The sequence below is a fragment of the Nannobrachium achirus genome (genome assembly GCF_963921795.1).
Source record: "Nannobrachium achirus genome assembly, chromosome: 8".
In the NCBI taxonomy this organism is placed as follows: domain Eukaryota; kingdom Metazoa; phylum Chordata; class Actinopteri; order Myctophiformes; family Myctophidae; genus Nannobrachium; species Nannobrachium achirus.
In genome coordinates this window covers 32,754,215-32,826,303 of record NC_137817.1, presented here as the reverse complement: position 1 = coordinate 32,826,303, position 72,089 = coordinate 32,754,215, and the positions used below count along the sequence as shown (strand labels likewise).

The following is a 72,089-nucleotide window of genomic DNA, read 5'->3' as shown; positions in this document are numbered from 1 at the left end:
ACCGTAAAAAAGCATACACGGATAGACGTCCGTCTGGACGGAGACATGATGTGCCGTTTCTCATACTAAACTGCGACCTTCGGTCGCAATAAGCCTTGTTTTTCAGTTTGGTGTCTTTAGTGCATGAGCAATTTTAGTTTAGTTTTCGTTTTTTCAGGTATTACTGTACCAGTAAGACTCCCTAATCGGGAGATAAGCGACCGTAGGTGGACGAATAGGTACCGGCCCCGGCTCTCCCGGACGCTCCTAGGCCGAGTTAGGGCATTTTATGTGAGCTGCAGTGGAGGGGGTCCTCCACTGGGGGCGCCACCACTTTTGCATCCGTTCTGGAGCACCAGGAGTGGGTGGTCCCCAGGAATTCCCCGTGAGCAGCTCCGTGGGGGTGGTCATTTGGTCATTTTTGCACATTTGGTCATTTTTTACACCTGGGGGTCCCCCAGGGACCTGGGGGTCCCTGGAGCTCCGGGGGTCCTTGGAGGTAGTAGTTTGGCAGGTAAGGAGTGTGTGTGCAAAAGTTGGCATGGATGGGGGCAACGGTTGTGGAGATATGAGCAGGGCAAAAGTGTGACGTGTGACGTATGACTCACGGACGGACATTTTTTTACACCTGGGGGTCCCCCAGGGACCTGGGGGTCCCTGGAGCTCCGGGGGTCCTTGGAGGTTGTAGTTTGGCAGGTAAGGAGTGTGTGTGCAAAATTTGGCATGGATGGGGGCAACGGTTGTGGAGATATGAGCAGGGCAAAAGTGTGACGGACTCACTGACTCACTCACTCACAGACAGCCCGTGGAGGTTTTGGTAGTAAATGCGACCTACGGTCGCAATCATGAAACCTTGATTTAGAGATGAGCTATAGGATGAAAATATTTATGACATCAGATGCACTGTACTGAATGATGATGGAAATACCGAAACCCTTTTCTTTTCTAAGTGAAACATTTCAAATGTTTAGTTATCTATAATAACCCTGCCCGGCCTCTCCTCCTCCATGCGTCTAGCGGACAGTATCCAGAACCACGCGGATGTGTTCTTGGACAGTGGGAGCAGCACCCCTGTGGGTCCGGTGCTCCAGACGCCCTCTGAGACAGAGCTTGGCGGAGGGCAAGAGGGAGCAGAAGAGGTGGTGGGGGGACGCAGGGCCAGCATGACCAGCGTGGACAGTGAAACGTTGCTGGCCTCTGTGACTCAGCTGGGCAGCACCATTGCCAACAGTGAGTAATGCAAATGTAACCAGGTCATATGCAAATAACCTAACTTAACATGTGATTCATCTGTGCAATAGATTCATGAGGTTAAATTCTACAACATAGTCATTTAGTTAACAAGTGTTAACTAATGCGTGCGTCTCAGTATTAATTTTGACAGCATTTGCTTTGATTTATTTTGCGTCATAGTCTTTTGAATACATTTTAATTTCGTTTTTTGTAATTTTTTTATTTGTCTAGTTTTAGTCTAGACTAGATCTAGATCTGCTATTTTCAGAGGGCAACACCCGAACACAACCAAACGTAAATTTAGTTTAGTTCAGTTACTACACAAGGTTGAGGAACAAATGCCACCCTTTTCACATTGGCCTGTTATAGCGCCACCAGCAGGTCGACTTTTGCTAAACGAATGGTTACAAAATGCCTTAAATCATGAATGCAGCGTCCGATTACCATGAAAGGCCGAAGAAGACACCATGGCACCATTTCCACATTGGCCTATTATAGCGCCACCAGGAGGCCACGATAACCTACCTGACCTTGCGGAGACCTGTGCTCGGAAGAGCACTGCTTCTAGTTTTACTCTAGTTTTTATTTGTTGACGACATTTTCTGTATATTCAGGCTTAGTTTTAGTCCTAATAGCTTAGTTTTTATTTCGTTTCATTTAGTTTTCGTTAGTGAAAAAAGGTAGTCGACGAACATTTTTCGTCATAGTTTTAGTCGAGGAAATGAACAGTGTGTGTGTGTGTGCGTGCAGGGGTGTTGCACCAAAATCTGGGCCCTGGGTACAAGGATTCAATCACATTTTGTGCTTTAACTATTGAAAAATAGCAGATACACAAGCTCACAGCGCGGCGCTGTGAGCTTGTATATCTGCTATTTTTCAATAGCTAAAGTGTAAAATAACTAGAGGGTCGCGGCCCTTCGGGCCGCTCACAAAGTAAAAAAAAAAGAAAAAAAAAAAGGAAAAAAAAAAGTAAAAAAAAAAAAAAAAAAACGTAAAAAAAAAAAAAAAACGTTAAAAAAAAAAAAAGAAATTGGGGGGGGAACTATTGTGGCGGAACTATTGTGGCGGAACTATTGTGCCGCAGCGCACGTTTCCGGTCGGACATATTTGACCGGCGGACTATTTTATACAGAGGCAAAATATGAGGGTAATAACGAATACAACTGTATACAGAGGTTTGGAAACGACATCTTGCAAAGGTGACATGGGTGTTTGAATTTTTAAGCTATATTTAGTACATATGTAGTACATCTTGGCCAAGTGGTTTGGTATTTAAGTTAGCAATACATGACCCGGAAGTAGATCACTTACTCTTTTGTAATATAAAGATGAAGGCCCCTCCAGTCTCCACATTGGGCTCCTCCACCTTGGGCCCTGGTAACTCAGTCTCACTTCCCCCCCCCCCCCCCCCCCTTGTGACGCCCTTGTGACGCCCCTGTGTGTGTGTGTGTGTGTGCGTGCGTGCGTGCGTGCGTGCGTGCGTGCGTGCGTGCGTGCTGTTCAGTCTCCAGCAGGTGGTGGGGCTCCAAGCGGCTGGACTATGCATTGTACTGCCCTGACGTGCTCACCTCCTTCCCCACGGTGGCTCTGCCTCACCTCTTCCACGCCTCCTACTGGGAGTCTACTGACGTAGCATCCTTTGTACTCCGGCAGGTAGGTTTAGCCTTATAGTTTATTGTCATTTTTAGGGTTCACATAAATTGTGTTTCACACATCCACCGTGAGTAATCAGTACCCAATGAAAAGAAAACAAATAATAAAAATGTGTAAATAAGTTCACCGCCACCAACGTAGATGCACTGCGGCGCGATCATCTAAAAGCTCACAACACATCACACTGTGAGCTTGTATAATGTGCTATTTTTGGTGAATGTTCCCCCAGAATAGGGATGCCAGTGTTCAAGTGGTGAGTGGAGTAATAGCATGCATGCATGATGTGGATTTAGAATGTATCTGCATTTCTGGCACTTGTCTACACGTGACATTCCTCTGTGCAAGCAAGCATGTACAGTATGAGGCTTTGGAGCAGCCACCCATTCACTGAATCCTCAGATGCCAAGACACTCAGCAGAATGAAAACCCAACACACCATGTCGAGTCCTATTAGAAGCCATTCCAGCCAGTCTGGCAGCTTTTTTAACATCATTAGAAAGCTTTGCTCACTGAGCTCTGAGGAGGAGGATGGTCTTTTCACACTGCCACAAGCCAACGTGCTGGGGAAATGTGAGGGAGAGTGCACAGGAAGTGTTATGGTCACGGCTGAGAAGCTAATAAACCTGCCGATCATTATCTCGGATCAGTGGGTTTCAGCTCCAATCGATATCCACATCCTGGAAAAAGATACCAATGGAGCTTTGGGCTACACAGCCCACACTATAAAGACATTTCTCTTGTCATATTTATATGTAATTGAGAAGATCCAATTAGTGATAGGATTAAAATAAATTAACTCACTGACTGCTATGATCAAAAATGTCCCAGTTGCCTGCCACGCTATTTTATTAATTTCTTAACTTTTAATGTGCTCACACGGTGTCCAACGTGCATGACGCGCGCGCACGTTACGGTTGCGCGTTCGTGCAAGCTGCAGTAATCTGCAAGCCGTGAAAAGAAAAACTGAGCTTCATACGGCCCATTAGGTCGGAGCTACAAGCTAGCGAATTAGCACAATATCATAGGGTGCGGACTGACAGGGAAATTAATCAGAGAAAACGTCTGTTTCTTCCATGGCTTAACATTGGAGTGAATGGAGAACCGGTTTCCTGCTTCCAGCCTAACCCGGAAGTATGACAAACTGGGCACTACTGGGCCGTGGATCGAAGATCTTTTTTGGATTCTTTTCAATTAAATGATATAAAACAATTCACTCGTCAAACGCGTCACTGGCAGTTGACATTTTTTGAGAATCTTTCATGGAGGCTGATGTCCTGAGAGCTTGCCTCTTCTGAACAGGTCACAAATCATAACGTAACTGATTCCGAGCTGCCTGCTGATTGGATCCTAAATTATTGGGCTTGTTGTTCTTTCCCCAGATTGTTAGCTGCAATCTTCATCTGCACCAGCACACTCACTCCCTGACCCGTAACTGGCAATTTTCCTCTTGATGAGCTCTCCCCAGCAGTTCTGATTGTGCCACAGATGCATGCCTAATTCCATTCAATTGGAAATGTTCTGAAGGACCTCGATGAAGTTGTATACACCAGCAGACTGTTTTGTTGAATCACATTGGACACTAATCCGTGTATTTGCAACAAGTTCTCAAGTATAGACTCAAGTGCTGTCAGGCTCACGGTGTTATGCTAGGTCATGGATTCATGGACTGACTGCTTTGTGTGTGTGTGTGTGTGTGTGTGTGTGTGTGTGTGTGTGTGTGCGTGCGTGCGTGCGTGCGTGCGTGCGTGCGTGCGTGCGTGCGTGCGTGCGTGCGTGCGTGCGTGCGTGGTGGTGGTGGTGGATTGCAGCTCATGCGACATGACTGTGTGAAGACCCAGGAGGCTGGCAACATGGACATGGCGCCTTTCTCCCCCTCCAGCCCTCGAGAAAAATGGCTCCGAAGGAGAACACACGTCAAACTGAGGGTGAGAAAGCCATCATGTACTTAGTCATGGTGAACGATGAAGGACATGTCAGATAGGAGACCACCTGCTGGTCCACTGAATGTAAAGCTTGATTTGTGCTTCAGTGAAATTTGACACGTGTTGTGTGACCTGTCAAAAATCTGCGTGACGTCTAGGCCTGTCACAATTAATACATAATAACAGCCCAGATTTTCGCAATTAGTTGACATAATCGCAATTATTTTGTCATAATTGTCATAATCGTTTTTCATATTTTCAAACATTTAAAAAAAAAATGAAAGTAGCCGATGCAACGCGTTTTGAGCTTGTAGATCGGCTATTGCCACTATACATTTTTTTTAATTTTTTATTATAAAGTTGTCAAATATGTCATGTTTCTATGTATATTTAGGTTATGTGTCACATACGCTGCCATGTGCAACTTCAAAGCCTACAAGCCAAACAGAAATGTAATTGTCAACGACAAAAACTATAAAATCGTTAATCGCAGTTATTTGAGTGACAATTAATCGCCATATAAAATGTCATAATCATGTCATTATTTTTGTCGAGGTTTATATAACAGACTTTGTCATTGAATAATAACTCAGGATTTAACATAACATATTGCTGTTCTGTAAAGTCACAGATGTATATGCTCTGATACAAAATACAAAATACCAATATTTTATTACAGTCTTGGTCATCCACAAACAACAAGCTGGGAGTTATTTTTAAACCAAGTCAGGGGAAACATGAAAAGAAGTCTAACATCCTGCCTGTCTAATCACCAGGAAAACACACACAGACACGCACAAGCATCCGCCCTCCGTTAGAGAACTCTTGAACTTAACGCTAATTGGCATACTAGGCCCCTTTTGCAGTACCCTGATTCAGATTAAATATACCATACTTCACCTTGGAACATGGATGGTAAGCAGAACAACACAATGTACTTCTGCTGCTAAGCGGTGCTGACTAGACCATCAAGGTCATGAGTCTGCTTTCTTTTACCTTCCAGATGCATTCCAGATACAGACATTGTGACACCTTTTTCATGAATGGCTCTTTGGCTGTGTTTGCTATTCTTGTGTATCCTGTCGACTCTCTCTGCGGTAAAAGCCTTGAGGTTTCAAGGTTTTGTCATTTGCACTTGCAATACAGCTGTCAACATTGCATGCAGTGACATTTCTTTGAGCTTTCTCAAGCGAGGAGCGAAATCTGTGCAGGTTTGCGACCAAAGTTGACGCCCCCTTACAGTTTCGTGACAGTACACTTCACTGGTAGTGTCACGGTCAACTAAAAGGATACCTAAAAAATGCTTTAGTCAAGCAATTTGGGTCCTTTTTTTAACTTATAACATAGAATGACAGAGAAATCACAGTACTAGGCCTATGGAGAAAAAGAATAAAAACAATGCAAACACACATTATTTTGCAACACAATGCAAAATAATGGTATTAAAAGGATATTACACTTTCAACAGGTACTGCAGTGGTAACAGTGGAAGGGCCTCTCCACATACACACCCATTGTAACTTCAAACTCCATTTTAACCATGATAGATTCATTAAAAACACCCATTATTTTTTCTGGTGACTCATTTTACCTTCCTAATACGTGAGCAGGCTGTGTTTTTTCAATAACTTTTTTCATTTATTTGTAATAATTATTTGGGAAAATGGAAAAAATGAAATACAAACAAATAATTATTAAAAATAAATGAACAAAGTTATTGAAAAAACACTGCCTGCTCACATATTAGGAGGGTAGTATGAGTCACCAGAAAAAATAATGGGTGTTTTTAATGAATCTATCATGGTTAAAATGAAGTTTGAAGTTACAATGGGTGTGTGTGGGGAGAGGCCCTGGGCCTGGAGGGCCTGGTAACATTTACATCAAATATCCAAATATTCAATCAAGCTAATTAAAAACTGTTCAGGGTGTTCATAAAAGCCTGATCAGATGATAAGATTACCAAAAGTTTTTTTGAAAGTGAAATACCCCTTTAAACTCGTAAAACACAATGCAAATGACAAAATAATGGTATTTTGGTAAGGATAGGCTTTGTTGTCTGTTTATTGATTGTAGCGAAAATGTAGTTTTTAGTGTAGCAACATTTTCATAAAATACCAAACAAGTGTTTATTTTTTTATTTATGCGTCGTCCGCTACTACTGCTGTCTGCAGAGATGCGCTTGACACAAGAGGTCTCCCTTCGCCTCCCTTCTGCATCGCGAGCCTAGCCTGGGTCTGACGTACTGTAGTGACTGGGGGCGTCGTCAACTTTGGTCGCAACCTGCACGGATTGCGCTCCTCGCCCTTATCAACAGTGTGGACAACGATAAAAATGCAATAAAATGACCAAACTTGTCATAATAAGCTAAATCGAAAGACAAAACAGCATAAATAGCATTATAATTAAATACATAATGCATAATACAAAATTGTATCTGCAAAAACCTTTATACGTGAGGCTGCAAACCTGTGCAGTCTATCTATGTGTTATATAGCTATAAATGGTAAGTGGTGCCTTTATCCTAAGTGCTTTACAATGTGCGTTAGAGTCACCCATTCACACACCGATTGGGAGCAGTTAGGGGCTAGATTGGGTGCCTGTCTGCTACGCTACCCTCCGTGGATTTGTTTTGTCACTTCAAAGCGAAGTGACAAAACAAATCCACGGAACGTAGCATAGCAGGCTGGCACCCAGGGTAGTTAGAGGCAAAGTGGCCGCTGTAGCTCCTGAGCCACTGCCGGTAAAGTAGCCGGTATAGCAGCTTGTTTAAGATTTTGTTCTAAACCCCTGCTGCTGTATTGACCTCCTGGTGTGTGAGCAATGGATAGAGATACTACTTCAAATATTGCTCCTGATACTGTCAAGAGGCCTCTGTCACTGATGAAAAGAGGCCACTGCTGGGTTTGTTGTCTCCTTGTGTGTGCTACTGTCAAGGTCCAAGAGAGACGGATAGAGAGGAAATGAAAGGAATTATAGATATACAGAGCTGTACCTACCAAAACAGAAGAATGGTGTCCACTTTAGTTAGACTACCAGGGATACCTGACATTCTTCCTCAGCATTTAGGCATCCTAACTCTCAAACATTTTCAAGATTAATTTGGCCACGGACCCCCATCTGAAAATATTTTGCGGCAGGCAACCCCATACAGTACAAGATTTGAGTTGTTAAAATGCTTATTGTGTGCTTGTAAATGTTTGTGTGCTTATAGTAGCCTCGTGAACCAGCCTCTCCCGGAAATCTACATTTGCATTTGTAGATTTCTGGAGGAGGCTGGTTTACGAGGCTATGCTTATAGGTCCACTATTTTCAAATATCCGATGTACAGTACATAGTGTTAAAGAGGTTAAACTAGTTTTGATGCTACTCTATATTAACTAATTTAGCTGAGGACCCCCTGGAGATAGTGTTCTAACTATTAGGAGTAGAGGTTGCCATTTATATGGCATATATAGTATGTATTGGGGTTTAGTGGGACACTTCAACACATACAGTACACCAGGTGAGATTTCAGATTCAATTTTCAATTCAAAGGGCTTTATTGGCATAAGAAAACATACGTTTACATTGCCAAAGCAGAAGTATACGATTCCCATACTGTAACACACACCCCACCCCACCTCCCGTGAACATAATGTCCTACTATTTCTTATGGCTGCTTGTCAACCAGAGAGTTAGGCCAGAAAACTGTACTGTATCACGCAGCTACTTATGACTCATATATGTGTGAGTCAGTCCTCATGCGGCTGTGTGTGTTGTATGTGTGTTTATTTATTTGCCCTCACACTGAGCTACCAGTATATCAGTGTGTCCCGGTTAATTATTAACAAACTTAATCAACATGCAAATATCATAGCAGCTGGAAATACTTAGCTGCATCATTAGATGACAAATCCTTTACACCATCTTCATTAGCCAGTGTGGTCCAACGATGTATGAGTGGCAATCACAGCGACTCTAAGCCCTGCTTAAAACAGAATGCAGAGGGATTGCAGGTTTTCTTTTTTGTATTTTCTTTTTTTCTTTTCTTCCATTTAGAATTTTGTTGTATAGGGAGAAAAAATAATAATAATGTACATGCATTTTATATTACATTTTGTAATCCTTTGGTCTTAATAAAACAAACAAAAACAAAAAACAGAATTTGTACACACAATATAGATTTGGTTGTCAGATAATGATACATGTACGCTAATAGATGATCTCTTCGCTGTGGTCAGCACCTCAGCAACATTGGCGCACAGTATACTCCTCCGTTTGTTTTGCAAACAAATAAAAGTCAGCATGGCCTTATGAGTTCATACAATGTACATGAACAGGTTAGTTGTTCTCAAACACTAAAACAGTGTTGCAATATCATACTGTACACACAGTACGACTACTTAATAAATACATTAACAAATTGACCCAAAAGTAACAACAAAATGAAGTATTTCCTTGCTTACGGCATTAACGGCAATGAAAGTATTCCATACATTTATGCCAGGTCCTTCCAGGGCAACGCAGTCGCCTGCCTCGGAAAACAAGGGCGTGTTGATCAAATAGAATCCATTACCAGTTACTGTACGGCACAGTATCAAGCAGCGCAGCAGGTGCTCTGAGTCTTTGATTAGACAGCGGTCTGTTATTGAGCTCAGCGGTCATTATCCAGGAATAACGCACTGCTGAATTCAGTGATTGACCAATCAGAATCAAGCATTCAACCAAGCCGCGTAATAAGAACGAATAAAGCTCTGCCATCCATCAACTGTTTGGGGGGATTTGAGGGTTATATGTGTGTAAACACATCTCAAACTGTGACCGTACACTACAGTAAGGGCTGTGGTTGCAGCTCCCAGATATGGGACATTTTAATTAAATGTATTTCCTTTTCAAGGCTAGAAGGAAATACCACAGAAGATTGTTGTTATCCTTCCAAATGATTGTTATGATTGCCCAAAAGAGCATTGTGTGTGGATCACCTGCTAAGAGCGCATTCCGCATAAATATTGTCCAACGCGAGGCTCCTTGCTGCATGTAATCCCCGCTTTCTCCCATGCTACCCATTTCTCTGTTCACGTTAGCCGCTACAGAGTCAATAGAAAGGGCTGTATCCCCAGAGAAGCGTGCTCATACTTTCTCATTAAAACCGACAATCTCTGCATGAAAGGATTATGGGATTTATCTTATTTCTCTCTGCTGGCTCTGTTGGAGGTGCTTACCCTGTTGAATGAGAAATGTGAGGTATAGCAAAGGGGTAAAGGAATCTTTTTAGAGATTTGACACAGTCTTTTGGCAAGGCCTTTTGGTAAGGTGCACTCTTCACCGACCTATTTGATATGCACCGAAATGTGATGTATTCCATCAAGAAAGAAATATTGCGTGTCTTTGATCTTGCGACATTCTGTTTTTTTCTCGACAGAGAAAAGTGATGCAACATTGTCGCAAATGGCTGTCAAAGGATTTTACTTTATTTGTGTGTGTGTGTGTGTGTGTGTGTGTGTGTGTGTGTGTGCGTGTGCGTGTGTGCGTGTGTGTGTGTTTCCCTGCATAAAGAATGTCACAGCCAACCACCGGGTAAATGACGTCATTGCCACAGAGGAGGGACCTCAGACCTTGGTTGGACGCTTCATGTACGGCCCGTTGGACATGGTCACACTGACCGGAGAAAAGGTTTCACTATGGCATGCACTGCTACTGATTACACATGTGTCCAACTGTCCATGTGTACAATGTTTATACGTATACCGGTATGTAGCTATGAGCAGCAACGAGACACTGTAATGTTCTTTCTACACAGTACCTTCAGAGCAGTTCTGGTTAGCAATATAGTTCATTTTAACACACTGACTGCCAGGTATTAACACATTAGATGCCAGGGGTTTTTAGCTAGACCATTTCTTTTTATTTAATCAGTGTATTAGCACGGAACTAGGAAATAGAGATAAGAAGGAGATCTCCTTCTTTGGCATTTAAAGCAACATGTCAACATGGTGTATGTCTATTGTGAAATAGGTTCATTCTGATATGTGTAGTAAATAAATTATTAGATTTGTTGTTCTCAAACGCCAAAACACGTTTTGATATTGACTATCATTCTACTGTAGCTAACTACCATAACTGTAAAGTTGAAGGTTAATGGTTAGATCGTTAGATAGTGGGACTTGTAATCATAAAATGTAACTTCCTGTTGTTTCATCTTTTATTGTTTGTGTTCGTAGTAATTATAAGAAACATGAAGCAACGTTGTGTCCCCACACTCAGGTGGACATTCTGCTAATGACCCAGCCTCAGTCTGGCCGCTGGGTCCACTTTGACACAGATCTGACCAACAGCAGTGGCAGGGTGAATTACACCATACCCAAGAGCAAGAAGCTAACCCTGGGAGTGTACCCCATGAAAATGGTGGTGAAGTAAGTATCCAGATCCCTATCCCTCTCAGGTCCTAACGTGGAATTTGAACAGAACTGAGAAACCCACTGTGATGATTTATTTTGTGTCATGATGAATTCATTTAAGGTAAGCATATTGTGGGTCCATATACAGTAGTGATTTCCTTGCTTTAAAGGTGATACACCATGCATGTAATACAGTATCAAACACCAACGTTTCAGCAGAAAACTATGTTCAAGTATACAGTGCAGGGCTAATGAGCTCCCGTGACATCCTGTCCATCACCATGGAGACTGGGGGTTTGGTCCTCCAGTGAAAACAATTGGCTGTGTTCATTGGTGGGGAGGCGGCAGGGGAGGATGTTCTCTGTCAATGCACTAACAAGTCCTAAGGTTTGTTGGGGTGCCTAGTCAGCCAGGAGGCCAACTGGGAGAGATAGCCACCTGGTGTGAAACTCCTCAGTAGCTGCGTTTACATGGACACCTTTCTTCCAATCTGATCAAAATAAACCCGATTGAAGGATTTGGATCATGTGTTTACATGATCTGGTGTTTGATCAGGTTTTGAAAAGGTGTACCCGATATGCTCCCGATTAGAATTTAAATTGGGTTGGGCTTAATCAGGTTTATTTTAAATCTGGTTTTAACCCGTTTGAAAGAGTCCATGTAAACGCAGCTACTGTCAAGTGAAAAGTCTACACTGGGGGGGAGAATTAAGGAGAAAATAAGGGGGGGAAAATCTATCTGAAGAAATTCTGGACTCATCAATTATTACATAATCAACTAATCGCAATTATTTGACATCGTAATTATTTTGTCATAATAGTCATAATCGTTTCCATGTTGAAAAAATATATTTTCAAACATTTTCAAAAATAGTGGAAATAGCAGCTCACAACGCGTTGTGAGCTTGTAGATCATCTATTTCCACTATCAATGTTCTTTTTTTGTGTATAAAGTTGTCAAATATATGTCAGTCATTTCTTTTTGTGTCATATCTGCCTTGTGCAACTGCAAAACCTACAAGCCAAACAGAAATGTAATTGTCAACAACAAAAACAATTAAATCGTTCATTGCAATTATTTGAGTGCCAATTAATCATCATGTAAAATGTCATAATGGTGACAGCCCTACAGGGGACTCATACACAGCAACAGCATCTTTCAGGTGGTGATGCTGCTTCATGAATCTCTCTCTCCGATGTGATAAGGGAGGAGTAGGGCTGTCACAATTATTACATAATCGTCTAATCACAATTATTTGACATATTCGCGATTATTTTTCATAATCGTCATAATCGTTTCCACGTTGTAAACTGTTCATATATTTTTTTTAAAGTAAAAAAATTGTGGAAATAGCAGATCTACAAGCTCACAACAGTTGTGAGCTTGTAGGTTATTTCCACTATCAAAGTTGTCAAATATGTCAGTAATTTCTTTGTATATTATGTTATGTGTCGTATCTACCATGTGCAACTTCAAAGCCTAAAAGCCAAACAGAAATGTAATTCTCAACGACAAAAACACAATTAAATCATTAATCGCAATTATTTGAGAGAAAATTAATTGTCATGTAAAATGTCATAACCGTGACAGCCCTAGGGAGGAGCAGACTATTGCAGAGGCATACCTAACTGTGTCTGTATTGTATTGTATTGTATTGTATATGATCAGGGGGGACCAGACTAGTGCAGAGGCCTACCTGACTGTACTGCCACGGGGGATGGAATGTGTGGTGTTCAGCATCGATGGCTCTTTCGCCGCCAGTGTTTCTATCATGGGTAGTGACCCCAAGGTCCGGCCTGGAGCTGTGGATGTAGTAAGGTATCTATTGATGACACTGTGTACGTGTGTGTGTGTGTGTGTGTGTGTGTGTGTGTGTGTGTGTGTGTGTGTGTGTGTGTGTGTGTGTGTGTGTGTGTGTGTGTGTTAGGGCTTTCACCAACTAGTCGACTATTCGACTAGTCGACTAGTAAAACCACTAGTCGATCTTGTAGGTACTGGTCGACTAGTCGTAAAAAAAAAAAAAAAAAAAAAAAAAAAACATTTTCGTTTTTTTTTTTTTCGTTTTTTTTTTTCTACATTATGTAGGCCTAGTAAGCTAATTTCAATTCGATTTAGTTATAGTTTTATTTTTAACAACCATTATAAACGGAATATAATTATCCAGTCACCCACAGTGCATCCAGCAGCATCTCCCTGACCGGCGGGGGTTAATCTCAGAGTTCACCCAAAGTTCATCCAGTGTCATTGCTGCACACCGCAGCTTGTCCACTACAGAGACTACGCTACGCTACAGTACAGAATAGTTGTCAGTTTAAAATGGTAGCATGAACAAAGCAGCAAGTGAAGAATGAAGACATAGCCTTAGTTCACAACAGACTGCCCGACGTTCGTTTGATTAGAAGTAATTAAAAGACGTGTTTTGTTTGTGTAGTGACTAGCGAGCTAGCCTAAAGCCTAGCCTAGCCAACGGGCAGAATGGATTATTGTGGACTTTGAGAGACACAGCAGATTTTGGTGAGTACATGGGTTTCCATGCCTTATTACTGTAGCAGCTATGCTGGTCTTGTTATGTTGCACACGTATGTTGCACACGTAACGATACACACGTGGGTTTGTGTGGGTATATGTTGTCATGGTAACTTGGCTGCTGTGGAAAGCCGTGCCACTGCGCTCTTTATTATGACATAATATGTTAACGACTAGTCGACTAGTCGACTACCAGTGTCTTTGACTAGTCGATCTGTAAAAAATACTAGAAGTGAAAGCCCTAGTGTGTGTGTGTGTGTGTGTGTGTGTGTGTGTGTGTGTGTATGTGTGTGTGTGTGTGTGTGTGTGTGTGTGTGTGTGTGTGTGTGCGTGCGTGCGTGCGTGCGTGCGTGCGTGCGTGCGTGCGTGCGTGCGTGCGTGCGTGCGTGCGTGCGTGCGTGCGTGTCTTACCATATTCAGCCAGGAAGAACCACATCATGAGTGTCCCTATTATGGGGTTACCATTATTTGACGAAAATGCCACATCTACAAGCTCACAACACATGCAAATGTTGTGTTGTGAGCTTGTAGATCTCTTTTTTTCCCCTCTTTTCTGCAAAGACATTTAGTGTGGTGGGAAAATCACTAGTATAGACCCCCAGGTGACTCCAGTCAAAGAAGTACTGTATAAGTGGTTGAGGATCCTGTTCAATGAGTAGTATTTTTCGACTCTCTCTTTCTGAACACAGACAATTCTCAGAGAGTTGACAGGCACTGGCGGCATTCCATTCACGATGCAGTTTGTTTACAGATGCTTCCAATATGCATTATGTGTGGATGCATTTTCATAAAAATGATTGCCCCAGAATAGGGGGATTTGTGTGGTTAAACAGAGTGCAGACAAAATTCTAATTAATCACAAGTAGATGTGCAATTGTGTTTCCTGTGATGTCTTCAGTCGTGTTCTGAATAATGAAGAAAAACCCTTTCTGCTAAACTGAAACTCCCAGGCAGTAAATGGCACTGAATTAACAACGTTAAATATTTCTGTGTCTGTCTGCATGCAGGCACTGGCAGGACCTGGGCTATCTGATTATTTACATCACAGGCCGCCCTGACATGCAGAAACAGCGTGTGGTGTCCTGGCTCTCTCAACACAACTTCCCACATGGAATGATATTCTTCTCTGAAGGCTTGGTCCATGACCCTCTCCGCCAGAAGACCATCTTCCTCAGAAACCTAGTGCAGGAGGTACATGACATTACTTTTTCACACACGCATACACACGCACACACACACACACACACACACACACACACACACACACACACACACACACACACACACACACACGCATACACACTCACACGCGCATCCTCATCCTTATTCCACTTGTACTCAAAGCTCAAGGTCACTATGAGCCATCCCATCAGTATGAACACAATATCTCAGGAACGCCTGGATGGAATTTCATTACATTTGGCATGCATTTCACCAGAGCTAGTGTAGCAGATGTGAGCCACCCAGCTTTTAAAGATAAAGTGGTTAAGGGCTCTTTTACTTACATAAGAGCCACACAGTGTAACAACCTTGAAACCAGTGTCAAACTGACAACCAATCTGAGGTCTTTTAACACAATTACTGCCTTTTAATCTGAAGGGATGCTTGGTGCCTTGGTGCCGCGCCGTTTCCTCCGTAGGCTGCCGCTATTATTTTGAAGGGCCGGAAGGGGGTTGTTTTTGTTTTTTTTGGATTATCACTTGACGGCAACAATTACGTCATCTAGTCACATGACAGTGTGAGCCCAGAAGAGAATCATGGCTGCGCCCAGCCGAGTGTATTTGTGTACATTATACAGGCCATGTATAATGTACAATGTCTCTTTTGGAGTAAATGAAGTCTCTTTATGGACCTCTCAATGGATTTACTATGGAGGACGTTCACTTCGCGTGCACGCCCGACGTGCGTTGTAAACAAATCGCGGACATTACCGATGCGGGCGCGACCGGAGCGACGTACAGTAAGTAATTATACCTTTACTGTATATACAGTAAGATTGACAGTCCTCACCGTCAACGGCAGCATGGTTTTAACCCTTTCAATGACGGTGAGGACTGTCAACGGCAGCAGAACAGTTAAGCAGCTGACAAAAGCATGCATTTTCGAAAAGGTTCCCCTATAGAGGGTCATTGGCAGGCACATGCACACATAGTCATCAAAGGGGGCTTGAGCCCCTGCCCTTTTATCCATCTGTAAAAGGTGAACTCTCAAGACCATGCGGTATAAATATGGTGAAAGAAATGCAAATGCCATACCGAGTTAGCATTTAGCAGCATCTTATGTTGAAAGAATTGCACTCTCTGTGTAGAAATCCATGCCATACGCCACATCCCCAGTATTGACTTATGCTTAATTCAGTGTGGTACGAAGTACCGAAAATAGCCTAGTTTCGGTATTTTCACGAAAAGTGCCCTTTTAAATATGTCAGCCCCTGCCTTTCTAACATTCTCTGCACGTCCCTGGTCATTAGTCTAGGGAAAGATAAGGGAGCACTTGTTGATATGTATGTACTGTATATGTCATGTGTTTTCTTGTAATTTATATTTGTATTTTAACTTATTAACTGTTAAGTGTTGGAGGACCTCAATGGAAATTGGTCTCAGGAGTTTCTTTTGACATCCTCGAATTGCTGTAACCGTGTGGTTTTATTTCTTTTTCAAAGGAATCAAATCAAATCAAAGGTTATACAGGTTATGCATGAGGTTATCTAAGTGTCTAGACAAAATAATTACCACCTGTTTGTTTCCCCTTTTGCCAGTGTCACATTAAGATCAACTCTGCCTATGGCTCCATGAAGGACATCTCTGTTTACAACATGCTGGGCCTCAGCCCTTCCCAGATTTATATCGTTGGTCGGCCTTCTAAGAAGTACCAGAATCAATGCCAGGTAGCACAGCTTTTGTCTGACCCTCTTAACTTTCTCTTTTTTTTTAATTCCATCAAGTTAACAGGGTGGTTCATGTCTATTGACAATATGTTTCCATTTTCTTGTTTCTGTTTTGGTCTGACGTTTTTGTTCTCTGCTGTCATTCTACATTTTGAACCCCCTTTTTAGTTTTCTCATTATGATTAAAGATGCAATACAGGAGTTATTTTAACCAATTCATATGGTTATGTAATATAACTAGATTACGTAATATAATTAGAACTATTTACCATGGTTAGAGGTGGTCTAGAACCTAGTCTTCCATTGAGAAATTGTGACGGTGGTGTCCCACCTATACTACTGGTAGTTTACAACGTCAGTAAACATTTGAAGCAGGTGGTGTGCTGGATTGGATTCTAGATGTGCCACCATCTTTGTTATAGTCTACACCTCGGAGCAATTAACTATCTCCATCGGGAGAGTCAGACAACGGACATAAATCGTATGGATTGGCTTTAGTATTCTATTTCTAACACAAAACCCTTTCTCTGTGTTTGTAGTTCCTGAGTGAGGGCTATGCAGCACACCTGTCCTCCCTTCAGTTTGGCCACAGGGCCAGACCTAAGAAGACCTCTTCAGTTCGCATGGTTCTGAGGAAGGGTTCCTTCGGTCTCTCAGCCAAGCCTGACTTCCTGTGTAAGCGCACGCATCTGCGCAGGACCATGTCGGTTCAGCAGCCTGACCCCCCCTGTTCCATCAACCCCAAGCCTGAGCGAGCCCAGAGCCAGCCAGAGTCGGACAAGGAGCACGGGGGAGGAGGAGGCGGGCCCGGAGTGTGGGGGCGTGCCTCCATGCTCCGTGGTGACACCACCCCCTGACGTCAACAAAAGAGATGGAAAGATGGAAGGAGGACAGAAGTTGAAGACAGGGAGGGGTTTTCGTGTCCAGTGCCATGGTAAGAGACATTTATACGGTGACCTGCCTGAAATTCCTGGTCCTCAAAGCAGTGGTGGAAAAAGTACTCACTTAATTTACTTAAGTAAAAGTATCAATACTGCAATATATAAATACTCTCTGTTAGGGTGCCCTCACACCAAAATACCTAGAGTGGAATCCGCCAATGCATTTAAATGAGAATGGAGCGTTTTTTTTTTTGCCAGTACAGGATTTCTGCAAAAAAACGCTCCATTCTCATTGAAATGCATTGGCGGATTCCACTATTTTGGTGTGTGGGCACCCTTACAAGTTAAAATCCGGAATTCAAAGTGTACTCAAAGTACCAAAAGTAAAAGTACAAAATGTTTGAAAATAGCAGATCTACAGCTTGTAGATAAAATAGGTATAAAATAGGGCTAAAGTGGTTTATGTATGTTTTATAATATTATAATTTATATCTGTAAAGTAACTAGTACCGGTAACTAAAGTTTTCAAATACATGTAGTGGAGTAAAAGTACAATATTTGGATCGGAGATGTAATGGAGTAGAAGTATTTAAGTACAGACAGGTTCTACGGCGCGCCTCAGCCTACACAGCTAGTCTGGTGCATCACAGGAGCAGGGACAGATGAATACAGAGGAGAGAGACAGTTTAGGCCTTTTATTCAGGTGCTAGTACAAAAAAGTCATGTCAATATTGTTTGTACTAGCACTTGAATAAAAGGCCTAAACTGTCTGAGCTGCACCATTGTCTCTCTCCTCTGTAGAAGTATTGGAAATTGGAAATACTCAAGTAAAGTACAAATACTAAAAATGTACTTAGTTACTTTACACCACTGACTCAAAGTTATACATGAATAGAAATCTAACGTGGTTGTGCTGATTCTGCTCAATGACGTTTCTGTTACTGCATCAGAATCATATTTAGTGGAGATCGTGGCAGCAATGTTCGTTTACATTCAACATGCATCACCACCCTAGCGTGTCTGGCCTAATTAATTATAGCCCTGTGTGGAAGATTGATTGACAGGTCATGATGTTATTGGTTATAACTGGTTAGCAACTGCGGATGTAATAAAGCATTAATTTCTTAGCTCACCTTTAACTGCCTCCAACGAGCCTTACATGGTTAGCTCCTTGTTGAATATAAAGCACTTACAGTAGAGTGGCCAGAAGACTGAAAAAGCTATATGAATTATGAATTCTAGACCAATAGGGAGAGGGGGGTGAGAAAGATAGGACATTACACAGTAACATCTGGAATTATATCTCTTATCTCTTCAGACCCTAGAATTAAAGTAACACTCCAGATTTGACTGTACTGTTAGAGATGGATGAAGACAAGGATCTGTGCGCTAGTATATAAATATTCATGGGGTAACCATGTCCTGCAGTAAGTTGCTATTTTTAGAAACAGTTGATTAGAGGGCCGAATCCAAATTTCCCCATGATCATGATGATACGAGTGTCTGATGAGCTGCAACTTCAGTGTCCTCCCATACCTGATATCCCCCCATGTTATAGATTTGGAAAATATTGTCTGTGCGATTAAGACGATTAGAGCATCTCTCTTGACAGCCTGCAGAGATTAATGTGCAGTTACTGAGCACTCCAACAGCAATCAGTGTGTCAACGTTTCACTTGGCTTTGGACATAATGTAGGACCCTTCACTCATTTGTCTCTTTCATTTTGACAGTGTTGTTTGTAAATTGGATCTTCTGCTGGGAACCCCTCCTGGCTCTGTTTTAACTGCTGCTGATGATTGGTCCTCTACTCCTTCGCCAGCTGTTGAGCCTGCTATCAGTGTTACTGTGTCTTCATGCCTGACTTTTTTACATTTAGTTTGAAATGGAAAATTTGAATTTATTTATTCTAAAGCCACGGTTAAATTTGGATGGTGTGGCAGTAAAAAAAAGGACCATCAGAGTGAGAAACACATATACAGACAGACAGACACGCACATGCACGCACGCACGCATGCACACACAAACACATGCACGCACGCACGCAAGCACGCACACACTACAGTATGTTCAGGTTCCCTAGTGTTAGGATTATCCCAGTCAAAGCAATGTATCATCCACAATACCACATTATGGCCCCATGGGGAGAGTTGTTCAAACAGGGGCACATGGAGACGTGTGCAGTAATCCTCTACATACAGTATGTATAGTAAATGGCTCTTTGACACAGAAGCACTGTGGCCTTTGGGGTCAAGCTGTTCACATTGACTTCGTGGCCGTGAGCTGAAAGAGCTGACCCAACCTAATCATGACTTTGGCCTCTGCTTCAGCCTCACTGCTATTATGTCTCCCCCACTCCCCCCACCCCCTCTCTGCTTTGGAGCAATCCTGTAAGCAGAACCTGCTTTTGCACTGGCTGCACTGAACCGGTGGACAGCTCAGCTCCTGCCGTTGCACTTGCACTATCCAAGCCCAAGTACACCGCAGTAGATCACAGTTCAGCTGCGGTTCTCCATTTAGAAACACAACATTGTGTTTGTATGTTTGCTGCAAAATATCCACTGTTGTTGCCTGATGACTGCTGTATAAGACTCGAACACGAGGACAATGTGATTTGGAATGCTGTAACGAGAAGATGTTGAATTGACCAAAAAAATGTTTACAGAATTGTGTTTGACTGTAGAAACTAGAAAGATCCATGCAGTTGCAAAGACTAATGAGAATTTCCTATATATAGCTGTAAAAAATGTTTATTGTTATGGTTATTATTAGTTTAGTTGTCGATCAATTAATGGTGAGTTGTGTTAGTATCACTAATGCCAAGATATTGTAGTTGCAACATAACCATTTATTAGAACTGCATTTGAATGGACAGATTCACTCTGAAATAGTAGACTTGGGTCAAACTGTTGCTCTATGTGAGTCAAACATATTTTTTTATGAGGATATATTGTAAATACAAATATTTTCGATGTGCTTTTAAACATTTGTTGTTGGACTCATTGAATAGTTACTTTTGCCTTAAATTGTAATTGATGTTGTATACTGTAGATATATGAAAATGACATATTTTTTTTCTCAGACAAAGTATGAGTTTTACCTTCAAGACAAACTGCTGCGCATTGTGTGTGTATGTGTGTGTGTGTGTGTGTGTGTGTGTGTGTGTGTGTGTGTGTGTGTGTGTGTGTGTGTGTGTGTGTGTGTGTGTGTGTGTGTGTGTGCGTGTGCTTGCGTGTTTAGATTTACTTATAAATATGTGGAGCATTACAGACTGGACAAGCTAGGAAATGATGAGCAAATGTCTCTGTATGGAAGAATGAGAAAGTGGATGTACTCCATTGTTTAGGTGAGTTCAAGTGAGCAACTCGGTACCGTCTGTTTTTCAGAACAGATAGTGTATTTTTTTTAGGCTAAGAACTGAAGCACTGTTTCAGATGATTACATTTGGGAGGTTTTTTATGAAGCAGATGAGAAAGTGCAAGGCCTTACAAACTCTGCGATAAACAGAAAACCTGTGTGTGGGCAGGAATCCTGTCTTCTTAGCCCCAAAATGCCTTTTTTTTTTCACTCACGCCATGAAGACTCTGGATATTTGTCGCATAAGACAGAAGTTTGATTATAGTACATTTACCTAGCCTGATTTCAGACTCAGCTGGCGCTTGAGTCTGCCATTGTGCCCCCTCTGAACGATTTCTGGGGGAGAGACTTTTGTGCGAGCGTGCACGCGCGTGGACACGCACGGTGATCGTGACGCACCGTGATCGCGACGCACGGTCGCGGCGTGTGTGTGTGTGTGTCTGTGCCAGTGACTGCTTCCACACAGAATTCGGACGAATTCATTTACTCAACTTCAGACCAGAGAAACAGTCCACTCTGAGAGTTGGCAGGTTCTATGGGCTGGAACCAGGCTAAAATGTACCCCCATTGATTTAAATGCATTTGCGTCCCCATCCGGAATCAATAACATTTTTGTCTTTGGAGTGCGACAAAAAACAACTCAAGTCTCCATGGCGTAAGTAATCAATAGAAAAAAAGGCATTTTGGGGCTTAACTACTCCTTTAATTACGATAGAAAATACAGTATGTGGTTCTTGATACACACAGTATACTGTACAAGCTAAGGAGTTTGGAAGGAGAATGGATATATACATATATAACATGTATATGAAAATGAATAATCAAAATTATACTTTACAGAGCTTCTGAAGTGTGGAATAAAAATAACGTCCCTGTCCAAAACATAATAATTGTTAAATAATCGTTTAATATTGTTTTGTTTACGACTGTAAGCCTGCAACCTGTTATGTTATTCATAGGTGTTTTGGTTATTTTGGTACGGTAATTGTTTCCCTAAATATATTCTAGAAAGGCATGCCCTCGCGTTCATATGTTGCAGACCACATGATTGCTGTCTCTTATAGACATGATGGGGAAATAACAAACCTTATTCAACAGATGTGTTTTAAAAGTGAGGCTGAGTGAGTGTTGTTTTTTTGCCCTTTAATTATTTCCCTGAACTTCCAGGTTAAAGGTCCAGTAGGTCTCCCATTAAAATGTAGTATCTACATAGAATAGTTATTACAGCAAGTAAACGTTTTAGTACTAACCATGCTATAACAGTGTAGTGCACAAAATGTCATTGCTTGGTAACTGTATAGGGATAACAAATGCAGATATTGTACTTGTAAACTTTGATTTTATATTTAGATATGCTTATTTGTTACAAAGAACTTGCCATTTATCACCCAAGCAATGAAATGATCATTGCCATCAGTAAAGTGAAATCAATTAAATCTGTGTTATATTGGTGATATGTTTCCTCTTTTCTGTCATTAAAAATACATATGAATGATTACATATTTAAACCAGCACTTTATTATAAGCAATGGTAATGCTTATAAGAGTAAATGTCGATTAATGTTTAATGACTTTTGCATTGCATTGATTATTTGATAATTGTTACATAACGATCAAATTGTTATATGCATGTTGCTGTAGTTAATCGTTTATTATTCATTAATATGATATGAGCCAAACTGATGTAATTGGACAGTTCTTCATCTTATAATAATAAAAATAAAGTAAAGCTCCAGTGGGGCTGTACAATTACAAACAGTAGAACACTCACTGTACTGTACTGTATGTAGTGTAGTATACCACACACACACACACACACACACACACACACACACACACACACACACACACACACACACACACACACACACACACACACACACACACACAGTATGTTCAGGTTCCCTAGTCTAAGCAGTGTGTCATCCACAATACCACATCATGGTCCCATGGGGAGAGTTGTTCAAACCTGGGGACATGGAGACTTGTGCACACAGACACACGTTTGGGGGAAGACATGGCTGGTTAGGGGAACTGCGAAAACAACTGCCACGGAAAATGATTAATATTAGGCTATATTATTGCAATTCATTAATTAATTAATTGATTAATTAACCCTTCTTGTGCCTATCCCGAACAAGTTCGGCTTTATTTCAATCCAATACAATGTTTTATTTGCTATTTTACTTACCCTGAGCTGCTTGGACCAACGTGGGTGGTCCTGGCTCGTCCAGCGCTTACCAACGAGAGACGCTAGATGGTCCGACGATTTATTCCATTGAAAATGGTTTAAAATAAAGTTTAGAGCCCCCCCAAAAAAACTCAATCTATACTGTCGGCGGCGCGACGTGTTCCGGGGTGCCTATCCCGAACTAGTCCGGGATATTTAATAAAATGAATTAATTAATCGGAGGCCTCAACGAAGCCCCGGTCTAAATTTCCATCCATGCCCCGGGCCGAGACTCGGCCATCCACGGCCGGTAATCGGGCAACGCCGCCGCATCGCGCCGCCGAATCCAATAATAAGTCACATCTTTAGAGAGCATTTTCTCTGAATTGTGTTCCCAGACCAAAGACAACGTTTTTTTGCGACTGAAATAGCTTTAGATCGGGCTTCTAAAAAATAAAACAGCGACTGGCTAAGTGTTAGCTAACTTCCTCCTCTCGTCCCCCATAGCAGTGGCTGCAGTGAAAACACAAGGCAGTACTGTCTTCTTCTACGGAAGCTAGAGCGAAGGCCTATACAGATATTTCTGGCACTCTAGCGGCACCTTGTGGCCCGGGGCACTGTATGAGTTAATGTATGTTTTTTTTTTTTTTACTTATTTCCATACGACCCTTCTTAAAAAGGGAGCTAAAACATTAACTACAAGACAGGAAAATTGTTATTTACGTACTATTGAAATAATATAACATTTGAAGATTTTTTTTTTTTTTTTTTTTTGCTTTTAACTTTTGTATTACATAATGTAATACTTACATTTTTTGAAATGTCAGCATTGTTTTGTACGAATTTGTTGTAGTAACGACCTAGTTGTGACCTATGGTCGCAAGTTTACTATGAGCACATCTTGTCCGCGTATCTGTCTGTAGGTCACTGACACATCACTGTGACATCACAGGTGATATCACAGGTGACATCACCTATGTAAAAGTCCATATATGGGTATATGGAGATCCCTGATGTCATCAATATTAAGCATGCCGCCCAAACATGATGACATGTTGATTTAGTCCATCTTTTACAGAATTGTCCAAAGTAAAAGTCGGTTCACTATACTCTTTCACCACTTGACCACTATTTCCTGATCATTTGTTTCTATGACTAGATACATGACTGAAGCACAGTGTCTCAAGTGTACACGTTATGTATGGACTAATTATCCCTGCCAGGCCGAAAGGCATGGCCGAGACTTTGTTTTGCTCCCTGTCCGTATACGTCTGTGTGCGAGTCAGTGCGACTGTGTGTGTGTGCGTGTGTGTGTGTGTGCGCGTGTGTGTGTGTGTGTGTGTGTGTGTGTGTGTGTGTGTGTGTGTGTGTGTGTGTGTGTGTGTGTGTGTGTGTGTGTGTGTGTATGTGTGTGTGTTTCCGTGTTTCCTTTCTTCCGTCCGTCCGTCCGTCCGTCTGTCTGTGCGTCTGTGAACAGCTAATCTCTGGCTCCACATTTTTTACATGGGCCTGTTACAGCGCCATCAGGAGACTGATTTGTGCAAAACACATCTTTAGAAAGTATTCCTACAGATTTTGTCTAAACATCACGGAAATCGGTAGACAGTATCTCTTGTCATTAAACGAAACGGGTCTTTCATATTTTTCATATTCCATCCTGATTTGCTAATTGGCTTCCAAAGTTTGCAGGAGTGCTCTGTTTTGAACAAAAAGTCTCAGATAAAACTGTTGCACAAGTCAAGCTGAAACCACTCCAGTATATAATCAAACTCAACTCAATGACAGAAATCAGAGTATACAGAGTAGGCCTATGGCAATTTATAAAGTGCAAAGTAAGGGCAGAATGTGTGGTGTGAGAGGCCGGAGTGGAGAGACCATGACAGAGAGATAGACAGTCTGCATTAGCAAGATTACAGATTAAAGACAATCATTTGGCAAGTATCATTAAGTTTAATCATTTAAGTCAGCTCTTTTTCAAGACCCTATAGCTCTTGCTTTCAGACAGGCAGAGGAGACCGATTTTAATCAGGACGATTGATTGTATTGATCCGGTCCGTCCATTGTTACATTAGCTTGCAAGATGTGGGACACTGGACTATAATATGAACAGACAGAAGAGGGAAAAGCAGGTTGTGGAGACAAACATTATGATTTCAGACGAGTGACTTTGCCAGAATCAAACCCTCTTCCTGCAATTGCATTTTCACGGTATGTTAATATTAAAAGTAGGGCTTGCAGCCTTACTGATGCTTCAACATACTGTAATGTATTGAGACAAGACTAGACAAGACAAGACATGCACAATTTAGATCATAATGGAATAGTTGACAGAACCATTTGTGGCTCAGAACCAGAGTGCAAGAATTACCCCAAATAGTATATAAATATGCAGCAAACATTCACTACACCAGTTTACAACAGCAAAGATTTCCTTTGGTTAATACCAAACCCCATAAGTCTCCATCCATTCAGTTGATTTAATGGTTGGGAACGGAGCAGCATCAAAGATTAACATGTCACACGGTCTAGTGCCCTGATGGAGAGAAGCAAAGATTAACCAGTCAGTGTTCTGGCAACATGCCTGGGATGCAGCCTGCATGTGCCAGCATCAGGGGGGAAACTTCGATGGCCCGTTCTCTAGGCCATCTGTATCACAGTGATGGAATGCAAATCGACTACATGTTTAATGGGTGGAATTTGCACATACTTTACAAAAATCTGTCCCCTGAATTTACCTTTCCTAACTATAGGAGCAGAGGATGCCATTAATATGTGAGCTGCCAGAGTAGAGCTTAAAGGTCTTGTCACATCAAATTACTTAAAAAAAACTTTAATTAATTACTTAATTACTTTTGAAGGTTTCCTGAACTCAATTACAAAACAACTGAGCTTTGAACATTCAATGGATTCGCTGTGGGCTTTTCTGAATAATTAGGCTCAGAAAAGTGAAATGATTGGCCCCCTGTCTTTGATGTCACAGCCCCTTGTTGTTCCATCTCCATGACTCCATCTATCAAAAAAAAAAAAAAAAAAAATTACTCCATCTATCCATCATCACTCTCTCCCCCTACCCCTTCTTCACCTCTAATCAAGAGAATACTTCTCTCTGCCTCTTCATTGATCCAGGGGAGACCAGGCCTGTGAGACAACGTGGGTCCCTCACCCCGTCAGCTTTCAGGCCCTTGGGATAAAGGCTCTCTATAGCCTCTTCACTGTCTGTCCATCGAGTGTCTACCAGCAGAATAAATATACAATAGCATTCCCTCATACAGTATGTAGATACTTCTCCGCCATGAAAATAAACCCTTTTAATGTGTAATTTATAACAATCCGGTGTTCATTATTTTAAAGCAATCATGTGAAACCACAAAATTACACAGTACGCTGAAAGGTTGTACATTGTGTGAAGGGCAATACAGTACTGAAAAACAGGTCTCAGAATGATTTGCATTTGAAGCAGAATGAACATCATGAATTATATTATTTTTTATAATAATAATTTATAATGTGTGATTAACTGCTTCTCATAGATACGATAGTCAGAGGGAATTAATAACAACTCGTTTCTGTATTGACCTACTCAGGAACAATGAAAGTCATGATGCAAGTTGGAAAAGCACCCACCCGCCTGTCTGTGTCCCTTTTATCCACCTGTTTCCGCAAGACTTTACTGTAGCATTATCTGCAGGACACTTCCGGTTAACAGCAGACATACAAGCTCACGTCGCGTCGCAGATGCAACCGTTGTGAGCTTGTAGATCACAGTCGGCTGCGACGCTGGAAATGCCGCTCGCCTTCTGCGCAATGCATGATGGGATGTTGGAAAGTTGTGGATAACCTACTGTGTGAAAATAAATATCATAGTGGAGATACTGAGTTACCGTAGCCTACGGGCAGCAGGCTATAGAGACGGCTAGCTTCCATACAATCACACAGGGGGAAAAAGGTCTCGCTCTCTTTATCCCCAGTCTGTGGCTGGACTGCTGATCCTTCTGAAGTTTAATGCATTCCTCATCCCCACAGTGTGACAACCAGAATTCACCTGCCAGATCACAGGGCAAATAAAGCCTAAAAGACAGGCTCCGCTGCTGTCTAATGTCATGCTGGGTGACTCCAAAGTCTTTTTTGGTTGACTTTAGTTTAGACCAGTGGTTCTCAACCTTTTCAGGCCGCGACCCCCAAAATAATCATATTTTAACTCTCTGGGGACCCCCCCTCCCTGGCGAGCACTAAGAGTTGAGGTATTACATTTTGTATTAACACGGTTCTATTGTGAAAATAGCAGATCTACATGGATGTATTAAAAAGTCCATAAATTGTCACTTTATAAATGTGCAGATAACCTCTATACAGTTCTTTATGTTGGTTTGTTTACTGTTGAGTGAGAAAACAACGTTGCACATTAAGTTAATCATCTGGGGACCCCCCCCAAAATAATTTGGGTCCCAAAACACAGGTTGTTAACCACTGGGTTAGACAACACACTTGGGCATAGCTGCATTTTTGCCAGCAAAGTGAACCTACTTTTTGTAAACGTTTTTGGTCATGCTTCACACACTGTTGCCATGCTTCACATGATATCACAATAGCCTATATAATATAAATGGTAAGACGGAATTTGAGTTCCCAGCAGATTCCTCGCGACTCGAGTGCGACCACACTTGCAGTTTCTCAGAATTGCCGTCTGTTTCTGGCCGACAGTGCAAAGGCCAATGAGGGAGCAATGTTCTTGGTGACGTCACCACCAACAAGTGTGACCTGATATAAATAACAAGGCGCAAGTTGGCACCTTGTCATGCCAACTTCGTATATATATATATATATATATATATATATATATATATATATATATATAGAGAGAGAGAGAGAGAGAGAGAGAGAGAGAGAGAGAGAGAGAGAGAGAGAGAGAGAGACACACAGACTGCACTCATCGCCCTAATTGGGCTCTGCTGGCACACAAGTAGGCCATGTTTGTTTTTGCTGCTTCCTCTTTGGCTTAAAGTTACTCTATAAAGTAACCCCATTGACTTGAATGGGAAAATGCTAGAACGGCAACCACAATTGCTATTTTCCAGAATTACATCTTTCTAATTTGTTTTTATTGCCACCCGTAGGGAGCATTACTTAGTATAGAAATCTGGTCACAAATCTGTGTGTGACCTTGTGGCTGTGGCTCTGACAACTGCTCACACACGCACGCATGCATGCACGCGCGCGCACACACACACACACACACACACACACACACACACACACACACACACACACACACACACACACACACACACACACACACACACACACACACACACACATAGACATCCAACAGATGGCGCCAGAGCAGCACATAAAGAGCTCCAGTCACTAGCTAGCTAGTGTGTGTGTGTTTGTGTGTGTGTGTGTGTGTGTGTGTGTGTGTGTGTGTGTGTGTGTGTGTGTGTGTGTGTGTGTGTGTGTGTGTGTGTGTGTGTGTGTGTGTGTGTGTGTGTGGTATAGCTGGTACTCCCTGCAGTCGCTACTCGACCTCAGGGAGTGTTACTTGTATACTTTTAGGTAAAATAGACACCAATGGGTAATGTCACTTTTGAAGGACTAGCCCGTAGAAAGACAATGGAGCATACAGTACATCTGCACGATCTGCTTATGAGTTAATTAATCTGCAAACATCAGTCATGTTTGCAGTCGTGTTTGCAGATTAAATACTCCAGGGCAGTAGTTTCCTACAGTAATGGTTTGCTGCTCGAGGCAGTGTGTGCTGCTGTGAGACAAGTTCAGCTGTACCTTGGCATTTTGTGGCAACCACACATTTAATTGCAAAATGCTGTAAAAACTATATACACTTGCTTATTTTTACTATACAATTCAGAATAAATACATATACATATGTGGCGGAGAGAGTCGTAGCCCCAGCCTGAAGCCTCAAAAGTCTAGTATCTGCTCTCGTTCCATAGGGATATCCCTTTGGAGTAATGGTTAAGATATTGGACTTTCGTGCGGGAGACCCGGGTTCAAAGCCGGGTGGGGAGGTTCGGATCACCTCCGTTACATTGGTGCCGTGACCCGGATTCGGGCTTCCCTGTAGGAGGAGGTCAAAGGGGGGTGAGTGTGGCGGAGAGAGTCGCAGCCCCAGCCTGAAGCCTCAAAAGTCTAGTATCTGCTCTCGTTCCATAGGGATGTCCCTTTGGAGTAATGGTTAAGATATTGGACTTTCGCGTGGGAGACCCGGGTTCGAAGCCGGGTGGGGAGGTTCGGATCACCTCCATTACACATACATAACATATTTTAACAGTTTTTGAGCAGTGCTAACCGATTCTACGTTTGACTGTGTGTATTTCCCTATGTCCCCATGGAGTTCCAACAGCTCACACGAGACTAACGTCAAACGAGACTAACATCATAGAAAGTATGCAGAGACCGATGTCACAGACACAACAGCCCATACTAGGAGATATGCATGTGTGTCGTGTTTGATGCGATTTTTTCATGACAATTTAGTTTTCATTCTCGATCTCAATCCCTTTTTTCTTTGTAGTTTTACCTTTTGGAATTACGTATTGACTGACACACACACACACACACACACACACACACACACACACACACACACACACACACACACACACACACACACACACTATTCTCCCCAGAATAAAGCTATTAGAGTATTCCCATCATATCCCTTCTGTGTCTGCATGTCCCTCAAAGGACCAAAGGTCAATAGGTTGTGTGGTCCTATTGAGTTCATGAGATCAGCCATGGCCCAGTCCTTGACAAGTGTTATTACCTGGTGTGGCAAATCCTTCTAAATAATCCAAAACAAAGGATATTGTCATAGATTTGAGAAAACATGTCAGACCCTTTTAATTATAAGTCTAAGGTGAAAAAAGACACAGTTGTTTTTTCCCACTGTAGATAAATACCTCTAATTATTTTGGAACAAGTAATAGACTAACTGACCATCAAGAAGAACTATGAAGCAGTGTGTATAATAGTACATCAGTGTCCTGTTTTCACAGTGCCAAAACCATTATGACCCTCTTTTATCAGGCTTTTATCAAATCAATCTTGTTTTTCCCCTTGTGACATGGCGTGTAAACTTGTCTCTGGAGAACAAACAAACAAATAACGTCAAAATGTAAAACTATTTTTTGTTTGTTTATTAGCACATTTAGCACAAAAATATCAATCAGAAACATTTAAAGCAAACATAAAATGTTCACAGTATGAATTAAAAAAAGAAAAACTATCTGATTAGCTCACTCTCATTTAGGTTTCTGCTCATCATTCAATCAATGTTGTTCCTTTCACACTACAGGACTTTGAGTCTTAAATCGAATTGAGAATTCATTGCAGCACATGTATACACTTTAGTCCAGTTTTCTAACTGAAAACGGTTGACTGTTTCCACCACGATTGTTCGCGTTTGTCTTTCCTGCTCTTGTTTCAAATCCTTTTCCTGCTTCCGTTTGTCATCACAATCTTCTGTGGTCACAGCTAGTGCTGTGAGAGATACCATTATAGCCTATGCTTCTTTTTGTCTGAGGCCTAAATCTGCAGGAGGAGACACAATTGAAACTAGCAGGGACTTAGAAGAGGGTAAATGAAATATGACTGCAGTAAACCTGCTCTCCCTAGCTTTTCATCTCTTTGAAATGGATGGTGATGATATAATCAATATATAGTGCAGGAAATCTGACCACTCCAGATTACCTCAAGAGATTCAGCAGAGGCAGGAGCAAATTGTTTACGGTCAATTTACTGATCAAATGAGCTGTGTAAAGTGTTGTTTTGTAATTTCCATACACAATAAGCATTTGCACAGCAATAAACAGTTTCACCTGGAAAGGTGAAATGAAGTTGATAAGCGATGACTGATCATGTGTGATGGTGATAATGTGTGACATTCTAGTAACACAAGTGAACAATGTGTATTAATTTAATTCAATGAATAAAGGGATTCTGTCTGATTTAGCACTGACAACAGATTTCTGATTTCAGAATATCCCAGCTGTACAGCCTTGAGCCAATCTGCCAGCAGTGCTACTGTAGAGTGTTATCAGTCAGGTGTACTGATGCATAATAATTACGAGTGAAATGAGAATTTCCCATACTTATTAGTTGTCTTTCAGGCAATAACATACCTGCAGAACCAGGTATGCTGTGGTTTTAGCATTGTGCTGTGCTTTCCAGGGAGAGCGAGTGCATTTTCCGGCTGCGGTGCTTTCAAACAAACCTGCTAAAATCTAAATAATATAGGTTTTGCATGGAGAAATTAGACATTTTGGTTGTTACTGTGTTCTGGAGTGTATTACAAAATCCTACTTTTTGGGATAAATAAGGAATTAAGTAGGTGTGCTCAAATCCAGTACTATTTGAATTTATGCTTACAGTGCAATAGTGCATAGATCATGATACCCATGCCGCATGCATGGACAATGAACATGAACATGTGGGCTTGCATTGCAGTGGATCTGCAGTAGACAACAGATAGTAGTCTCACACTCAGATTATTCACTGTGCTTTCCTTTTTGCTGCACATTTGGTGGTGGAAGAAGCTTCATGAAAACATGTGGAGAGGTAATCAACAGGGATTTTCACTGTTTCCTTTACACAGATTGTGTTCACCCTAACATGTATTGTAGCCTATTTGTGATAGAGCCCTTTCTCCCCCTACAGGCTGTTCTGTGGAATCACTGCAACAATGGGGCTCCTACATGAAACTGGCTATTCCAGTTTAATATGTTGGAGGATAGATACTTAGATAGATAGATAGATAGATAGATAGATAGATAGATAGATACCTTTATTATCCCACAGGGGAAATTCAGTTGCCCAGAGGCAGCACAGCAGTTAAGGTTACAAGTTACAGAGAAGTAAGAGTACAGTATACAGTCCAAAGAGCAAGCGCAAAAAAAGATAAATAAAACATAAAGTGTCGAAAGCTATTGCAAAAAAAAAGAAGAAGAATATATACATAAAGTGACCACGAAACATTCAACGCTCATAAGTGACACGTCACACACACACACAAAAAAAGCTATACTCAAGCATAACTTTAGCCTAGTTCCAGACCCTGAATCACTAGCCACACCCGTTTAATTTTTCTGTTTTGGCGAAACGAAATGTCAATTCAGGCTGAGTGTCAGGCTAGCATAACTTAACAAACAGTGCCAAACAAAGAGTGCACATAACAGTGACTGCTAGTCGATGCAGTCATGCAACACAAGTATCACACCGCCATATCAACACCGCAATAATACACAGTACAACCAACACAACCCAATAGTGCAGGGCCAGGATATGAGGTTGGAGGCTTCCTCCTGGTAGCCATTAACAACACATGCATTTACAACACATGCATTTATGCTTTAGATGGTTCTTAGCAAAAAAATACCAGTGCATTATACTGTATAACTAAATATATGCAGATCAGATAGCTAACTGGGATGCATATTTTGAGTCATGGAGAATGAATGTAACTCTGCCTCCCTCTTGCTGTCAATGCTGTAGGGAGATCTCTGTATGCTTTGTGCTTCCTCTGGGCTTCAAACTGAGTTTTATGCGACTAGTTTAACATTTCACTAAAGAAAACACAAGACAAAATAAGTTGATCATGAAATAAACTGTGTATTACACATGAGGGGTTCTTTATGAAATATACTGTATATTTTTTCTCTATAAGCTTTTAGCTGGGTTTCTTTCTCAGCTGTGTCTTTCCCCATCTACTGTACCTTCTTCATTATTGTGATCTTCAAGCTAAACTGGGAAATAATGACAGAGGAGGTAGTGTATGCTTCGCACTAATGAACCTTTTAATATAAATGCACAGTAATTGAAATTTCTGTTTTTAAGGCAGTTTTTCCCTGTGCATTGTTCGTTCGTCATAGTGTAGTGGACCAAAGTCAAATACAACTTATACCTTCAAAACGTCTAAAACCTTTGTCGAAAATGAAAAACAATTGCCACTTTCTCTATTGTGACTTGTGTGTAACAGCCTATAGGCTCTTCCAGTTAGCTAAAGTGTCCGATTGTCCGTCAGTACAGAACAGCAAGAAGAAATCAACAGGAAACAGAGTGAGCTCTCTATGACCCAGCTGTTGGTTGCGGTTGTGCTTTTGGGTGTTGGAGTTGGGACCAGTGTCCACCTCCTGCTACCTCTGCAGGAAAGCCTCTCGGGTTCAGAAAGCAATGAGACGATGGATTTGGTCAATACCACCCTTCCTTCTGATCAAATTCTGTAAACCTTGCTAGTTTGAGAGCAAGATGGGAATATGGCTTAATCTGTTTAGATTAGATAATCACCAATACATCAAGACACACAAATAAATGGCTTTCATGTAGGGTTGTTTGTTTGAAACCTTCAGCAGGGTGACAAACTGAGACCTGGCTAACTTTTACAGAAGTGCCCTGTAAATTAATATAATTTACACAAACAAAATACCTACAAATAATAATAATACAAATAAGTATAAAAGTATAAAAGTAGACTTAATCACAGACTACTTGACACATACTACATTCACTGATTTCACCCAGGGAAATCCTGTATCAATATGAATAAATAGCCTACAGTATACATAACACATACATATATAGTATGTCTCAGTGCACCCCGTGCCCTATACACACAGCACACAAACTGAGCAGGGACATTGCACACACGCACACACACCCTACAAAGCTGCTTCTAACTAATGAACATCAACAGCCGTTTGGAAGTGACTGCAAGTGTTGGTGTTGCATGTTTCCAACATCTAAACTGACTGTTATTTGTAAAACGCAAGGACTGCAATAGTTTTAAACTTGTGTATTGAAAACTGAGTAAAAGTAAATTGATTGTTAGTCACACTGCTGTGCTGGTGTTTCAGAGGGGGGACGGTTCTCCATTCCGACACATTCCCATTCCGATCACCAGGTTAGCATTCACCAGCGTCAGTAGGTTAGCTACTCACCGGTTAGCAATCACAGCATTGATTGAGTTATCACCTCAAGCTGTACAGTATTTGAGTTTAATCATAAAACGTATTTGTGAGTCTTGTCTTGCTCAAAGGCAGACAACGTGGAGACCACATATGACTTTTGAAATAAGTATTTAAAATCTTGAAGACTCTGAAATGTGACCCAAAGTCGATATAGGGGAAAGGGGAAAATTGAGGTCCTATGTTTTCAATTCATCATCCTATAGTTGGCGATGATTCCAGCAGCCAAAATGAAGAGCATCCCAGCCAGGGCCAGACCCCTACGCAACACCAGAGCTCTGTAGCTGTGTGACTCCACCACTGATCTGTTCCCAACGTCAGCCAGCTCCTCTGTATCTGTGGGTCCCTCGCAGGGCCCTGTGTCTTCCAACAGACCCTCTGGAGAGACATGTCAGTAAATGTCAGAATCATTTGTGGAGTCTCAAAGGATTGGGAATGATCTATATATCAGAACATGACCCACGATACTTGAGCCACACAGATCTCTAGCAAACTTAACAGGTATAAAGGAAATATTCTCTGAGACCTCTCACCTCTTTCTGTAGAGCTCCCATGCACTCCAGCGCACATCAGTGCCTGGGAGGAAAATTCGTATTACCTTCCCATAAAGTTTAGATCATATTGATTGATTGATTGAAGAATTTATTAGAAGTTTGCAATAGAAAAAAGTACAGTTTCATGACAGTACAAATCACTGGTACAAGGTCAACTAAAAGGAGATCCTAGAAAGCCGAGGCTTATTTCCACAGGAACCACACTTTAAGTATCTCATATAACATTGAAAGACAGACGGATAGAACATAAAGGGATCAGTGAATTAACTATGTGTACTCACCTCTGCTGTGACTTTCTTCCAGTTCATTTTGGCCAGATAATAGCTTAGGTAGGAGGATTGAACTGAAACACAGATCAAAAAACCTGTCCACAGACCTGGAAAGCAGAGGAGTAATGTCTGTGTACTTACAGGGTAAGGGCAAAGATGAGTAATATAGAAGTCCTATGGTACAATACAATATACCCCCCCCCCCCAAATAATTATAATAACTGTACAAAATATACAGTACCAGTGAAACAACAATGTACATAACTTAAAACACCACTTAATTCCTATTCAAATATATTTAAATAGCTCATCTACAGCTGATGAGCAATTTTCGGATGTTTTTTTAAAACGTTTGCCTATACCAAAAATAGGGACTACAGATTATTATCGTTGGTATTTTTGTCAATTTTTTTTACCATCATTTGTGTGCTAAAAGTCTGACTTTTGAGAACTGTTTCAGCATGCAATTTAATTCCTCCTTTCCCTTATGTAAAGCGACTTTCGGTACTTAAAAAAGTGCTATATAAATGTGAGCTATTATTAAATCAATGGGCAGAATATATTGGATCATCAAGTTTCAATCTACCAAGCAAATACTGAAGACATCTCAGGTCTTCACGGGTCCAATTTGAACTACCCGAACCCAAAAGGACCCGGGGGAAATGGACCCGGACCCATATGGCCCCGTCTATCATTTGGAATTTGAGAACCGTTACCCGATCAGCCCCGAGACGTGATGGATCCGATCCGAACGGCCCCGCCTGTTATTAGAAACATTGGATCCGAAACCCGAGCAGAACGGGAGATCCGAGACCCGAACCTGTCGCCCCGAAATGAAAGAATGCCAACGTTATTATATTAAGAGTTGTATCAGACATATTTCTTACCTAACGTCGCCACGGTGCTGCTGTTGCTGTCAGCGGCGCTGTGCCTCTCGCCAAAAGATGATCTTTTCCCAGACCAGTAAGTCAATGCGGACAGTTTGTAAATACAAATAAATCCATGTTTTTATTCCTTCTTCTTTGGCTAGCCAATGCTAATGCTATCGTTTTCTGTCGCATGTGTTGTTCATTATATCTTTCTGCTTTGAGTGTCCATTTTGCTCTGCAGAGCATGACAACACGCAATGACAACTCCATTGTAAACCGTTAACCAAAACGTTACGTTAATATCTTTGATAATAATAACAATCCAACTGATACAGTCAGTGTTGTTGTGACTGAGTGAGTCAGTTCTCACAACCAATGCAACAGATTACATGCTGCATCTTTAGTGCCATCGTGTGGCGTTATCTATTTGGTGCAGTTGTTGCGTTCGCTTTCACTTCAATCTCGGCCTGTCTCGGCTCCACTCGGGTAACAGGAGATACCCGGGGAACCGGGGCAGACGGCCCCGGCCCCGGCCCGCCCCGCGGTAAAAGCTCGAAAACGGCCCCGTTACCCGGCTCGGGGCGGTTCGGATCGCGGGTAATTTCGGATCTCGGGCAGGTCCGAAGACCTCTACATCTCACCAATATTTGGACTTAAACCAAAGTGTAATTGTGCTTTCATTCACTTCTTACCTTTAATTCCTAATTTGGCAGCAAACATCAGATACACACCGATAGGCAAGCCCACACCATAATACCCGACCAAGCTGCAGATGGCTCCAACTTTCTGCTTCCCAGCTCCTCTGATAACACCTGTTGTGGCAGCCTAGACAAGCAAACAGAACAAAGACATGGCTGGACTGGACTTCCAGTAAAAAAAAGAAGGACAACTTTGTTTTTTACAACAAGGGTTCATATTTGAGATAGTCATTAAAGAAAAGAAAAGATGAGTGTTAAAATGTTTTCATTTAGAAAGATGCACTGCAATCTTTCATGGGCAGATGTGACTTATGGGGGCAGGTGTAAATAGTAACAAAGAAATTGCCGGCTTATTGTGTAAAAAGACATATTTAGCCACTTGTACGCATGCCCCCACCCACTGAAATCCAAATACTAATATCGCTAAAACAATAGAAAGCAGTAAATGAAAACATTTTAACACTCATCTTTTCTTTTCTCTAATTACAATCTAAAATATGAACCCTTGTTGTAAAAAAAAAAACAAATTTGTCCTTTAAGTGTTTCCAGAATTACAAATAGTTATAGGCACTGTAGGCTGTGTCATGTATCAAGATGAAATGCAGTCTCAAGAGATACTTACTGATAATGCATCTAGCAGGAGGAATGGTGCGTAGAAACCCATAATTTCATTAACTCGCTCTCTAATTTGTCTGTTGGGAAAGAAAACAGGAATTCAATTCTAAAACGAAATATATGTTATGCAGTATTAATATATTGTTAACAGTAGGGTATAATATTCAAAAACTAAAAACATCACATAGAAAGCTACAACAAAGGAAACGGCTGTTATATCCATAACTCAACCCTTGATTATAATTACAGGTACTGTACAGATGTTAGCAAAGTTCACTGATTTCTAGCCTACAATGATTAGTGTTATAATATTCAAGCATAGTGTTTATCTGGGTCAGGGTCAGAAGAAATAATAATATGCTTGTTCTAATGGTGATGTACAGTATGTACATAACTATTACTCACTCATCATATGTAAAGACATAAGAGATGTGGCTCTTCAGGATCCCAATCATTACTGACAAGCACACAGAGACTGACCCTGGCAATGAGAGACAGTTACATACAGTATAAGCCATTTTTTGTCAACTAGTCACTAAAATAAAATCTTTGTTAAATGAAGCTCTAAAAAAAGAGTTTCAATAACAAATTAAATATTTATTTTTGAATAAATATTTACGGTTTATTTCAATGAATCATTCGATTCTTCATAATGTAATTTCTAAATCCATTTATAAATCCATTAAATTGAAATAGAGGCTGAAACACAGCCAAAAGGGCGTAGGCCTATACATCCAAGGCTGTATACTAAACACTGTATACAAACTAGAAGCAGTGCTCCCTACGTTCATGATTTGAGGCATTTTGTTCAAAACAGACCAATACTGCAAACTTTGGAAGCCAATGTTAGCCAATTGGGATGGAAAATGAAATATCTCACAGATCCGTCTTGATCACATGACTATTTAGATACTGTGTACTGTTGCGTGATTTTTGGATAAAATTGAAGGAGTAATATCTCAAAATGTCGGCCTCCTGGTGGCGCTGATTATAGATTAAAAACACAAATCGGCCTGTTATAGCGCCACCATGAGGCTGATTAGAAAAAAATCAAGTGGCATTTCTTCCTCAGAAATGTGTGTGCAAAATTTCATGGAAATCGCACTCTGTGTTAATGATTTGAGGCATTTTGAACAAAAGGGAGCATTCTTGCAAATTTGACTATAGAGATTCTGTGTACCGATTTGCGTGATTTTTGGACAAAATCTGTAGGAGTAGTGTCCAAAAATGTATTTTGCACAAATCCACCTCCTGGTGGCGCTATAACAGGCCCATGTGAAAAATTGGGGGCAGAGGTTCTGCTCTGGCACCAAGGGAGTGTGCGTGGACGGTTTCGCTGCCATCGTGCCAACGGAGCTGGAGATTAAATCGAGGACATTGTGATGAGAATGTGTAGTAACCTGCACAGAGCATAGTCATTTTGGAAGACAGTTTGGCCTGCTCTGTATTTCCTGCCCCCAGGGCATTGCCTACCCTTACACTGCCTGCCACACTGATCCCTAAAGGAAACTAAAAACAAAAACCTTGCATTAACAATTACAAATATAAAAAAAGTTAAGGATTTGTTGTAAATGCTGCCTATAACAGATGCATTTACATGCTTTTGCCACATAAGTAATAACTCACCATAAATGCAACATTAGCCAGTTCATTCACAACTGACTGAGCTCCAAGTTCCACCTCGCTTATTAGGCCTAACCAAAAGGAATGGAGAGCAAATGTCAGACCTGTGAAGTGGCTCGAACCATTCGACAAAAATCCACAGATGCAGTTTTTGGTATTTCTTTTCTCAAAAACACCATCAATCCAGTGCAGGATTATGTACAATGAGGCACGTGCAAAAATAATAATAATAAAAAATAAAAATAAACTAGAACAAAGCTGATCAGAGCACAGGTCTCTGCCAGGTCAGGTAGGTTATTGTGGGCCAGCAATTTTGATGGAATATGAAGAATTCACCCTTTGTCAAGTCCCGCCCATTGTCCTGCCCCTCTCCACACCCATTGGTTGCTTTGTCTTGGAGGGACATTCAGTGGGACATTCCATCCACTGCCATGTTAATTCAGTTGCTTCATATTGTTATTCTGTGTGCTCAATTCTAATTTCAAACTTTGTTTCAGTCAATTGGAGCTGCTCTGTGGCAGCATAGTGAATCAGCATGTTTTTAAATGTTTTTATTTCTCCAAAAATTATGTTTTAGCTAATTCAACATAAAAAAGGCGGAACCAGGGCGGGACAAGGCAGATAGAGCCTGCTGGTTGGTCAGTCAGGGACCAACCAGGAGGCTAACAAAGGGTGACAGATCCATCTTTATCATATGACTATTGATGAAGTGTACCATTAGCGTGATGTTTGGACAAAATCTGTTATTGTAATATCAAAAGAATTGTTTAGCAAAAATCGACCTCCTGGTGGCTCTATAACATTTTCAGACCCCCACTCATTCACATAGACCCTTAAAATAAAATGACCGAATTACTAAAAAATAAAAAATAAACATACCGGTACCACACTGGCATTAGACTAAAGGAAGCTTATGGAAGCAACTGTGTAGACTGTGTGCTTGCAATGTTTCTATATGGCACCGCTGCATAGTGACAAGATCCAATGCATATTTATGCTAATACATCTTTTACAAACACAAGATGTCCTGCTTACCTGACAGAAAGCTTCCAATCTCATAAGTCCACCATTCCACACACAGCATGATCATGCTGGGAATGGCCAGGCGGATGAACGCTCCCCATTCCTGCAGGCACTCTATAGACCAACCTGCACAAAATTAATTGATCACGTAGTTGCTAATTGATAAATCAACGTTATGCAGCATGTTTTGTGCATAGAATGTGTGTGTGTGTGTGTGTGTGTGTGTGTGTGTGTGTGTGTGTGTGTGTGTGTGTGTGTGCGTGCGCGTGTGTGTGCATGTGTGCGTGCATGTGTGTGTGTGTGTGTGTGTGTGTGTGTGTGTTTGTTGGGGGGTACAACGCATATCAAAAAACTATGCAAGGTTGTGGGGGGCATTATACATAGAAAATAATCATTTGAGACTATAGAGGGTATGTGCATGCATAAAGTGAGTGGCAAATCGAGTGGCAAAGTGAGTTGCAAAGTGAGTTTAACGCTGTTTAACGTAGTTTAATGCAATCAGATAGGACTTTTCTATTTAGATGTATGGACTGCCTGCCAAGGACAGAAAGTAGTTTTTGCCACTCTGTAGCCGTTAATTCCAGGTTGATTCCCGCATAACTTCCGGGTATGATGATGATGTCCCGCCATACCCTCTATAGGCCTACACAAGGGGACATACTGTTTGAAGACGTTCCCGTTTAATGAAATTAGAAAACAATCTGCAAACCTTTAACTTACCACCCCAGCTGGCCTTATGAAGTCCTTCCCACATAATACATGCATATAGTATTATAGCCAAGGAGAACTGGGAGATAGTGTTGGCCACAGCAGACCCTCTGTTAAAGGTATTTCATAGCATTAATAGGCCAAATGTAGCTGACACCAATAATTATATGAGTGAGGTACAAAGTGATACTCACGCTACCCCCAGATTGAGTGCATATACAAGGATGTAATTGATGAGAGCATTCAGAAGATTAACCACAACTCCTGTGATAACCTGTGGCCATATGATGCCCTGAAAACAAGGGATAAACCATTATTCTAATACCCAGGACAGAATACCCAATCACTGTTTACTGTTTTTTGATCATGGAGCAGTGTTCTCCCAAAAGTACACTATCAAATCCTGAGTGTTCATTTAAAGGGGTTTAATTCTCCAGGCAGAGATAAAAATAAATATGCTTTTTTAAGCCAAAACCCTTTAAAACCCATTCTGAGACCATAACAAATACCAGCAAGTGACCAGCGGTACTTACCTGATTCTGTAGATATCTTGCCTGCAGGTAATAAAGGAATGTCGCCTGTAAAAAGTCTAAATTCAATGGTACTGTTTAACAGGGCATATTCAAGGTCACGGTCAACTTTATTACACCCATAGATACATTAGTAAAGCATATATTGCCCAACTATACTGTAATACATTCTGTTCATTTTTGCAGAGACCAGACCACATGCAAAGATACTCACAGGTAGTGCTGGCATAACAATCTTCACATACATTTGACACAACCTAAGAAAATCAAAGTCTGTCAGAACCATCAAGAACAATCTAGTGTAATATAAGGAAGCAGGTTTTTCATACATAAAAAAAACATAATATTACTATTCCTAGGCAATTACATGAAAAACATAAGTAAACTGCAGCTGGAGTATACCAATAACTCTACAAGCCTGACCTGGCCACTTCTGGATTTTGTCTGAGAGCCAAGAGAATAGACTCTGTGTTTATTAGGACAGCCCAGCAAGGACAACAAGCCAGCATCAGAATCAGGATAGCCCTCTGCAGAATGACACCAACTCTCAGCAGATTACCACTCCCATAGGTCTGCAGGCACAGGAAAATTACAACTAATAGAAACCTTTCAGTATTTAAAAGGTAAGTACCCTAGAAAAGTATTTATTAAGGTTCGTAGTGAATACAATATAACAAACTATTAGGTTAGGCTAACTCTCCAATCTAGCCCTCACTTAGCTTAGTTAGGGGTTAAATGTATTGCCTTACTCATGAAACACATACACATTGCACAGACAAATAAAACCAGTAAGACTCCCTAATCGGGAGATAAGCGACCGTTGGTCGCGTATCTATCTATAAATGCGAGAAGTCTCTGCGTGTGTGTGTGTCTGTAATCCGCGTATCTCGAGAACCGTTCGTCCCACCGGCTTCAGATTCGGCACGCGCGTTCCCCGCCGCGGCACGGAGTGCAGTGCCGGGTCTCGACCCGACGCGCGGTTTTCCCGAACCGGCGCGAAACGTTCGGAATCTCCTTATGCGGGGTTGATTGTTGACATCAGGCTGTTTCTGAGGAAATCGGCGAAAGCTCTGACTCATTGTGACATCACTTCATAAAAGGCTCTGACATCACGTACGCCACATGAGTCAACAAAAAATCTCTGTGAGTGTGTATGTATGTAGGTAATCCGCGTATCTCGAGAACCGTTCGTCCCACGGGCACGCGCGTTCTCCATATATGGGCATAAAATGAATGCCCCCATATGAGAACCGTTCGTCCCACGGGCACGCGCGTTCTCCATATATGGGCATAAAATGAATGCCCCCATATATGGGCATAAAATGGATAAAGGGACACAGACAGACAGATTCAGAGATCTCCATATATGGGCGTGAAATGGACGCAAATAGACAGATATCTCCATATATGGGCATATATGGGCATAAAATGGACCCAGAACTATATGGACGCAAATGGCATATATGGGCATAAAATTTACGCAGAATCACAAAGATCTCCATATACGGGCATAAAGGGACACAGACAGACACACAGACAGACGGATACAGAGATCTCCATAAATGGGCATAAAATGGACGCAAATGGCATATGGGCATACAATTTACGCAGAATCACAAAGATCTCCATATACGGGCATAAAGGGACACAGACAGACAGATTCAGAGATCTCCATATATGGGCGTGAAATGGACGCAAATAGACAGATATCTCCATATATGGGCATATATGGGCGTAAAATGGACCCAGAACTATATCTGCAGTGATCTCCATATATGGACATAAAATGGACGCTGACAGACAGACAGATAACAGATATCTCCATATATGGGCATAAATGGACACAGGCAAACAGATGGTCAAAACGGGTCCTATGACAACAGGTATAATGGGGTTTGCATTAAAGGGCGGGGCATTCATTCCCTATTTACATTGTTCCGAGTTGGCTTCGGGCGGCCCAGCTTCTAGTCTCCACAAATAGGCCAAAAGTTTGTTTTACCAATTATCAAGACATACGGGCAGTTGACAGTTTGCCATGGTTACTCATTGAAGTTGAATCTCCATATATGGAGACATAAGTTGCTCATACCATAGCAACCATGTTTTTTACAGGGCCTGGGATTGATGACATCAGAAACCTCCATATATGGGCATGAAAGGGATTTTGTTTCTGGAAATATGTCTGTGGGGTGCCACATTTGGAATAAAACACTTACATCACACATCTGGATATCCATACAGCCCATCTAGTTTGCCTGTGTCCATTTATGCCCATATATCTGATGACATTGGGACACTGATCTCCATATATGGGCATAAAACTTATGTTAATTAGTAAAGCCTGGGGATCTCCATATATGGGCATGAGGGGTACCCTAAAAGGGCATCATCTGGGAATAGCAAATATAGTTATCCTAGAAAGTGAAAATCTTACATCAAAGGCCATAACTACCTACCTACCACCATACTGCATTCCTCATTAAACTACCTACCAGTAAGATGCCTATAGGGAGAAAAGCAAAGGGCGAGGTTGCACCATTTCTTGGTCTTCTGGCCAGTGATGTATATCGGACCATTTAACCATATATGGAGACATCTGGTACCCAAAGATATTCACAGATATGGGCTTAATATTGATGACATAAGGGATCTCCATATATGGGCGTAAAAGGGATTTGGTTCCCCTGGCATCACAGGGATCTCCATATATGGGCATAAAATGGATTTGGTTACCCTGGCAACACGGGGATCTCCATATCTCCATATATGGGCATAAAAGGGATTTGGTTCCCCTGGCATCACAGGGATCTCCATATATGGGCATAAAAGGGATTTGGTTCCCCTGACATATAATACACTGGACTAATAGTCCAGTGTATTAAATTGTATCAATTTATTTTGTATATCCAATGTAATTGAATTAATTGCGACCGTCAGGGAGCAGTTTACTATGAAAACCTCCACCGGCCGTCCGTCCGTCCGTCCGTCACACCTTTGTGACCATCAACAAACGTCACACCTTTGTTGATGTTTAAATCGAAGAGTCTTGGTCAAATACTTCTGTTGGTTTCTGCACTGATCATTTATACAATTCAGCTGTGTTTGCTCGTGTCATCATGATGAGGTCATAAATCAGCCATGCCCAAATATAGATTTTACGGGTTTACATGCTTACTCAGTTATTCGTTATGTGAAAGTCCTATGACGTCTATGATATCTGACATCATCATACATACATTCCCTTTTATGCCCATAAATGGAGATCCCCTCTGTAGAACCAGCCACTGACATCACTGTAATGTCAGGGGAACCAAATCCCTTTTATGCCCATATATGGAGATCCCTGTGATGCCAGGGGAACCAAATCCCTTTTATGCCCATATATGGAGATATGGAGATCCCCGTGTTGCCAGGGTAACCAAATCCATTTTATGCCCATATATGGAGATCCCTGTGATGCCAGGGGAACCAAATCCCTTTTACGCCCATATATGGAGATCCCTTATGTCATCAATATTAAGCCCATATCTGTGAATATCTTTGGGTACCAGATGTCTCCATATATGGTTAAATGGCCCGATATACATCACTGGCCAGAAGACCAAGAAATGGTGCAACCTCGCCCTTTGCTTTTCTCCCTATAGGCATCTTACTGGTAGGTAGTTTAATGAGGAATGCAGTATGGTGGTAGGTAGGTAGTTATGGCCTTTGATGTAAGATTTTCACTTTCTAGGATAACTATATTTGCTATTCCCAGATGATGCCCTTTTAGGGTACCTACCCCTCATGCCCATATATGGAGATCCCCAGGCTTTACTAATTAACATAAGTTTTATGCCCATATATGGAGATCATTGTCCCAATGTCATCAGATATATGGGCATAAATGGACACAGGCAAACTAGATGGGCTGTATGGATATCCAGATGTGTGATGTAAGTGTTTTATTCCAAATGTGGCACCCCACAGACATATTTCCAGAAACAAAATCCCTTTCATGCCCATATATGGAGATTTCTGATGTCATCAATCCCAGGCCCTGTAAAAAACATGGTTGCTATGGTATGAGCAACTTATGTCTCCATATATGGAGATTCAACTTCAATGAGTAACCATGGCAAACTGTCAACTGCCCGTATGTCTTGATAATTGGTAAAACAAACTTTTGGCCTATTTGTGGAGATAAGCGACCAACGGTCGCTTATCTCCCGATTAGGGAGTCTTACTGGTAAAGTCATGATAAGTATTTGAAATGAAATAAAAATGTTACTCAGTATAATAATTGTTAATATCACTTTATTATTACATTTGCAGGGTTTACTGTAGTATACTACTACAGTACAAAACTCAATGTGGCCCCCATAGTGAGTGTGGACATTTACTGGCCCTCTCCAGTCTCCATCATCAAAAATGTTGCTTAACGCTGCCCTATACACAGACTTGTATTTAAGTACGGCTGTTCTTACCTGAGACATTAGTGTATCACACCCTGATGCCAAACCACGTCCAATTGACGTACCTGTAACATTAATAACCTGGAGAAATGTAGCACAAGTTATTTTCTGTATGTAGCCTTGTTAACAAAATGTATATTAAAGTGAACAATAGCCGAATACGTACAGTTATAGCCAGACTCACTCCTGCCAGCTCTGTCTTCCCCAAATGGCCACAGAACACAGTACTGATGAAACTCACAGAAAACGCCATAAGTTGAGCCAAACACTAATGAAAAAAGACACAAATATAGCTTGATCTTCTCTTAAAACCAACCATGTGCACTTTCAATGCATTCAGCTTACAGTCCATTGGCCTACTAAAAAAGGTTATTATTGGTGATTAAATTGCAGCTCGATGGATCAGTCATGTAGATTATTATGTAATCTACTGTAAAATGAAACACTTATTTTTAAGTTTTTGGACTACTTACCACTGGCCCAGCTAATTTAGCAAGTTCAAATACTTCCATCTTGGCACCAAAAGGAATCTTTTGGCGAATTTGTCTCAAACAAGTTCCACAAGTACGACGTATGACAGATGAACTGTTATTTCCATTTACTGTAGTATTCTCCATTATCTAGCTGTGTTTTGTAGAGGCTGTTGCTTATTCCTGGAACACGGCTGAGCATGAATGTGACAATGGCTTGGGTATTTATTTAACTTAAGTAAATACATTTAAATTATGGATGTGTCATGTAAGTATGTGTCAATAAACCCCACCCCCCACCCCCCCCCTCCCCCCGAACACACACACACACACACACACACACACACACACACACACACACACACACACACACACATTTGAAATGTTTATTTATGACCACATAAAGAGAAGTACAAGGATGCCTCATACAAAGGTCATAAACAATGACAGTGCAGTCAGAAAATATGAAAGAACAGCCAGTTACAAAGAGCCTAAACGGCAGAACATTGATACTCTACATACAGTATAGATGACATACTTGTCAGACACAGCGGACATAAGTCATGGATAGAGGAAACAACGCCTCCTCCAGATTGAGCGGCTTCCTATAATGGCTGACACTGAGCAATATTTTGCTAACTGTTTGGCCCTCCTTTTGGAGAGGCCTGCCATTTGTAAGCCCCTCACAACCAACTTGTGCACATGCCCTAGGCTCCCAAAGATAAAAACCAAAAGTGTACATCTGTAGCCTAGCTGTGAGATGGTCTGCACTAGCTGTTGATATTTCAGCACTTTGGTTAGAAAGGCTTCTTCCAAACTGTAATCAAAAGTGCAGCCAACCTCGAGAATAGACACCTCCCTAAGGGTTTCATTTACAACAAAGACATCAGGGGTGTTAGCTGAAATGTTAGAGAACACAGAATCATCATTACACAGGTTAAACATGCTCGGCCTCACAGAAGAGTGCTTATACAGCATGATGGAGGACCCAAAAATAGAAGAGATATCTTTTGATATCAAATCTACAATTCTGTCATGCCTACATATGTAGAGGCCCCTGTATACATGGCAACCATTTAAGATGTGGGACATGGTTTCAGCTATTTGCTCATTGCCATGATGAATACAGTGAGGGGCATGATTGCCTGGAAACCAGATGGAGAGATTAAGTTTAGTTGGCAAAACCTGTAATCTTGCTTTCAAAGTAAAGACAACGATGCACTCATCTATGGCAACATTTTTTAACACAGAGTGAGAGACAGAATGGTCCGCAGCAGGGAGACAAGCAGTCATCCCTTGCAGTCTCAACTGAGTCCAGTGCTGCCGCTGTCTTTGCTGTTGTGCCCACAGGAGGCGACCTCGGGCATTTATCAGTGGAAGTTGGTGTTCTGTTCCACACACAGTCATAGTTGCTCTCACAGAAATACTGGGGTCAGATATGACATTCTCTGAGGCAGCCACTGCCTCAGAGTTAGACCCTACCCACTCCAGGGTAACATCAGCCCAGCAACACAAGTCATTTAAGTCCGGCCAGTCTGACCACACACCAAAGCCAGGGGAGCGACTGTCCAGCTTTCCATTCGCTTTCCTCTTAAAACCTAGGAAGTTAGAGTCCGAACCACGTGCCAGGGGGACCTTGCGTCTTTTTAAGTCCAAAAATAGAGAAGAACGAGCAAGCCTTCTCACATACTGGTCATCACTGTTCAGCATATTCAACAGATGGGAGAGCCGTGTAGCAATATAAACCCATTCAAAGTTGGGAACACCCAGACCACCCTCACTTTTATTATGAAATATAATGTTGCGTGTTGTGTGGGTGTTTAGGCCAGTCCACTGCCTCACTAGATGTACAGTTTTATCAGTCAAAACACTTAGTGATTTTCGTGGGACATGTACATTGGAGAATAGGTGTTGTACTTTGGCCAATGCCATTACTCGGACTGCCTCCAGCTTCATGATGAGTGGCAGGGGCGATGCATGTATTAAATCAAGTCTACTGGAGTATTCAGAGATGATTTCATCGACCTGATCTTTCCATTCACCTGCCACATTAAACTTGTGACCCAGGTATGTGTATGTTTCGTGACGTGAATAGACTGTTAGGGGTTTATTGCCAATTGAGAATGCAGGTATTGTGTCTGTGTTTGAGTGATACCAGCGGTTTCCCCCACTCCGCCTTTCATAGAAAACTGCGCATTTTGTGTCTTTTGCCTCTAATCCTGACCACTCCAGAAAGGAGTCGGTCTTGGAGAGCATGCTGGTTATTACTGCCCCGTGATAGGAGGCGACCTGTACATCATCTGCATACCCCTGTACGGGGTTAGGGGAAATAACGTTGGCGGGGGCAGACATACAGAGCCATTTCATCCACTGATTTAGTGCTAAAATAAAATTTACAGCACTCCATGGGCAGCCAGTTTTGATACCTACTTGGAGAGGAATGGGGTCTGTAAGCTCTTTACCACAGATTACCTGTATATATGAACCACAATACACATTTTTTACAATGTCGATATAAACCTGGGGAAGATGTATTTCCTCGAGAGCTCTAATCATAACATTATGTGCAAGGGTTCCAAAAGCATCGCGGAAGTCCAGAAAAACTGCAAAGTATTCACAGGACCCATGCTTAAAATCGTCAATACCCGTTTTTAGACAGAACACATGTTCATTCATTCCTTGCCGATTGATGTAGGCCTTTTGCTTGGGAGATAAGATGTTTTCATCCACAAGCCACGGGAGGATTCGGGCAAGTATGCACTTCATAAACACTTTGTAAATGGTCGGCAACAGTGAAATGTCTCTCCAGGTTGACGGATCGTCCGGGATATTCCCTTTCTTCGGTATCCTATGGATGAGAGCGCCCTTCCATGAAACAGGGACACTCCTATTCACCAAGCAGATATTAAAGATGTTATTTAAAACGCCTGGCTGCGTAGCCCTGAGCTGTTCATATGAGACACCGTCCAAGCCAGGCGCACTGTTGTTGGGCAGCGTGCGTAAAACAGTCTCCACCTCAGCCTGCGTAAAACGCGTAATAGCGGGGAGATTGGCTGGCTCAGAGGGCGCTATATCCAAGCGCCAGGGCGGTGGTGGAAGCGGGTCCGTAATAAGCGTTTGCCCCCGACATTTACTCTGGTAATGTGACTGAACAAGCTCACGATTATCAGGACAGGGAGGGGGGTCGGGGAATTCGCTGTTGTTCAGTATGATCTTAATAGCGTCAGATTGTCTGTGCTGCCACAGATAAGACAGCTTTTCTCTGCTCACCTTCCTCCGCTGGTGTTGCCTCGTAGTTGTCAGCGAAGGCTGCACTGTGTCCCGGAGAAAACGTAACTGCTCCTCGATCCAAACAGAGGCGAGAGCTGGTGTCACGGCGTCCGGGAACGGCTGCTTCGTTGGTAGCTTTTTCAGTACCCGTGCTACGAACTTCAGAAGGGGGAGACTGAAGGGCTTTCCGCGGCGGCTTTCTGTTGTAAATACTCCGTTATTAAAGAATATGCCGATCAGGAGTTTTATGAGTCGGATCCAGCTTCCAGGGTCTGCTGATGAAGCGTAGTGTTGTTTCACACACACACACACACACACACACACACACACACACACACACTATATATTTACATCACTTGTGGGGACATTACATAGACATCCATTCATTTTTATGCAAGTCCTGTGGCCTTACCCTAACCCCTAACCGTAACCGTTGTGGGGACCTACTATTTTGTCCCCACACTGTCAGAGCTCCCCTGCAGGTGACTGTGTGAACATGCGTTTAGTCCCCATAAGTATAGCTAGACAAACACACACACACACACACACACACACACACACACACACACACACACACACACACACACACACACACACTTTGAGTGGCAGGTATACACCCACCATACGTGTCTTGTATTTCTTGTACTTCTTCATACTGTACAGTATGTGCCTCGCTCTGGAATTAGCGAGTTCCCTAACGCTCTGGACTAGAGCCAATATGTGCCCAGGGACACATAACCACGTCGTGAACTCTATACATTTCATGTACTCACACTACATGACATCATACACAACCTCATACTAAGGACAACAATGGAAACAAGACATTATGGACAGCGCCTCAAAAACCCGCTTCTCGCCCCCCTAGTGGCGAGAAAAAGAACTTCTGGGAACTCAGATTGCAAAAACCCAAACTTACTTTATTTTTTAAACTGTATTATAACAAAGGTAAATACAAACACAAAGGATTGTACTGGTATATGTATTACACCAGGAAGTCTTGTAACTAACTCAGTACAGACACTATATGCATAATGTCACAACACAACCCAACCATAAGTGCTTTCCCCCTACACCAAAACCCTTGGAAAAACACATGGTGAAAAACGCCTCGTATTGGAGCGGTTAGGACCGCTCAAAAAGAGTTGAGGCCTACAGCTATTTGCTCACTATGCTCTGACGAAGGCACGTTTTAATCTCTGAATCAGCCATGGGTGTGTACATGGCATAAATGAGTAGACCTATGTGTTGTCTTCCATTCCCTTAGAGCTATGTGCTCCTGTACCTGGCGCATTGTTATTTAAATTACAGATTCGGCAAGTTGGAGAAGCAAAACAGTTTTGTTGAAAAAACAGATCTGCTCATGTGTGAAGTGAAAAAAGTAAGACAATCTACAGGAGGTAGTTTATTGTGTGATTATGTGATAGCCTATAATGATAACAGGAAACGCATAGGAAAATATTTAAGATCATGGGTGGCAGAAAGTTATTAATACCATGAGCGCGCAAATGAGTGCAAAAACATTTGGTAATGAGCTTAGCACCATTTAGTGCCTGATGTAATACCGGTCTGTAGGTATTTTATTAGTTAACACAACTTAGGTTACTTCCCTGAGAGAATGAGTCTCAATACAAGAGTGATATTGTTTTACAAAACTATAACAAATTAATAGTTTTATAATAATAATAATAATAATAATACATGAAAGATAAAGCCTTTCCCAAGCTGGCTCTCTGCTCTGTAGATGTGCAGGTACTGTGTTGGCTGGTCCCAGCCACATGCAGCAACCGTTTGTACCACAGTCTGTGCCACTGCCAACCATGCACTCTCCTGACTTCAGTCGTTCTAGCTGAGAACAACTGTATCTATGCTCCTCTAATCAAGTTAGTGACTACTACGTTGGTGATGATTCCAGCAGCCAAAATGAAGAGCATCCCAGCCAGGGCCAGACCCCTACGCAACACTAGAGCTCTGTAGCTGTGTGACTCCACCACTGTTATGACAGCCGATCTGTTCCCAACATCAGCCAGCTCCTGTGTATCTGTGTGTCCCTCGCAGGGCCCTGTATCTTCCAAATGACTCCCTGGAGAGACATGACAGTAGATATTACAACTTGTCAGTTAGTAAGAGAAAGTTAGCATATTGCTACATCAATCTGGGAACTAAATCTAAATCACTAGCTTTCTTCACAAATGTGTTCATAAATGTTTCTACTATCACCTCTGAACTTTGTCAAACCCAACTCCCTTGACATACTTTGTGGGAGCCAATCAAAGGTATTGGGTATCCCGAGGGCCTGGGATTAAAGGGGGAAAAATAAAAAATGGCCAATATGAGCGTATGAGGTATGTAATTTGGGTATTTTTGGGCTGCTGAATCCATTCCAACCATTCGTTTTCAGTTAAAATGACTCCTTGGCCATAAAATAGGCCACACCTAATTTTGTGTGTCCATGAGACATATAATATTGGCAATAAAAAAAAAGGTTGGAGTAGTGTTTGAATTCATGAAAACTATTCAAGATCAGGTGGGTAATCACACATGACACACAGGATAACATGATACAATCTGACAAGGAACATTCAAACACAGGGTTTAAAACATAGGGACTAACAGGACACAGGTGAACTCGAATGACATGATTGGCTAAGCCTTAGCCAATTAGGCCTTTTTTATGGCCAAGGAGTCATTTTTACTTATAACTAATGGTTGGAAAATAAATAATGAATATGTCTATAAAAGAAACGCTAAAAGTGAAGTTGTTGCGACCAGCGTGAAGCCAACGGACACGTTCCCAGCCTTTATACTGTGTATAACGTGTATTTGCCCTTCAACTATAAAATATATATTGTTTTTTTATGAGACATGCATTGTAATTAGGCTATGCTCCCAAATACATATTATTATCGTCTGTTCACATATTCAATGAGTCCCGCAGTGCAACACCAAACAAAACAAGAAAAAAGAAACTGCGTTTGAAATTGCCTACTTTCCAGTATGCTTTCAGTTAGGCTACTTTACATTCCACCCGTCTTTCAGGAGATTCTCTAGTTTCTCCATCCCCGCACTCTTCTGGAATGGTGCAGATTGTGGGCAACTCCAATATGTGTATTGACATTATAATAAATATTGGCGCTGTGGATTCTGTGTTTCTCGAACATTTCAAGGTCTCCCCCTTCTCTTTACAGTGTAGGCCTACAAAATACTAATGCAATGTGCATCAAATGACAGCGCCGTTGCGCGATGGTCATCAGCTGCTTTTTTTTTCCTTTTCTTTTTTGCGCAGCCTCTTTACAAGGCACGCATGGTGCTTTCATCAGTGCTACCAATTAAATATTACCAGTAAGACTCCCTAATCGGGAGATAAGCGACCGTAGGTCGCTTATCACCACAAATCGCTTATCACCACAAATAGGGCAAAAATGTGTTTTTCCAAAATCTTCCTGATCCATGTTGATGACATGAGTGTAGACATACTGTGTGGTGATTTTCGTGATTTTAGGGCAAAATCTGTAGGAGCAGTGTCCAAAAATGTGTTTTTAAAAATCGGCCTGAAGGTGGCGCTATATGGGACAGATTCATGTTGATGGGATGAGTGTAGACATACTGTGTAGCGATTTGCGTGATTTTAGGGCAACAACTGTAGGAGCAGTGTCCAAAAATGTGTTTTAAAAATCGGCCTGAAGGTGGCGCTAGAAGAGGGCCATGTGAGAAATGAGGGGTGGGGTCTCCGCGTTGCCTTGGTGGACGAATAGGTACCGGCCCCGGCTCTCCCGGACGCTCCTAGCCCGAGTTACGGCATTTTATGTGAGCTGCAGTGGAGGGGGTCCTCCACTGGGGGCGCCACCACTTTTGCATCCGTTCTGGAGCACCAGGAGTGGGTGGTCCCCAGGAATTCCCCTTGAGCAGCCCCGTTGGGGTGGTCATTTTTGCACATTTGGTCATTTTTTACACCTGGGGGTCCCGCAGGGACCTGGGGGTTCCTGGAGCTCCGGGGGCCCTTGGAGGTTGTAGTTTGGCAGGTAAGGAGTGTGTGTGCAAAATTTGGCATGGATGGGGGCAACGGTTGTGGAGATATGAGCAGGGCAAAAGTGTGACGTGTGACGTGTGACAGACAGACGGACGGACAGCCGGTGGAGGTTTTGATAGTAAATGCGACCTACGGTCGCAAAAACGGCAAAATTAAACAAATATATTCGCTAGAGTCTCTCTCTTATGGAAGCAAAAACCTGCCATATTTCAAATGAAATGGCAAATGCGAAAATGAAATTGAAATAACAGAATTGCTTTTTCATTTTCAGGAAATGGACGCATTTTTGGAGACAAAAATGAATGTAAAATGCAATGGTGTTTACATTTTCCATATACAGGTGCTCATTCTATGACTGAATTAAAATTATAAATAAAAGATCATTTGAATTTGAATTTTGAAAAAATTACAGCTAATTTGTTGACAATATTAAAATGAAAATGCAATTTTGAAAATGAAAATGAAATACAGAAATGCTTTTTAATCTTCAGACAATGAACGCATTTTTTTAGACAAAAATGAATGTATAACGCAATAGCATTTCCATTTAATGTACAGTTGTGCTTATTCTATGACAGAATTAAATGTATATATAAAAGGTCATTTGATTTACCATTTTCAAAAAATGCCACGCTAAATAATAGACAATATTAAAATGAAAAGGCTATTTCGAAAATGTAATTTAAATAAGGGTAATGCTTTTTATTTTTAAGCTAATAGATGCATCTTTTGAGACACAAACGAATGTATAATTCAATAGCATTTACATTACATCTCCATGTGTGCTCATTCTATGACAGATTGTAAAAGCAAACGCAAACCACATTGCTATTTCATTTTCAAATTGTAGCCGCTCATAACATGACAGAATTCAAATGGTCCCTTTGGCTAAAGTGATGGCGCAGGAAAGTGACGTCATAGGAGTAATCCTTCAACGCTGCCTGCTTATAACCTTGACATACCCAACCCGTACAGTAGGTGGCGCATGACGCGCGTGACTGCACTCACTCACTGACAGACAGACACTCACCCAGTGGAGATCCAATGGTCATAGTAGAAGGATCTGATCTGATACATTGCAAGTAAGAATCAAACATTTTTCCACCTCATGTGATTTAATGTATCCCTGCCCAGCTCAACAACTATGGAATATCAACTTGGCAGAGCAGTGGTGTAAAGTAACTAAGTACATTTACTTAAGTACTGTACTTAAGTACAGTTTTGAGGTATTTGTACTTAACTTGAGTAGGTCCAGTTTTCAATACTTTTAATTCTACTCCACTTCATCTCGGTTCCAAATATTGTACTTTTACTCCACTACATTTATTTGAAAACTTTAGTTACTAGTTACTTTGCAGATATACATCATTATATTATAAAACATACATAAATGCACTTTAGCCCTATTCTATGATCTACAAGCTCACAACGCGTCGCGATGCGACGCGTTGTGAGCTTGTAGATCGGCTATTTTCAAACATTTTGTACTTTTACTTTTGCTACTTTAAGTAGCAAAAGTAGGGGGGGCGTTGTGAGCTTGAGTGAAGCTTGGCCAGTCCTGCACGTGTGTACACTGTCTGCCACCTTTTTCTTTTTTTTTACACTGTCTCTGTCTGCCACCTACTGTGTTGAAGGTTTACTCCTATGACGTCACTTTCATGCGCCATCACTTTAGCCAAACGACCATTTGAATTCTGTCATGTTTTCAGCAGCTACAATTGGAAAATGAAATCGCAAATGGGATTTGCATTTGCTTTTACAATCTGTCATAGAATGAGCACACATGGAGATGAAATGTAAATGCTATTGAATTATACATTCATTTGTGTCTCAAAAGATGCATCTATTAGCTTAAAAATAAAAAGCATTACCCTTATTTAAATTACATTTTCAAAGTAGCTTTTTCATTTTAATATTGTCAATTATTTGGCGTGGCCTTTATTGAAAATGTTAAATCAAATGACCTTTTATTAAATGGAAATGCTATTGCATTTTACATTAATTTTTGTCTCAAAGAATGCTTTCATTGTCTGAAGATTAAAAAGCATTTCTCTATTTCATTTTCATTTTCAAAATTGCATTTTCATTTTAATATTGTCAACAAATTAGCGGTAATTTTTTTTAAATTAAAATTGAAATGATCTTTTATTTATAATTATAATTTAGTCATAGAATGAGCACCTGTACATGGAAAATGTAAACGCCATTGCATTTTACATTCATTTTTGTCTCCAAAAATGCGTGCATTTCCTGAAAATTAAAAAGCAATTCTGTTATTTCAATTTCATTTTCGCATTTGCCATTTCGTTTTAATTACGTCAGGTTTATGCTTCCATACACTGGAGGCTGTATCATGTCAAGATGAAATGCAGTGGCAACTGGCAAGAGATACTTACTGATAATGCATCTAGCAGGAGGAATGGTGCATAGAAAGCCATAACTTCAGCAACTCGCTCTCGAATTTGTCTGTTGGAAAGGAAAAATGGAAATTTCAAACTGGCAGATTGTAATTACAGCATTAGATCAAAACCAGAAAGATGCAATTGGAAATTGCAAGTGTAGTTGCTGTGACGCGAGTCACACTTGAATTTTCCCCATTCAAGTCAATGGGGAAAATGTATTCCCTAACAAATTAATGACCATACTGTATAATAGACATCTCTGTGTCAGTCCTTGTCCCATATATGGATATCCCCAATATTAAGCCCATATCTTGGAAAGTCCATAACTTGGAATGCCCATATATGGACATACTGTGTCAGTCTCATGTGGTCTATCATCTCCATATTTGGGAAAAGTTTAATTTTAGCCAATTTTTCCCATTCAAGTCAATGGAGAAAATGTATTTACTAATAAATTAATATAAATTGAACTATATAACGTATCTCTGAGCAAAATGCACCTAGACATGTCCCAATGAAACCGGTCGATTTGGGCAACCACACTACTAACATACATGCAATATATTAAGTAAGTAAGTATTATTATTATATTTTAAACAAGCAGGAAATCAGATTGCCCGATGTTGTGGGGTTACTGTGAGGACATCACAGAGCTACACGTTGATTAGCAAGTTCAGTTGAGTGTTGAGTGTTTCGAGTGTTAAGTGATTTGTCACTTGATGTCAACAGTGTAATACTAAAAACTAAAATCATCACACAGACTGTTATGTGCATAACCCAAACCTGATTAGATTACAGGTGCTGTACAGTGTTTCTGAGAACAAAGGCCACTTGCCACGATCACTTGACTGAAGTTAACATGTAAAAGAAGATGTTCTCAGTTTTCTATAGCTGTGATTGTTAATATAATTCAAACACACTAAGACTGCACTGCTTCGTCTGGGTCAGGGGTAAGAAGAAATCACAATACAGTAATACACTGCGAAGGCAAAGTATGTATACACAACAAAATGACTCAATACTCACTCATCATATGTAAAGACATAGGCGATATGGTCCTTCAGGCTCCCAATTAAGACTGATAAGCACACAGAGACTGACCCTGGAAATGAGATAACGGAGTTGCACAATTACATATAATCCTGATAGGACTATAACAACCAATTGTTATAATAAAGTCATTAATTTAATCAAATCATTGTTAAATGAATCTCTAATAAAGAGCTTCATTAAAAAAAAAGATATATCAATTCTCTTCCAAAGAAGTCCATCATATGGACAGGATCCTTTACGCTTTAAAAATTAAAATAATGATTTTCACATGTTTCTTAATCCCCAATATTTTGGAAATCAATTGTTCATTTGTGTGATTTCTAAATCCATTATTAATATGTTAATAGGATAACAACTAAATTATGAGAGAGGACATGGGTTAGAATGTGTAGTAACCTGCACAGAGCATTGTCATTTTGGCAGACAGTTTGGCCTGCTCTGTATTTCCTGCCCCCAGGGCATTGCCTACCCTTACACTGCCTGCCACACTGATCCCTAGAGGAAACTAAAAACAAAAACCTTGCATTAACGTACAATTTAATACCATACATAAACATGGTTCATGTCATTTCATGCGTCTAGAATGTGTTGTAGATGCCGTCTGCATTACATACGTTTTCATGTAATAACTCACCATATAGCAAACACTTGCCAGTTCGTACACAACTGCCTGCGCTCCGAGTTCCACCTCACTAATTAAGCCTGACCAAGAGAAATGGAGATATATACGTTTATTTACAACACATTTTTTTTTTTTTTAACAAACATAATTTCCTGCTTCCTTACCTGCCAGAAAGCTTCCAATCTCATAAGTCCACCATTCCACACACATCATGATCATGCTGGGAATGGCCAGGCAGATGAACGCTCCCCATTCCTGCAGGCACTCTTTAGACCACCCTAGATAATCAATTGGTCAATTAGTTTATTGACCACAAGTTAAGAGACTGTATTAGACCCTATTCTGGGGGGAACAATCGCCAAAAATAGCCAAAAATAGCCAATCTACACGTTGTCCGTACCACCAGCCCATGTATAAAACTGAATTGGAACATACCGGTATAAGTAGGATTGAGGAGATTTTGCATCTCAGAGAAAGCTCTCAGCTCACATAACAATACATGGAAATGTTGTGTCTCCTTATAATAGTACAATAGGATTGACAGTTTGAAGATATTACCCTGTAATTAATTCAGTACCAAAATCAACACACTCTGCAAATGTCGTACTTACCTTCCCAGGTGGTCTTATGAAGTCCATTCCATATAATATATGCATAAAGCAATAGTGCTAAGGAGAACTGGGAGACAGTGTTGGAAACAGCAGACCCTCTGTTAATGAATGATGTAATAGCATTAAATAGGCCACATGTATACATCACCAATAAATATGAGGAAATATATGAGGTGATCCTGTACAAAGTGATACTCACGCTACCCCCAGATTGAGTGCATATAGAAAGATGTAATTGATGAGAGCATTCAGAAGATTAACCACAACTCCTGTGATAACCTGTGGCCATATGATGCCCTGAAAACAAAGGGATATACAACTCACTAATAAGAGCCACACAGTGTAACAACCTTGAAACCAGTGTCAAACTGACAACCAATCTGAGGTCTTTTAAGCAGCTGACAAAAGCATGCATTTCCGAAAAGGTTCCCCTATAGAGGGTCATTGGCAGGCACATGCACACATAGTCATCAAAGGGGGCTTGAGCCCCTGCCCTTTTATCCATCTGTAAAAGGTGAACTCTCAAGACCATGAATGCCATATAAATATGGTGAAAGAAATGCAAATGCCATACCTGAAGGCAGCATTTAGCAGCATCTTATGTTGAAAGAATTGCACTCTCTGTGTAGAAATCCATGCCATACGCCACATCCACAGTATTGACTTATGCTTAATTCAGTGTGGTACGAAGTACCGAAAATAGCCTAGTTTCGGTATTTTCACGAAAAGTGAAAATTTAAATATGTCAGCCCCTGCCTTTCTAACATTCTCTGCACGTCCCTGGTCATTAGTCTAGGGAAAGATAAGGGAGCACTTGTTGATATGTATGTACTGTATATGTCATGTGTTTTCTTGTAATTTATATTTGTATTTTAACTTATTAACTATTAAGTGTTGGAGGACCTCAATGGAAATTGGTCGCAGGAGTTTCTTTTGACATCCTCGAATTGCTGTAACCGTGTGGTTTTTTCAAAGGAATCAAATCAAATCAAAGGTTATACAGGTTATGCATGAGGTTATCTAAGTGTCTAGACAAAATAATGACCACCTGTTTGTTTCCTCTTTTGCCAGTGTCACATTAAGATAAACTCTGCCTATGGCTCCATGAAGGACATCTCTGTTTACAACATGCTGGGCCTCAGCCCTTCCCAGATTTATATCGTTGGTCGGCCTTCTAAGAAGTACCAGAATCAATGCCAGGTAGCACAGCTTTTGTCTGACCCTCTTAAAAAAAATTTTTTTATTCCATCAAGTTAACAGGGTGGTTCATGTCTATTGATTATGTTTCCATTTTCTTGTGTCTGTTTTGGTCTGTTTTTGTTCTCTGCTGTCATTCTACATTTTGAACCCCTTTTTAGTTTTCTCATTATGATTAAAGATGCAATACAGGAGTTATTTTAACCAATTCATATGGTTATGTAATATAACTAGATTACGTAATATAATTAGAACTATTTACCATGGTTAGAGGTGGTCTAGAACCTAGTCTTCCATTGAGAAATTGTGACTGTGGTGTCCCACCTATACTACTGGTAGTTTACAACGTCAGTAAACATTTGAAGCAGGTGGTGTGCTGGATTGGATTCTAGATGTGCCACCATCTTTGTTATAGTCTACACCTCGGAGCAATTAACTATCTCCATCGGGAGAGTCAGACAACGGACATAAATCGTATGGATTGGCTTTAGTATTCTATTTCTAACACAAAACCCTTTCTCTGTGTTTTGTAGTTCCTGAGTGAGGGCTACGCAGCACACCTGTCCTCCCTTCAGTTTGGCCACAGGGCCAGACCTAAGAAGACCTCTTCAGTTCGCATGGTTCTGAGGAAGGGTTCCTTTGGTCTCTCAGCCAAGCCTGACTTCCTGTGTAAGCGCACGCATCTGCGCAGGACCATGTCGGTTCAGCAGCCTGACCCCCCCTGTTCCATCAACCCCAAGCCTGAGCGAGCCCAGAGCCAGCCAGAGTCGGACAAGGAGCACGGGGGAGGAGGAGGCGGGCCCGGAGTGTGGGGGCGTGCCTCCATGCTCCGTGGTGACACCACCCCCTGACGTCAACAAAAGAGATGGAAAGATGGAAGGAGGACAGAAGTTGAAGACAGGGAGGGGTTTTCGTGTCCAGTGCCATGGTAAGAGACATTTATACGGTGACTAGGCCTGTGACGATTCGCTTTTTTCCGATTCGATTCGATTTCGATTCATAGGCTGACGATTCGATTATATCACGATTATTGTGTTTTCCTGCGATTTGCGATTCGAATCACGATTATTGCGATTTTTCCCCAAGAATTACAGCTTTTTTGTATTGAAACATTTTAAAACAATTCTAAACAATATAAAACATTAAAAGTTGAATCATATACTTCAAATCAATGCAGCCAAATAAAGTCAGTCAATCTTTCTGACATTTATTTCAGCCAAAGTGCCAGTGGTACAACATTACAACAACATGTTCCTGGTCAAGATGCCAGAAAACACAGAACAAAACAGTCATAAAAAAAAAAAAAAAAAAAAGAAATCGCTGTGCTGCAGGCCTACAGCACGGTGCTAGCTTTAGCTATAACATGACATCCTCATGACCTAAAACTGTTCCTTTAGGACCTGTACTTACTCTGACTGAAAGTGGTTATTTCACCATCAGGTTAATTTCGCCTTAAAAAAAAAGAAAAAAAAAGAAATCTTTTTTTTTTTTTTTTTTTTTTATAAATAAATAAAATCGGGAAAATCGATTCTGAACTTTGAAAATCGATTAATTGAATCGCCAGCATTAACATCACGATAATATAGTGAATCGATTTTTTTGCACAGGCCTAACGGTGACCTGAAGTAAAAGTATCAATACTGCAATATATAAATACTCTCTGTTAGGGTGCCCTCACACCAAAATACCTAGAGTGGAATCCGCCAATGCATTTAAATGAGAATGGAGAGTTTTTTTTTTTGCCAGTACAGGATTTCTGCAAAAAAACGCTCCATTCTCATTGAAATGCATTGGCGGATTCCACTATTTTGGTGTGTGGGCACCCTTACAAGTTAAAATCCGGAATTCAAAGTGTACTCAAAGTACCAAAAGTAAAAGTACAAAATGTTTGAAAAATAGCAGATCTACAGCTTGTAGATAAAATAGGTATAAAATAGGGCTAAAGTGGTTTATGTATGTTTTATAATATTATAATTTATATCTGTAAAGTAACTAGTACCGGTAACTAAAGTTTTCAAATACATGTAGTGGAGTAAAAGTACAATATTTGGATCGGAGATGTAATGGAGTAGAAGTATTTAAGTACAGACAGGTTCTACGGCGCGCCTCAGCCTACACAGCTAGTCTGGTGCATCACAGGAGCAGGGACAGATGAATACAGAGGAGAGAGACAGTTTAGGCCTTTTATTCAGGTGCTAGTACAAAAAAGTCAAGTCAATATTGTTTGTACTAGCACTTGAATAAAAGGCCTAAACTGTCTGAGCTGCACCATTGTCTCTCTCCTCTGTAGAAGTATTGGAAATTGGAAATACTCAAGTAAAGTACAAATACTAAAAATGTACTTAGTTACTTTACACCACTGACTCAAAGTTATACATGAATAGAAATCTAACGTGGTTGTGCTGATTCTGCTCAATGACGTTTCTGTTACTGCATCAGAATCATATTTAGTGGAGATCGTGGCAGCAATGTTCGTTTACATTCAACATGCATCACCACCCTAGCGTGTCTGGCCTAATTAATTATAGCCATGTGTGGAAGATTGATTGACAGGTCATGATGTTATTGGTTATAACTGGTTAGCAACTGCTGATGTAATAAAGCATTAATTTCTTAGCTCACCTTTAACTGCCTCCAACGAGCCTTACATGGTTAGCTCCTTGTTGAATATAAAGCACTTACAGTAGAGTGGCCAGAAGACTGAAAAAGCTATATGAATTATGAATTCTAGACCAATAGGGAGAGGGGGGTGAGAAAGATAGGACATTACACAGTAAAATCTGGAATTATATCTCTTATCTCTTCAGACCCTAGAATTAAAGTAACACTCCAGATTTGACTGTACTGTTAGAGATGGATGAAGACAAGGATCTGTGCGCTAGTATATAAATATTCATGGGGTAACCATGTCCTACAGTAAGTTGCTATTTTTAGAAACAGTTGGTTAGAGGGCCGAATCCAAATTTCCCCATGATCATGATGATACGAGTGTCTGATGAGCTGCAACTTCAGTATCCTCCCATACCTGATATCCCCCCATGTTATAGATTTGGAAAATATTGTCTGTGCGATTAAGACGATTAGAGCATCTCTCTTGACAGCCTGCAGAGATTAATGTGCAGTTACTGAGCACTCCAACAGCAATCAGTGTGTCAACGTTTCACTTGGCTTTGGACATAATGTAGGACCCTTCACTCATTTGTCTCTTTCATTTTGACAGTGTTGTTTGTAAATTGGATCTTCTGCTGGGAACCCCTCCTGGCTCTGTTTTAACTGCTGCTGATGATTGGTCCTCTACTCCTTCGCCAGCTGTTGAGCCTGCTATCAGTGTTACTGTGTCTTCATGCCTGACTTTTTTACATTTAGTTTGAAATGGAAAATTTGAATTTATTTATTCTGAAAGCCACGGTTAAATTTGGATGGTGTGGCAGTAAAAAAAAGGACCATCAGAGTGAGAAACACATATACAGACAGACAGACACGCACATGCACGCACGCACGCATGCACACACAAACACATGCACGCACGCACGCACGCACGCAAGCACGCACACACTACAGTATGTTCAGGTTCCCTAGTGTTAGGATTATCCCAGTCAAAGCAATGTATCATCCACAATACCACATTATGGCCCCATGGGGAGAGTTGTTCAAACAGGGGCACATGGAGACGTGTGCAGTAATCCTCTACATACAGTATGTATAGTAAATGGCTCTTTGACACAGAAGCACTGTGGCCTTTGGGGTCAAGCTGTTCACATTGACTTCGTGGCCGTGAGCTGAAAGAGCTGACCCAACCTAATCATGACTTTGGCCTCTGCTTCAGCCTCACTGCTATTATGTCTCCCCCACTCCCCCCACCCCCTCTCTGCTTTGGAGCAATCCTGTAAGCAGAACATGCTTTTGCACTGGCTGCACTGAACCGGTGGACAGCTCAGCTCCTGCCGTTGCACTTGCACTATCCAAGCCCAAGTACACCGCACTGACCGCAGTAGATCACAGTTCAGCTGCGGTTCTCCATTTAGAAACACAACATTGTGTTTGTATGTTTGCTGCAAAATATCCACTGTTGTTGCCTGATGACTGCTGTATAAGACTCGAACACGAGGACAATGTGATTTGGAATGCTGTAACGAGAAGATGTTGAATTGACCAAAAAAATGTTTACAGAATTGTGTTTGACTGTAGAAACTAGAAAGATCCATGCAGTTGCAAAGACTAATGAGAATTTCCTATATATAGCTGTAAAAAATGTTTATTGTTATGGTTATTATTAGTTTAGTTGTCGATCAATTAATGGTGAGTTGTGTTAGTATCACTAATGCCAAGATATTGTAGTTGCAACATAACCATTTATTAGAACTGCATTTGAATGGACAGATTCACTCTGAAATAGTAGACTTGGGTCAAACTGTTGCTCTATGTGAGTCAAACATATTTTTTTATAAGGATATATTGTAAATACAAATATTTTCGATGTGCTTTTAAACATTTGTTGTTGGACTCATTGAATAGTTACTTTTGCCTTAAATTGTAATTGATGTTGTATACTGTAGATATATGAAAATGACATATTTTTTTCTCAGCCAAAGTATTGAGTTTTACCTTCAAGACAAACTGCTGTGCATTGTGTGTGTGTGTGTGTGTGTGTGTGTGTGTGTGTGTGTGTGTGTGTGTGTGTGTGTGTGTGTGTGTGTGTGTGTGTGTGTGTGTGTGTGTGTGTGTGTGTGTGTGTGTGCTTGCGCGTTTAGATTTATTTATAAATATGTGGAGCATTAAAGACTGGACAAGCTAGGAAATGATGAGCAAATGTCTCTGTATGGAAGAATGAGAAAGCGGATGTACTCCATTGTTTAGGCGAGTTCAAGTGAGCAACTCGGTACTGTCTGTTTTTCAGAACAGATAGTGTATTTTTTTAGGCTAAGAACTGAAGCACTGTTTCAGATGATTCAATTTGGAGGTTTTTTATGAAGCAGATGAGAAAGTGCAAGGCCTTACAAACTCTGCGATAAACAGAAAACCTGTATGTGGGCAGGAATCCTGTCTTCTTAGCCCCAAAATGCCTTTTTTTCACTCACGCCATGAAGACTTGGATTCATGGATACTTTTTTGTATTTTTCTCATAAGACAGAAGTTTGATTATAGTAAATTTACCTAGCCTGATTTCAGACTCAGCTGGCGCTTGAGTCTGACATTGTGCCCCCTCTGAACGATTTCTGGGGGAGAGACTTTTGTGCGAGCGTGCACGCGCGTGGACACGCACGGTGATCGTGACGCACCGTGATCGCAATGCACGGTCGCGGCGTGTGTGTGTGTGTCTGTGCCAGTGGCTGCTTCCACACAGAACTGCAACCAGAAACATGTAATCAGTATGAACAGCTTGGTGAAATCTGCGCGCGAGTGTGTGTGCCTGCCTGGTGTGTGAACTTCCTGAAACGTAATTGTTTCAACTGCTGGGCGGATTGGATATTTGTTAGACCCACCACCACCCCCCGCGCTCATTGGAGGAGCCACAATTTTGGATGGGGAAACGGACAAATTCATTTACTCAACTCCAGACCAGAGAAACAGTCCACTCTGAGAGTGGGCGGGTTCTATGGGCTGGAACCAGGCTAAAATGTACCTCCATTGATTCAAATGCATTTGCGTCCCCATCCGGAATCAATAACATTTTTGTCTTTGGAATGTGACAAAAAACACAAAATATTATTGAACTCAAGTCTCCATGGCGTAAGTAATCAATAGAAAAAAAGGCATTTTGGGGCTTAACTACTCCTTTAATTACGATAGAAAATACAGTATGTGGTTCTTGATACACACAGTATACTGAGTTTGGAAGGAGAGTGGATTTATACAGTAGATAACATGTATATGAAAATGAATAATCAAAATAATACTTTACAGAGCTTTAGTGTGGAATAAAAATAACGTCCCTGTCCAAAACATAATAATTGTGAAATAATCGTTTAATATTGTTTTGTTTACGACTGTAAGCCTGCAACCTGTTATGTTATTCATATATGTTTTGGTTATTTTGGTACGGTAATTGTTTCCCTAAATATATTCTAGGAAGGCAGCCCTCGCGTTCATATGTTGCAGACCACATGATTGCTGTCTCTTATAGACATGATGGGGAAATAACAAACCTTATTCAACAGATGTGTTTTAAAAGTGTTGTTTTTTGCCCTTTAATTATTTCCCTGAACTTCCAGGTTAAAGGTCCAGTAGGTCTCCCATTAAAATGTAGTATCTACATAGAATAGTTATTACAGCAAGTAAACGTTTTAGTACTAACCATGCTATAACAGTGTAGTGCACAAAATGTCATTGCTTGGTAACTGTATAGGGATAACAAATGCAGATATTGTACTTGTAAACTTTGATTTTATATTTAGATATGCTTATTTGTTACAAAGAACTTGCCATTTATCACCCAAGCAATGAAATGATCATTGCCATCAGTAAAGTGAAATCAATTAAATCTGTGTTATATTGGTGATATGTTTCCTCTTTTCTGTCATTAAAAATACATATGAATGATGACATATTTAAGCCAGCACTTTATTATAAGCAATGGTAATGCTTATAAGAGTAAATGTCGGATTATAATCGAATGTTTAAAGACTTTTGCATTGCATTGATTATTTGATAATTGTTACATAACGATCAAATTGTTATATGCATGTTGCTGTAGTTAATCGTTTATTATTCATTAATATGATATGAGCCAAACTGATGTAATTGGACAGTTCTTCATCTTATAATAATAAAAATAAAGTAAAGCTCCAGTGGGGCTGTACAATTACAAACAGTAGAACACTCACTGTACTGTACTGTATGTAGTATACCACACACACACACACACACACACACACACACACACACACACACACACACACACACACACACACACACACACAGTATGTCCAGGTTCCCTAGTCTAAGCAATGTATCATCCACAATACCACATCATGGTCCCATGGGGAGAGTTGTTCAAACCTGGGGACATGGAGACTTGTGCACACAGACACACGTTTGGGGGAAGACATGGCTGGTTGGGGGAACTGCGAAAACAACTGCCACAGAAAATGATTAATATTAGGCTATATTATTGCAATTCATTAATTCATTAATTGATTAATTAATGTATGTTTTTTTTTTTTTTTTACTTATTTCCATACGACCCTTCTTCTTAAAAAGGGAGCTAAAACATTAACTACAAGACAGGAAAATTGTTATTTACTTACTATTGAAATAATATAACATTTGAAGAAATGTTTTCTTTATTTATTTTGCTTTTAACTTTTGTATTACAAATACTTACATTTTTTGAAATGTCAGCATTGTTTTGTATTAATTTGTTGTAGTAACGACCTAGTTGCGACCTATGGTCGCAAGTTTACTATGAAACTCAGCACATCTTGTCCGCGTATCTGTCTGTCTGTAGGTCACTGACACATCACTGTGACATCACAGGTGATATCACAGGTGACATCACCCATGTAAAAGTCCATATATGGGTATATGGAGATCCCTATCTAACAGGACTTCATATGGGAATACCCATATATGGAGGAAGACAGCCCATATCTGCGTGGCTGGTTCAGACAGGGATCTCCATGTATGGGCATAAAAGGGATGTACTATATACAGTACATGGATCTCCATATATGGGTAACTGGTCCGATATACATCACCGGCCAGATGGCCAAGAATTGGCGCGGTCGCATGTCACCCAAACATGATGACATGTTGATTTAGTCCATCTTTTACAGAATTGGCCCAAAGTCAAAGTCGGTTCACTACTCTTTCACCACTTGACCACTATTTCCTGATCATTTGTTTGGTGTGTGTGTGTGTGTGTGTGTGTGTGTGTGTGTGTGTGTGTGTGTGTGTGTGTGTGTGTGTGTGTGTGTGTGTGTGTTTCCGTGTTTCCTTCCGTCCGTCCGTCCGTCTGTGCGTTCACATGGGCCTGTTACAGCGCCATCAGGAGACCGATTTGTGCAAAACACATCTTTAGAAAGTATTCCTACAGATTTTGTCTAAACATCACGGAAATCGGTAGACAGTATCTCTTGTCATTAAACAAAACGGGTCTTTCATATTTTTCATATTCCATCCTGATTTGCTAATTGGCTTCCAAAGTTTGCAGGAGTGCTCTGTTTTGAACAAAAAGTCTCAGTAAAACTGTTGCATAAGTCAAGCTGAAACCACTCCAGTATATAATCAAACTCCACTCAATGACAGAAATCAGACTCTAAGAGTATACAGAGTATGGCAATTTATAAAGCGCAAAGCAAATGCAGGAATGTGTGGTGTGAGAGGCCGGAGTGGAGAGACCGTGACAGAGAGATAGACAGTCTGCATTAGCAAGATGACAGATTAAAGACAATCATTTGGCAATTATCATTAAGTTTAATTATTTAAGTCAGCTCTTTTTCAAGACCTTATAGCTCTTGCTTTCAGACAGGCAGAGGAGACTGATTTTAATCAGGACGATTGATTGTATTGATCCGGTCCGTCCATTGTTACATTAGCTTGCAAGATGTGGGACACTGGACTATACCTGTATATGAACAGACAGAAGAGGGAAAAGCAGGTTGTGGAGACAAACATTATGATTTCAGACGAGTGACTTTGCCAGAATCAAACCCTCTTCCTGCAATTGCATTTTCACGGTATGTAAATATTAAAACTAGGGCTTGCAGCTTTACTGATGCTTCAACATACTGTAATGTATTGAGACAAGACTAGACAATGCACAATTTATATCATAATTTAATAGTTGACAGAACCATTTGTGGCTCAGAACCAGAGTGCAAGAATTACCCCAAACAGTATGTATTAAATATGCAGCAAACATTCACAACACCAGTTTACAACAGCAAAGATTTCCTTTGGTTAACACCAAACCCCATAAGTCTCCATCCATTCAGTTGATGTAATGGTTGGGAACGGAGCAGCATCAAAGATTAACATGTCACACGGTCTAGTGCCCTGATGGAGAGAAGCAAAGATTAACCAGTCAGTGTTCTGGCAACATGCCTGGGATGCAGCCTGCATGTGCCAGCATCAGGGGGGAAACTTCGATGGCCCGTTCTCTAAGCCATCTGTATCACAGTGATGGAATGCAAATCGACTACATGTTTAATGGGTGGAATTTGTACATACTTTACAAATAATCTGTCCCCTGAATTTACCTTTCCTAACTATAGGAGCAGAGAATGCCATTAATACGTGAGCTGCTAGAGTAGAGGTTAAAGGTCTTGTCACATCAAATTACTTTAAAAAAAAAAACTTTAATTAATTACTTAATTACTTTTGAAGGTTTCCTGAACTAAATTACAAAACAACTGAGCTTTGAACATTCAATGGATTCGCTGTGGGCTTTTCTGAATAATTAGGCTCAGAAAAGTGAAATGATTGGCCCCCTGTCTTTGATGTCACAGCCCCTTGTTGTTCCATCTCCATGACTCCATCTATCCATCATCATCACTCTCTCCCCCTACCCTTCTTCACCTCTAATCAAGAGAATACTTCTCTCTGCCTCTTCATTGATCCAGGGGAGACTATTTCAGGCCTGTGAGACAACGTGGGTCCCTCACCCCGTCAGCTTTCAGGCCCTTGGGATAAAGGCTCTCTATAGCCTCTTCACTGTCTGTCCATCGAGTGTCTACCAGCAGAATAAATATACAATAGCATTCCCTCATTCAGTATGTAGATACTTCTGTAATTTATAACAATCCTGTGTTCAATATTTTAAAGGAATCATGTGAAACCACAAAATTACACAGTACGCTGAAAGGTTGTACATTGTGTGAAGGGCAATGCAGTACTGAAAAACAGGTCTCAGAATGATTTGCATTTGAAGCAGAATGAACATCATGAATTATATTATTTTTTATAATTTATAATGTGTGATTAACTGCTTCTCATAGATACGATAGTCAGAGGGAATTAATAACTCGTTTCTGTATTGACCTACTCAGGAACAATGAAAGTCATGATGCAAGTTGGAAAAGCACCCACCCGCCTGTCTGTCTGTCTGTGTCCCTTTTATCCACCTGTTTCCGCAAGACTTTACTGTAGCATTATCTGCAGGACACTTCCGGTTAACAGCAGACATACAAGCTCACGTCGCGTCGCAGATGCAACCGTTGTGAGCTTGTAGATCACAGTCGGCTGCGACGCTGGAAATGCCGCTCGCCTTCTGCGCAATGCCGATGGTATGTTGGAAAGTTGTGGATAACCTACTGTGTGAAAATAAATATCATAGTGGAGGTACTGAGTTACCGTAGCCTACGGGCAGCAGGCTATAGAGATGGCTAGCTTCCATACAATCACACAGGGGGAAAAAGGTCTTGCTGTCTTTATCCCCAGTCTGTGGCTGGACTGCTGATCCTTCTGAAGTTTAATGCAATCCTCATCCCCACAGTGTGACAACCAGAATTCACCTGCCAGATCACAGGGCAAATAAAGCCTAAAAGACAGGCTCCTCTGCTGTCTAATGTCATGCTGGGTGACTCTAAAGGCTTTTTTGGTTGACGTTAGTTTAGACCAGTGGTTCTCAACCTTTTCAGGCCGCGACCCCCAAAATAATCATGTTTTAACTGTCTGGGGACCCCCCCCACCCTGGCGAGCACTAAGAGTTGAGGTATTACATTTTGTATTAACACGGTTCTATTGTGAAAATAGCAGATCTACATGCATGTAGATCAGCTATGTTCACAATTTCTGCCCCTAATATTTGACAATTTGGTTTTAGATGTAGGCCTACCATATTAAAAAGTCCATAAATTGTCACTTTATAAAAATGTGCAGATAACCTCTATACAGTTAAACTTTATGTTAGTTTGTTTACTGTTTAGTGAGAAAACAACATGGCACATTAAGTTGATCATCTGGGGACCCCCCAAAATAATTTGAGGACCCCCCTGGGGGTCCCGACCCACAGGTTGATAACCACTGGGTTAGATAGACAACACACTTTTTTGCCAGCAAAGTGAACCTACTTTTTGTAAACGTTTTTGGTCATGCTTCACACACTGTTGTCACTGTTGCCATGCTTCACATGATATCACAATAGCCTATAATATAAATGGTAAGACGGAATTCGAGTTCCCAGCGGATTCCTTGCGACTCGAGTGCGACCACACTTGCAGTTTCTCACAAGTACTAGGCCATGTTTGTTTTTGCTGCTTCCTCTTTGGCTAAAAGTTACTCTATAAAGTAACCCCATTGACTTGAATGGGAAAATGCTAAAACGGCAAACACAATTGCAATTTCCCAGAATTACATCTTTCATTTTTTTTTTATTATTATTGTGAGAGTAGGGAGCATTACTTACTATAGAAACCTGCAGCAGAAAATATGTCATGCTTGATTACACACACACACACACACACACACACACACACACACACACACACACACACACACACACACACACACACACACACACACACACAGGTGTGTGTGACCTTGTGGCTGTGACTCTGACAACTGCTCACACACACACGCACACACACGCACACGCACGCACGCACGCACGCACACACACACACACACACACACACACACACACACACACACACACACACACACACACAGTCACACACACACACACACACACACAGACATCCAACAGATGGCGCCAGAGTAGCACATAAAGAGCTCCAGTCACTATAGTGTGTGTGTATATGAAGGGCGTCTGTCTGTCTGTCTGTCTGTCTGTCTGTCTGTCTGTGTGTGCGTGTGTGCGTGCGTGCGTGTGTGTGTCAAAATAGGTAAAATAGCTGGTACTCCCTCAGGGAGTGTTACTTGTATACTTTTAGGTAAAATAGACACCAATGGGTAATGTCACTTTTGAAGGACTAGCCCATAGAAGGACTAGTCCATAGAAGGACTAGCCCATAGAAACATCTGCATGATTGCTTATGAGTTCATTAATCTGCAAACATTAGTCATGTTTGCAGATTAAATACTCCAGGGCAGTAGTTTCCTAATGGTTTTCTGCTTGAGGCAGTGTGTGCTGTGAGACAAGTTCAGCTGTGCCTTGGCATGTTGTGGCAACCACACATTTAATTGCAAAATACTGTAAAAACTATATACACTTGCTTATTTTTACTATACAATTCAGAATAAATACATATACATATTTTAACAGTTTTTGAGCAGTGCTAACCGATTCTACGTTTGACTGTGTGTATTTCCCTATGTCCCCATGGAGTTCCAACAGCTCACACGAGACTAACGTCAAACGAGACTAACATCATAGAAAGTATGCAGAGACCGATGTCACGGACACACCGGCCCATACAAGGAGATGTGCACGTGTGTCGGGTTTGATGCCATTTTTTCATGACAATTTAGTTTTCATTGTCGATCTCAATCCCTTTTTTCTTTATACACACACACACACACACACACACGCACGCACACACACACACACACACACACACACACACACACACACACACACACACACACACACACACACACACACACACACACACACACACACACACACACAATATTCTCCCCAGAATAAAGCTATTAGAGTATTCCCATCATCTATCCCTTCTGTGTCTGCATGTCCCTCACAGGACCAAAGGTCAATAGGTTGTGTGGTCCTATTGAGTTCATGAGATCAGCCATGGCCCAGTCCTTGACAAGTGTTATTACCTGGTGTGGCAAATCCTTCTAAATAATCCAAAACAAAGGATATTGTCATAGATTTGAGAAAACATGTCAGACCCTTTTAATTATAAGTCTAAGGTGAAAAAAGACACAGTTGTTTTTTCCCACTGTAGATAAATACCTCTAATTATCTTGGAACAAGTAATAGACTAACTGACCATCAAGAAGAACTATGAAGCAGTGTGTATAATAGTACATCAGTGTCCCGTTTTCACAGTGCCAAAACCATTATGACCCTCTTTTATCAGGCTTTTATCAAATCAATCTCGTTTTTCCCCTTGTGACATGGCGTGTAAACTTGTCTCTGGAGAACAAACAAACAAATAACGTCAAAATGTAAAACTATTTTTTGTTTGTTTATTAGCACATTTAGCACAAAAATATCAATCAGAAACATTTAAAGCAAACATAAAATGTTCACAGTATGAAT

General features: G+C 41.1%; 3 protein-coding genes across 3 annotated transcripts in view; 1 reads left to right on the top strand and 2 right to left on the bottom strand.

The window, feature by feature from the left end:
* The window catches only part of pitpnm3 (PITPNM family member 3), a 118,175-nt gene extending 98,858 nt beyond the window's left edge, over positions 1-19,317 (top strand). The window contains exons 11-20 of the mRNA XM_080731552.1: positions 997-1,209; positions 2,717-2,865; positions 4,674-4,790; positions 10,323-10,439; positions 11,031-11,179; positions 12,833-12,982; positions 14,698-14,881; positions 16,449-16,577; positions 17,117-17,511; positions 19,190-19,317. Coding sequence (XP_080587678.1) covers positions 997-1,209; positions 2,717-2,865; positions 4,674-4,790; positions 10,323-10,439; positions 11,031-11,179; positions 12,833-12,982; positions 14,698-14,881; positions 16,449-16,577; positions 17,117-17,434 — 1,526 coding nt within the window. The 3' untranslated portion in view covers positions 17,435-17,511; positions 19,190-19,317. The remainder of the gene's footprint in view (positions 1-996; positions 1,210-2,716; positions 2,866-4,673; positions 4,791-10,322; positions 10,440-11,030; positions 11,180-12,832; positions 12,983-14,697; positions 14,882-16,448; positions 16,578-17,116; positions 17,512-19,189) is intronic.
* A 14,832-nt stretch (positions 19,318-34,149) lies between these two features.
* On the bottom strand, positions 34,150-45,817 carry LOC308290059 (multidrug and toxin extrusion protein 1-like; the record flags this gene model as incomplete). Its single annotated transcript, XM_080731834.1, has 15 exons — positions 34,150-34,340; positions 36,347-36,479; positions 36,975-37,044; positions 37,373-37,448; positions 38,368-38,476; positions 38,594-38,661; positions 39,626-39,739; positions 40,334-40,431; positions 40,516-40,613; positions 40,855-40,899; positions 41,066-41,108; positions 41,275-41,423; positions 45,318-45,386; positions 45,472-45,573; positions 45,779-45,817. 15 exons carry the CDS (start codon positions 45,815-45,817, stop codon positions 34,150-34,152), a joined length of 1,404 nt encoding a protein of 467 aa, XP_080587960.1.
* Positions 45,818-46,670: 853 nt separating this feature from the next.
* Positions 46,671-58,178, bottom strand: LOC308290058 (multidrug and toxin extrusion protein 1-like; the record flags this gene model as incomplete). Its single annotated transcript, XM_080731833.1, has 13 exons — positions 46,671-46,674; positions 47,316-47,373; positions 49,046-49,245; positions 49,836-49,846; positions 50,944-51,128; positions 55,468-55,541; positions 56,504-56,579; positions 56,927-57,035; positions 57,165-57,232; positions 57,317-57,430; positions 57,764-57,861; positions 57,963-58,060; positions 58,167-58,178. The coding sequence occupies 13 exons, from the start codon at positions 58,176-58,178 to the stop codon at positions 46,671-46,673; spliced, it is 1,107 nt and encodes a 368-aa protein (XP_080587959.1).
* Positions 58,179-72,089: the final 13,911 nt, after the last annotated feature.